This window comes from Calypte anna, chromosome 28 (assembly GCF_003957555.1).
Source record: "Calypte anna isolate BGI_N300 chromosome 28, bCalAnn1_v1.p, whole genome shotgun sequence".
NCBI classification, from domain to species: Eukaryota; Metazoa; Chordata; class Aves; order Apodiformes; family Trochilidae; genus Calypte; species Calypte anna.
The window spans coordinates 1,009,455-1,078,446 of record NC_044273.1 but is presented as its reverse complement, the minus strand read 5'-3'; the positions used below and the strand labels follow the sequence as shown (position 1 = coordinate 1,078,446).

General features: G+C 53.1%; 3 protein-coding genes and 1 long non-coding RNA gene across 5 annotated transcripts; 3 read left to right on the top strand and 1 right to left on the bottom strand.

Moving 5' to 3' along the window:
• Nucleotides 1-21,959: 21,959 nt before the first annotated feature.
• LINGO3 (leucine rich repeat and Ig domain containing 3) lies at nt 21,960-41,513 on the top strand. Its single transcript, XM_030466416.1, has 3 exons — nt 21,960-22,038; nt 31,814-31,917; nt 38,735-41,513. The coding sequence occupies exon 3, from the start codon at nt 38,769-38,771 to the stop codon at nt 40,584-40,586; it is 1,818 nt and encodes a 605-aa protein (XP_030322276.1). The 5' UTR covers nt 21,960-22,038; nt 31,814-31,917; nt 38,735-38,768; the 3' UTR covers nt 40,587-41,513.
• Nucleotides 41,514-47,009: 5,496 nt separating this feature from the next.
• On the top strand, nt 47,010-50,439 carry PEAK3 (PEAK family member 3). Of its 2 annotated transcripts, XM_030466436.1 has the most exons (4): nt 47,010-47,354; nt 47,558-48,210; nt 48,956-49,531; nt 49,644-49,889. In XM_030466436.1, exons 1-4 carry the CDS (start codon nt 47,234-47,236, stop codon nt 49,806-49,808), a joined length of 1,515 nt encoding a protein of 504 aa, XP_030322296.1. In that variant the 5' UTR covers nt 47,010-47,233; the 3' UTR covers nt 49,809-49,889. The 2 variants fall into 2 exon arrangements, with proteins under 2 accessions (XP_030322296.1, XP_008496664.2); XM_008498442.2 differs by having other exon boundaries at nt 47,013-47,354; nt 48,956-50,439.
• A 4,413-nt stretch (nt 50,440-54,852) lies between these two features.
• Nucleotides 54,853-58,952, bottom strand: OAZ1 (ornithine decarboxylase antizyme 1). Its single transcript, XM_030466432.1, is given in 6 exon segments — nt 54,853-55,284; nt 55,416-55,501; nt 55,954-56,126; nt 56,257-56,343; nt 56,345-56,402; nt 58,776-58,952. Coding segments are annotated over 6 exon segments (651 nt in total). The 5' UTR covers nt 58,892-58,952; the 3' UTR covers nt 54,853-55,153.
• A 348-nt stretch (nt 58,953-59,300) lies between these two features.
• LOC115599835 lies at nt 59,301-61,020 on the top strand. Its single transcript, XR_003988636.1, has 3 exons — nt 59,301-59,384; nt 60,604-60,642; nt 60,750-61,020. It is a non-coding gene; the product is annotated as an uncharacterized LOC115599835 (long non-coding RNA).
• Nucleotides 61,021-68,992: the final 7,972 nt, after the last annotated feature.

Sequence of the window (68,992 nt, the reverse complement as noted above, 5' to 3'; positions counted from 1 at the left end):
TACCTGCAGGAGGCTGGAACAAAATTCTGAGTCAGACAAAAACAGCATTTAGAAAATGTACCAGGCCTGGGCAGAGTAATCAGTGACTGGTAATTATTTGTCTTGCCACGTCAGTGATGTTTCCCATTGTCATGTCCTTATTGCCTGGTGCGGGGTTGGCAGGGAAAGGGCATCCTGTAAATCTCAGAGGCATGTTGCTCAGTGGGAGATCCTGTCCTTCTCACTTCACAGGCTTTAGAGATGCCTTGAGCTGGAACCTGGCAGCCATTAGAAATACGGCAGAGAGGCACAGTTTCACCCCACAGCACCTTTGCTGTGTTGCAGGGAACTGATGTTTCCTTCCTTGCTCGGCCCCAGCTCCACTCCTGCCACGTAGCAATCCCCGCCTCAGCCATTTAAACATTTAATTTGTGATTCTGTCCAGACTGATAATCCCCACACCGACCGATTCCAAGGAAATAATTCTTCTACCATGGCAGGCTGTAATAACATATTATAATATTTCTTCCCTTGGAAAATCCTGCCAAGGGCACCAGAGATGTGTTGTGAACAAGGATGAATGCAGCCCTGCAATCCACCTGGCAAGCAGAGCAGATCTCTTCCAATTTTCCAGATGGCGTAAAGGGCATAAAAGGATTCCCAGGAGCTCAAGAGGGTCACTGAGCAGGGAATAAAACCCAGGAGTCCTGACTCCCAATCTCCAGGTTTAAGTGTTAAATTCAGCAGGCTCATCATTTCAGTGAGTTGCCATTGAGGATTTGTCCCCATGCATGATGATGAGGCAGTTAGACAAAGCTGCTACTGCACAGCAGCTTAAGCATCAAAAGAGAAAGGAGAGGGGTTTGGAGGAGAATGCCTTAATTCACGTGTGCCTGTCAGCTTGGAGCATGCACATGGTCAGATACCACAACTCAAGTAACTGATAACCACCCCTTTATTAATTCAATCTGCCCTCTCAGCCCAAAGTGCTGAGCAGAGATGATGCCCTCAGGAGCTGCAGATCAATTTAAATTTTCAGAAGCCTGAATCCCTGACCTGCCCCATAGTGCCAGTGCTCCTTCTAATAACTGCTCCGCAGATTTTTCTGTCATGCATAATTGATCCCAGCTCCTTTCCTAGCAGCTCTGGCTGCCACATTCTCCTATGCTGGAGAAAGTCTTTGATACCCATGCCATGAGCCATGCAGGAGAACATGTGTATGCCTGGAGAAGCCTGGGATTTGGACTATGAAAAGCTCCCACCCCAATTTCACACCAACCCTGAAGTCCTCTGGCTACTGATGCTTCCATGCAGCATCCTCTGGAGAGGAGCAGGGATGCTGCAGCCCTGTGCTTGCTTCTTACTCCTCCTTGTTGCTGGGTGCTGCTCAGACACCTTGAGCAAAGCTCCCTTCTCCGTGGCAGTTCCAGCAAAGGGCTCAGCTTCACAACTAAACTGAAGAGATGGGGGAACCCAAGCCACCAAGTCAGAGCAGGACATGGCCCAGGTCACACAGCCAGCTGGGCAGGGATAGGATTCCACCTGAGTTTATTAACTGCTTGTTTAATGGCCCTGATGTGAAACCTGATTGCTGTCTGCTCCAGGTGGTCTCATGGCAGGGACCTCAGCTGACTCCCAGTCCCTCCCCAGTTGGCTGCACCCCCTCTGCCTGCCTGGACTGGGACCAGCCCTCCCCGTTCCAGTTCCACCTGTCAAGGACCCCAGTAAGAGCTCCTGGAAGCAGCCCAGCACTGCTGACCCAGGAGGTTCTGCTCCATTAGCCCTAAAACCTCACTGACCATGAACACTTGAATTCTGGCATTGCAGGTTCTGCTTCTCAGTAAAAGCAAAAAGCAGTTAATGAGAACAAGGCCAGCAAGGTGAAACTCACTTTATCACAGCTGGTTAAGAGCAGTTCAGATCTGTACCCTGTGAACTGTTGTTGAGTAACTACTTCAGGAAAGCTGCTGTGTTCTGGAGGCAGAGATCCTGGCTGGGAAAGGGACCCCACATGTGCAAATGTCCCTCCCCACAGCCACCAAGCTGGAAACCAGCTATAACGTGGATGTCAGCATCACTCCTCTCTCCTAACCTGCTGCAGCTGCTGTCTTTGGGGGCTCAGACAAGTCTCCTGCTCTATATTTCAGCAGTTTAAACCCATTGAAAACTTGCTCTCACCTGGAGATAAGCCCCAGGAGCTGCTGAGAGTGAAGGTACAGTGGGAGGGGGCCAAAATATCCTATTGATACCAAACTGCTGGGACAGGGGAGAGAAAAGGAAAGGGGCACCAGTCAGTTGAGACATTTTCACTTTTATTCACACACTGTATGGTTACAAATCTGCAGCCCCCTCTGCTCCCCAGCCTGCCCCGTGCAGCTTCACCTCTGCTACTGCTGCCCCTCCTGTCCCAGCCAGAGGGGCTCCTGATGTCCCCACCAAGGACAATGCCATTGCAAGGCTTCTGCTCCAGGTATGGAGACGTGTCTGACACCCTCATGTTCCAGCCTGGCATCCTGAGGCATTCCCAAAGTCCCTCTCTTAAGTCTTGAGGGAACCTCAGTTTCTCACAGTTGCTTTGCAGCATCAGTGGAGACTGAAATTCATGGACTTGAGGTGCTGAGGGTGGGCAAGGTGCTTCCTGAAGATCCTTGGGAGCAAGTTCTTCCTGGGTGTCCCAGTAGGGAGCACAAGGCTGGGGCTGCTCCTCTGATAGCCCATCTCTAGGAGCCTCCTCTCTCTCTTTTCTGCCTCTCTGCTTTCCAGCACATCAGTTATCTGGGTGTCTCTCACCGGGCTGTCCCCTCCATCCTTGTGACCAGTGACATGGGGACTTGGCTGCTTGCAGTCTCTCAGGCTTCCACCCATCCAGGAGCAGCCACCTCCTCCAGCAGCAGGACTTCCAGAAGAACCCGAATCAGAGTGAAAAAACGCCTCCTCACTGGTGACCTGTGGGCTCTGTCCCAGGGTGACAAAGCCATACGGGGTGGTGACCTTGGGGAGATGAGGCAGGGACAGAGCTGCCCAAGCCGTGGGGTCTGGGACAGCCTGAGCAGTAGCAGCGAACCTGGAGTTAGAGCAGGATGAGCTGAAAGTGGGCAAGTTGTGTTCATCCTCCAGTGCTGGGTCCCAGCTGCTCCTCCGGGCTGTTCTCTCTGCCTTTCCCTTCTTTGCTGGGTGCTTGTCCTTGTCATGGATATCCAGAGAGGGGATAATAAACTGTGGGATGCGGTCAGGGGTCACCACGTGGAGGAAGATGTCCCTGGAACTCTTCCCTTGGAGCACACAGGGATGGAGCATCCCTTCCCAGAGTGAAACGGGGGGACTGGCAGGGCTGCCTGAAGCAGCTCTGGGTATTTATGCTCTGTGTCCAGCCCTGATTGCTCTCTGCACACTGACGTGTGCTGACGGTGCCTGCCCTGCATCTGCTCTCTCTGGACCAGCAGCAATTCATCACCTGCCTGGGGAGACAGCTGGAGGGGGATGGGTCCTGTCCCCAACCTCTGCTCAGGGCCACCATCACCAGCTGGCTCTTGTCACCCATGAGATGGGAAATGGGGGGGGTCCGGAGGAGAAGACAAGCTGGACGAGCAGGGTGAGCAGCAGCAAGCAGGACAGGAGGGAGCCACACCAGGAGCCAGTGCAGGGAGCAGTGGCCTGGGCAAAATGTCCCCATCTGTGGGCATCAGGTGGAGCTGGGCAGAAGGGGCAGCTGGAGCTCAGAGCAGGAGACAAACACTTCAGCTCTGTCTAGCAAAGCTCCCGTCAGGAAAAGCTTCACCTCAGCCCACGCAGTTATCTGGAGAAATCAGCGATTTCAACCACTGGGGCTTTTGAGCACCCACACATCGTGGTGCCCAGGTCAGATCCATGGTCTGCAGGTCCCTGTTGTCCACCTGATGCCTGGTGGGGTGTATGGTCTGCAGAATGTTACAGCCTCAGAGATTGTCCAGAGCAGGGGCTGAGAGAATCTGCTGCAGAAGAAGCTTCTGGGGACTCAGCTAAGCCTGTTTTGCAATGGGAGGAGTGCATGTGTGTGTTTACGTCCACACAGAACCTGGGGCTAATTCAATCCAGCTGCAGGTTCAAAGCACCAGGCTTGCTCCCTTCCTTTCATCTTTAGTGACAAAAACAAATCCCAGCCCCAGCTTCCCCCCAGTGTGGGAGCAAGGGGGGGAGGCACAGAGGGATCTCCCTGCACCTGAGGTCCAGCTTCTCCCCTTGCTGAGGGCTCTGTGGGGTAAATTTTCTGGCATTTTGTCACCCCTTAGAGGAAGGGGTGAGATCCCAAATCAGGGTCTTGACAAGCTACAACCCCCAGGAGGGGACGGGACCACAAATGAAGAGAAAATCAACTCTGTATTGAGAGCCATCAGTCCCTGATGAGCTCAAAGCAGGGGGAAGGGCCAGGGGCTGCCCCAGTGATTAGCCCCAGCAGCTCTTAAGTGCCATGAGGAGCAGCTGGGTTGGTGGCTACAAGTAACCAGAGGGCTACAGGCTGAGCTTAGTGGGATTCCCAGCTTGTTCAGGCTCTTGGGTGTCATGGAGCAGCAAAGAAGGCACCACAGCAGCCTGGAAGAGGTAGAGACCCTCCAGGTACTATAGGGGTTGTTGCTGCTGGGTCCACTGTCTGAACTGGCATAGGGGATGTCTGACCTTTTTTTCTCTCTCTAGGAGAAGCTGGTTCCCTGCAATGAGCCCTGCTCCTTCTCCAGCAGATTCCTCTACCATGTCCTTCAATTGGGTTTTGTCAAGTACCTGGTAAGGTGATGTTCCTGCTGCTGGAGAAGTTTGAGGCCAAGGCTGGGGGGGAAGAGGGGTAATGAACCTTTGAGCCTGGCAGCTCCTTTGGTTTCTCTGCTGGATAATCCTCTCTGCTCTTTCAGTCTCTTCCTTCTGCCCTGCATTCAGTGTGTGCCCATCCTCTGCTTTTCTCCATATTCCAGCTTTTGCTCTCTGCCTGCTTTGCTCTTGCCTTGCTCCCCAGTGGTTGTTGCAGCATTCCTGTCTTCTCTTCCCTGAACCAGGAGAGATGGGAATCCTTTGGGGGACAAGGTACATCTAACTGGTCCTATTTTTCCTGCCCAAAACTGGTCCAAGATTAGCATCACGTTGGGACAGAATGGGGCTTAAGCGTCCCTGCTGGGGACTTTAAATACCTGGAAGTTCTTCCAGGCCAAAATGTAGCTCTCGTGTTTGCAGCTGAAGATCCTCCAGAAGGCATCAGCCTGGATTGGATTCCTGATCCCCATAGAGACCATCATCAGCCAAGTCCCCCCTTTCCAGTCTCCTAGCAGACCTGGACGAGTTGCCAAGAAGCACCAAGGGCACCTCACCCACCTCCTCCTCTCCTTTGTCCCCACCGGGATTCGGAGCATCCTGGGCTACCCCCCAGCAAACTGGGGCCAGAGCAACATGGCCAAGGGTAAGAGCTGTGGCCTTCTGCAACACCTGAAGGCTTTGAATCTAAGCCCAGAGTGTGACAGCCAAACACTAGGTCTGGAGGAGCAGAGGTGTGTGGAGGCAGTGACACAGATATGGGTGCAGTGACTGTACCCCCTCTGAACCCCTGCAGAGATCCGGGAAGCTCTGATCAGCCCATTCACCAAAGCAAACAAGAGGAAGAGGGATGATGTAGCTCTGGAGGAGCAGGAGTCCTGGCTGCAGAGGGACCTGCCAGAGGATGACTCTGCAGACCTCACCTATGAGGTGGGATGTTCTGGGTGCTGAGCAGGTTTGCTCCTGGGGGGCTGAGCAGCCTGGAGATGATGGTGTTCAGGCTCTGTGTGCTTCTGGTGGACTGGAAGTGCCCCAGGTCTGCAGAGCAGCCTGTGCAGGGAGCTGTAAGGAGCTTCCCTTTATTGTGCCCACTTTGAGGGTTGCAGTCTGCCCAAAGAGCACTTGAACAGCAGTGTCTGAAAAGTGCAGGTGCCCCACTCATCCTGTAAGGCTGAAGTTTTCCTTTGGTTGATGTCCCTGCAAAGCAGCATCTCTGTCACCCTTGGCTGCTGGCTACCAGGCCAGGAGGTGAGGGGCTGCTCTGTCCTTCCTCTGACCCCCCCCCTATCCCCACCCAGCCCTCGGATGTGGAAACAGACAGTGAGGAGTACAAGTCCCAGAATGATACCGAGTTAGAACTGGAGCCTGAAGAACATTATAGGACCATAATACTGAAGGAGTCGCCAGATTTCCAGGTGAGTGCCTGTCCCGTGCTGGTTCCAGACTCAAGCCTGGGCATAATTGCAAATGGTGGGCTGGGAGGACATTCTTCAGCCCTTGGTTATGGGTGGGGTGTCTGGGAGCTGGGACCAGAGGATCTGCCTGGCTTCAGCAGCGAGGAAGATGGTCCTGGGTGATGGAGACACCCAGAGGCCCCAAGCTGATGTGAGCAGTGGGGATGGCAGGGAGCAGAAGGCTGATGCAGAGTGTGATGACAGCAGCAGTTTGTCACTGTATGGGGTAAGGACTTCTCTGTGCTGAGCCATAATCCCCCCCCCCAGCTTCTGAGGAGATATCACAAGCTCAGAGGTGTCTCGGGGGATGTTCCCAAGCTCTGAGCTGGTGTGACATGCTCTCCATTCTCTTTGCTGCACAGTGAGGGAGGAAAGGGTTGTAGGGGCTCTATTTCTTCTCCCTGTGCAAAGAGACAACCTCATTCCTGTATGTGCTTGAGATGATGCTGGGATGCAGAGTGTTGTGGGTATCTTCACCCTTGAGTGACAGGGTTCCCAAATGCCAGCTGAGAACCTTGTGCTGGTGCCCAGGGCAGCCACCTCAGAACCAGAGCCACCACCAGTGGGTCACCATGACTGACCCACCATGACTGGCCCAGAGACTTTCCAATTTAAAATGGGGGAGGCTTTGTGAGAGTCTTAATCACTGGCACCTTCATGTAGTGTTCTTCACTGCTCCAGACCATCTGCTGCCAAAGCACCAGTGGACAGTCTTCCAGGTCCCATGAAGTTGGTGCCCAGCTTGCTGGGCAAGGAGAGGTGGCAGGGTGGGTTGGTTTGTACCCCCTGGTGTTGATAGGGACTCACAAGTGTCATGGGGAAAATCTCATTTTATAGGAGGAGCAGGAACCTTGACCAATGGCTCTGGACTTCTTGTGTGGCTGCAAAGTGCCTGGTTCTCTGTGGCAGCTGTGTCCTCAAGTAAGATGTCCAGTTAAATGCTATGTTAATGTTTTTTGAATTTTATAATAAAATTACTGTACTTTTTCACATGATTTGGGATGCAATTACCTGGAGCTGGCAGGTTCTGCCTGTGCACCAGCTGCTGGAGGTCTGGGTATGGGGCTGCCCTCCTGTGGAAAGGTTCTTGGTGGCTCCTGGGAGGCTGAGGACTTTGGGGATGCTGCAATGTGAGAAGGGTGCAGGCTGAGGCAGAGTGGAGCTGAGTTTTCATCTGGCAGTTCATGAGCATGGTAAGAAATGAGCATCCCTGGGTGGCTCAGGATGAGTGAGTGCCCCAATTTCCCTCCACATGCATGAACTAAAGGGGGTGGTAAGTCTGCACCCTTGGGAGAAACCAACCAATTTGAGGTGGAGTCTGTTGCTCAGTGAGCAATTGGAGGTCCTAGGCTGTTTTCTGGCTTTTTCACACCTCTGTGTTTCTCACAGAGCTCCCCACGAGTCCTGGTTCAGCACAAAAGTTGAACAAAGGCTGATTTGCAGTCTGGAAAAGCAAATTGGGATCAAAATGTCTGACTGCAACCCAGAGCCCTGGAGTGACTTGGCACTGGCCAGTGCTTGAGCTGTTGCCTGGATCAAGTCAGAGGCTCTGAAGCTGGAAAGAGCAAGAACTCCTCCCCATGTGTATGTAAAAAGTGGAACAGCTCAGGTCGTGCCTGGAGGCTGTGCCTGGCAGCCTTGGGCTGTGTTTGTGTGCTGGCTTGGACTAACAATGTTCCAGCTGTTTAAAAATAACCCAGGGGCCCTGCAGCAGGGATGCTCTGCTGAAGGAGCTGAGGTCTGAGGAAGGTTTCACCTGGAGGTGCCAGGGCCAGCTCTGCCCCCAGCCCCTTCTGCCTGCCAGCTTGACCCTGCAATGGGCAAAGCCTCTAGAGATGTATAAATCCTTGGCTCTGAAGGAAAGGGGCTGTTGAGATGCCCCGAGTTGTTGTTTTTTGGTTTGGTTTTTTTTTTCTTCTTGTTTCCCAATTTATAGGTGCTGCAAGAAAGGGAGGGAGTTAAAAATCCCAGGGAGCTGAAAAGCTGGGTGGTACCAAGGCTGGAGGTGTCCTTGCTCCCAGCCCCTGCTCAGGGATGGGAATGTCTTTCAAATTAAAGATGTGTTCCTCTGTCAAAAGTAGCTCTGGGGTGTGTTGTGCTCTGGAGTTTTTCATGCTGGGCTTCACTGATTGCTCAAAGGGCTCTGGCCAGCACTGACCCAGTTAAAGGAGAAATACTCACACGTGGAGCTAGTGCCTGCCCCCCAAAGTTTGCTTTCCCCATCCACCTCTTGCCTGGGACTGTCTGCCTGCACTGGAACATGTTTTGAACTGGGCAGAGCCATTCTTCTCCCAGATTTTTTTCCACCATCCATGTGCAGAGAAGCCCAGAGTCACGGAGCTCACGTAGTCCCCAAAAAGCTCAACCTCCTTCCCCCTGGCAATGTCTCTTTAAATGCAGGTGTGCTCTCACCTGGCAGCCACAATGGCCCTGCTCCCATTACTGCTGAATAAGAGCAAGATTTTCATTAAGATGGATAAAAGAGATGATATTGCAATTCCTGGGTGTTATATTGGACTCCTCACTTGCTCCTCATTTATTTTTGATAGCTCTTCCATTCTCTGCAGCCAATGTTTTCAAAGCAGGGATTAATAAAACATCCTTTAGTGGCATGTGGCTAGGTAAGGGCTTTTTCTGAAATCTGTGCAGGCTTTTCCAGCTTGCTGCTGAGCTTTCAGAGCTCTGAGTGTGGAGACAGAGAGGAGGCTTTGCTCACTGTCTGGGTGCCAGGCTGCAGAGCCATTATTATGCCTTAAAATGTGGTGTGGAAGCAACTGACACTAAATCTGGCTCCTTGAGCTCACCTGTAAATTAACTGCACGGTCACCCCTCTGCACTGAGGAGCTTGCCCAGAGCTTCCCTGCTCTGGTTGAAGAAAAAGAGAGCCCCTGGGCTGAGCAGGGGGGAGATAAATGGTGTGGTGAGGAGCAGCTTCAGGGCAGGTTCAAGGTCACCACCCTGAATCCAGCCCCAGTGTGCAGCTCAGGGGTGTCTGTGTTGCTGGTGGAGCAGGGAGAAGAGGAGGTTGCTGGAGTCTTTTTAGTCCTGGGGGCTTTGTGGGTGACACCAGTGGCCAGTCCCATCTCCTCAGCAAGGGCCAACAAAGAGCAAGGCAGGAACTGAAAGAAAGGAGGGTATGGAGGTGGGATGGGGAAGGGAAGAGAAACAAGAGGTTAGTGCAGTGGCAGGGGGATGCAGAGCCAAACATGGCCCTGGGAGGAGCTTGAAGGTGACAGCAAAGGTGACCCCTACCACTGGGGTCCCCCACAGACATGTGGCCTAAGCAGCCTGCAAGGGGCTCTGTGCTAGACCTGTGAGGAGGGAGTTGCTGTGGGAAACAAATGGCTTAAATGAGGCAAAAATGATCGTAATTAGCATGAGCAAATCCAATTAGGAGCCACGGGTGGGTTACCTTGGGCCTGTCATTGGGAGCAGGGGACAGGCAGAGAAAGGGGGTGGGTGGCAGGAGGTCCCTTGGGGCTGCTGCTCATGAGCATCCTCCCCAGGGTGCTGGCTCTGAGCCCTGGGTGCAGCCTGATTAGAAGGGAGAAATGGATTTGCCAGACTGGGCTGAAGGAGCCCTTAGGAGTGGGACTGATGGGCAGAGCCACGATTGTTGCCCACGGAGCAGCTTCCTGACAAAAACCATCAGCTGGTCAGAGCTGGTAATCGAGGGGGTCAGAAACCCTGCTCCAACCTTGCTCCGGGGCTGGAAGGAGCATTTTGCTCTTCCCTACAGGGAGCAGAGAAAAATTGTTTGTCCTTTAGAGGTCCCCACTGGGGGTGTGGACGGGGGGATGTGCTGGGCTCGTGGTGCCTCTGCCCTGGCAGGGGGTGTGCAGAGGTTAAGTGTGAAGTGTCACTTTGGATCTTCCTGCCCTAGCACATTCACACAACTGCTGGGTGCTCAAAACCTTTCTTTCCAGCAAAATCATCTCGATGGGTCAAAAGTTTTGTTACAAAGTATTTTTCCTCTTTTTTGGGTCAATATGAAGCCATGGCCTTTCTCTCCTCATCAGGCTTCCCTTCCCCACTCGAGCTCCTCCTTCTCCTTAAACTGGTTTTCCCACCACTCCAGCAGTGAGGGGCAGGTGCCCACCTGAACCCAATTCTCTGCACCAGCTTCTGGGCACCACTTCTCTCTGAGGGATCCCAAAACATGAAAAGCAAAGCATGAGCCCCTGAAGCCCTGGAGATGCTGTGCCTGGTATGGTCCCAGCAAAACCGGTGTCCCTGCCAGCCAGAGGAGCAGGCAGCTGGTCCTGTGGTTCCTGGAAAGCACCAGGAGCTCTGGCAGCCTCCTTCCTCAAGGGCAGAAGGGTTATTCAGGGCTTCCCATGCTGCTCAGCCTCCTCCTGCCTCCCCAGGAGCTGCAAACCCTCAGTGGTGCAGGAGATGTCTGCTCAGTGCTGTCATCCACGTGAGGCTCCTGGCAGCTCACAGAGATAATCCCAGCTTTATCTTCCCACTGTGACAGTGGCAGCAATGAGGGAGGCTTTGATGTGTCCCTGGGGACCTCAGTACAAGCTCCAGGCAGAGCCAAGGGCCTGTGTTATAAGGATCTGGCTCTTCTCTGGGATGTAGGCAGCCAGCCTTGGAGATCAAACCCAAGAGGTTTCCCACCCAGTGTTGCAGCTGTGTGGTTAAGAAACAACCCCAAGTCCCCACACTTTTTCATCTCACAAAGCTCTGAGCATCACTGATGCTGGAGAAGGCTCCTGGTCCTGGGTGCCTGGGGAATTTGTGGCTTTTCTGAAGATGTGGCATGGTCCCAGCTGCACATGGGGGGTTGGGGCTTGGCTTTGCTCAGGGGTCTCTCACTGTTGCATGATAGAAGGGCTTTGGGTGGAAGGGACCTGAAAGATGAGCTGGTTCCAACACACCTGTGTGGGCAGGAACAATGCCCACCAAACCAAGTTGCTCCAAGCCCCACCCAGCCTGGCCTTGAACACTTCCAGGGATGGAGTAGCCCCAGTGTTCATGGTGAGACCCAGCCAGGCTGAGTTTTACAGTTGCCACTGAGACCCAGGGCTGGCCACTGATCCTGGTGATTTACCTGGATCCAAGAGTCCCCAAGAGACCAGCCAAGCAGTGTTTTAGCCCTAAGCTGGACACATAGCCCCTTTGTTCCAAGGAAAAATAATTCCAAGTGTGTAACTGGGAGCAGATGATCACACCAGCAACAGAGTGTTCCTGGCCATCAGCAGTGCTGCTGGAAATGGAGCCATCAACTAGGAGGTTGCAGAATTTCCAGGCCAGATATTTTTGGCTCATGTGTGTTCTGAATGTTGAAGTTTTTCAGCAGCTTTGAGCCAATGTTTGTGCTGCTGCCCTTGTTTTCTCTTGAACAGGAGCCAGGCTGTTGGTCACAGTTGGGTGGCCTGGAGAAACTGGGGCTGTACCAGGTGCTGTGAGTGGGCTGATATCCAGCTGGGAGCTGGAGAACCAAGGCCTGGGAATTATTGCATGTCACACTGTGAGCAAATTGCTGGACAAGTTGAGAGATCCAGTGGGCCAGAACCCCTCCTATTCCTGGCTGTGTTCAGCTGAGCTGGGAAATGAGCTGTGCCTCTCCCAGGGGGCCCTGGTTTGTGTCTTTCTAGCTTAAACCCCCAGTGAAAACTCATGAAAACAAAGCTGGAAAGACAAGTGTGCTGCCAGCATTAATATGCACATACATTAGGTGTGTGACTCACACAAGAAAGGAGAGTAATTTTCAGGTCTGGTTAGCTTCATCCATGCACTCTCCCAAACTCACTGCATGTATTCATATTTCATTGAAGATGCTGCAAGATATTAGCTTACAAAAATGGGTGGGGACAGGGAGGGCTGAGAGCCAAGGACAAGTCCCAGACCAGCCCCACAGAGGTAAAGGTTGGATAAGGTCCTCACCACTGAGCCCATCTGGGGGTGACACAGGATCTGGTGTCTGCACTCAAGAGGTATCTCCAGGTATTGAGTGCAGGGGACCCAAAGGGGCCAATGTGCTGGGTTTCTTGGCCAGTGTCCTAGGTCTGTCTGCATGGAAAGAGGCAGCAAGAGAGCTGGAGTGTGGATCACTACTCATCCCCTCCTTCCTCTGACACCTCCTGCTCCTCAGGGACTCATTGGTAGCTGTGGGTGCTCCTCTTTCCAGCAGGTAACTTTTCCTCCTGGTGTCTCCCCATATTTCAGCCACCCTGGGGAGGGAAGAGCTGGGCAGTGTCTGCAAACCTGCAGGAGCAAGTGAGGATGCAGGTAGATTCTTTATCCCAACGAACCTTCTATTCTAGTGGTCTGATCCTGGCTGGCTGTGCCCCCTTGCTGCCATCAGTGCTTCCAGGGGCTCCAGGTACCTGTCCCAGGCTGGCATTCCTGCCAAGCAGGGAGGAGATGGGCAGTCTGTTGGGACCTCCATAGCTCTGCCATCCTTCTTAGCAGCTCCTGGCTCTATCACCAACAATGCTTTCTCAGGATGAGCTCAGGAATCTTGAAACCTACAGCCAAGGAATCTATCATGCCTAGAACAGCTCTGTGCCACCAAGGAACCACCCTGGATTGCATCTCCTACTGCCCCTTCCAGCCAAGCTCTTTGTTGCCTCCAAGGTCTAATAGAGAGGGAAAGACCCCCTCATTTATCACCACCAAGGAGTAGATCCTCCCACCTTGTTCTAAATTTTTAGTGCAGCTCATTCCAGAGGCAGGAGCGTGATCTGACACGACACCAGCCCTTCCACACCCCCGGGAATGTAGGTGGCTGCTTTTATGCTGGTTTAATTTTGTCCTTGGCTGTAGCTCACGGATCAGAGGCCAAGAGCTTTGCACAAAAGACTGAAAGAGTTCAGTTCCTGATGTCCAGGCAGCAAAGGGCTGTCTCAAGGACAGGGATTTCATTTTGAAGAGCCTGAGGTGCACTCAAGGGATGGGGATGGGGAGGGAAGAGCGGGTGGTGGAGGCATCACCATGGGTTTGTCTCAGATGCAGCAGCTGAGGCAGGTGTCCTCCCACCAGCCATGCATCATTCATGCAAGAGTGCTCCCAGCCCATAAATCATACTAGAGAGACAAGACACAATGGGGCCTTTAATTATAGAAGCAATTACCAAGGATTAATGACAGCAGCAGTGTGGTGGACAATTCTTACTACTGAAGTTTAATATAAAGCTTTAGTAGTTTAGAGAGCAAGGAGAAAACCTTGCCTTGGGTGTTTGCTTAAGCTGTGATGTGTCTCTGCTCCTGCCCCATCCTGCCCCATCCTGCTCTCTTTGTTTGCCCCATGGGACACATTTGGGAGCTCCCAGCAAGTGCAGGGATGTGAGTGGATGGAGCCTCTGTGAAGTCCCTTATGGGAAGGGACAGGGCTGAGGGAGGTGGTGATGTCCACATGGAGCCACCAAGGTGGAGGAGAGCCTGGAGGTGGGACAGGCCCTTCCATGTGGAGCAGGGGTTGCTTGGCTCAGTGTCACCCTCATCAACCAGTGTGGCTGTGTCCCCCAGGCTCATGGGGTCACAGCTGGGTGCTGCTCCTCACCAAGCACATCCCTTACCAGACCCCTGGGTGTGTGTGGTGGCCCTGCTAGACAACTCCAGCATCAGCATCTCTGTACCTGGGTCTTTCTGAGTGAAGGATAGAATGGTTTTGGTGGAAAGTGACCTTTACAGGCCATCTAGACCAACCCCTGCAATGAGCAAGGACATATTCTGCTAGACCAGGTTTCACAGAGCCCTGTCCAACCTGACCCTGAATATTTCCAGGGATGAGGCATCTACCACCACTCTGGAAAACCTGGGCCAGGGTTTCACCACTTTTCAGTGCCTGAAGGATCTCCAAGGAAAGCTGGGGAGGAGGTTTTTACAAGGGCAAGGAGTGATAGCACAAGGGGTGATGGCTTTAGACTGGAAGAGGAGAGATTTAAGCTTAGACATTAGAAAGAAATTCTTTGGTGTGAGGGTGCTGAGCCCCAGGTTGCCCCCAGATGCTGTGGCTGCCCCATCCCTGGCAGTGCTGAAGGTTGGATGGGGCTTGGAGCACCCTGGGCTGGTGGGAGGTGTCCCTGTCCATGGCAGAGAGTGGGACAGGAGGAGCTTTAAGGTCCCTTCCCACCCAAACCATTCCATGATCTGATGATGTTCAGCCCCAAAGCCATGCTCAGCATTAAGGCAGGAAAGTGCCTTGGGACCTGCTCCTTGTCCCTGTGGTTTGGCACAAATGATGAGGGTTGTCCAGGCAGGTGGAACATGGCTGGCACTCTGGAACTTCATGCCTGGGCCAGAAGAGACTCTCAACATCTGGAAACAACTGGATTCCCCAGGGGAGAAACTGCTGTCTTCAAACTGGTGTTGCCCCTGGACATCAATGCATGGATGGGTCATGATCCTCCTGGGAAATTTTAAATCCCTTCCTGTTAAAACATTTCCTCTTTAAAACCTATTTCCTAACCATGGCAGTGCCAGGACGGAGTGTCCTGCAGAAGCTTGGATGGGCAGAGCACCAGTGGGAAGCTGGTAGATATTAATGTGCCTGGCTAAGAAAAGTTGGTTTCCCAAGTCTTCTTGGTTACTAGAGAAGTCGTCAGCAATCTTCCATCCCAAATTAAACCTTGTAGACCCGCCTGGGTTATGAATCAGCTCTATCACAGTACACACCAGCATCATTTGTCTTCTCTTTTAATATAACAGCCCCCATCCCACTCAGAAGATGTGAAGGAAAAGTAGGCAGCCCAAAAAAAGCAGGGCCAGGTGTGCTGGACTCAGCGGAGCAGTAAAAGGCAGAGAGGGACTGGGGGAGTTTCTTCCCTCATCATTTGAGTTCAAAGTCTGGCCATGGTGCCTGTGAGGACAGAAAAGATGAAGAAAATTATTTGGGACTGGAACCTCAGGGTGACCCAAACCACAGAAGGGACTGAAAAGGGCACACGTCCTTCCAGACAACCCAGGTGAGCAGAGACAGAGCAGAGCAGAGTGATGTAAAACTTGAAAGCCTTTGGTTAAAAAATGGCCAGAAAAGTGTTGTTGTCACTACTGTCACCTGGCAGCCACCAGTGGACACATCAGAGCTGGAGAGGGACTGGTCAGGTCCCTGCTGGGAAGGAGAAGGTCCCCAAGCCCAGGCTGGGTTGAGGGTGGTTTCTGTGTCTTTGGTGCTTTGAGTTAGCTCCTTCCAAAGATGAGGAAAAGCCTGGTGGAGCCTGGGATGTGTCCCTGAGTAATTTACACCAATGTGCATCTTTTCTTCCAGGAAGGAATACCTGCAACATCCCCAAGTACCCACAGCATCCCTGAGTACCTGCAGCATCCCTGAATACCTCCAGCATCCCTGAGTACCTGCAGCATTCCTGAGTACCTGCAGCATCCCTGCATAGAGATCCTGCCAAGGGCCATCCCACAGTGGACATGGGATTTATTGCTGCTGCTCTACGTGTCCCACTTGTGCAATTCTCTCCAGACTGGCTGGAGACGAGACTACAACGACTCATCTGCCCCATCTCCAGCCGGGAACCAGCAGCTCCCCGAGCTGTGAGCAGACACTGCCACACCTTGTGCTGAGGAATTCAGGGGAGGAGAACCGGGAGAGATGCCTGGGGCCACGGGGGCAGCACTGGGGATGGGTCCCGTCTAGCGGGTGTGAATGGTGCGATTGCCCCCCTCCACCCCCTCCCCCCCCCCCCCCCCCCAGCACCACAGAGCTTGGAATCCTGATCGCCTGCAAAGCATCTCTAATGATGTTTGAAAATGAGCTCGGAGCTGCCGGGAGGGATGCGATGCCACCCTCAGATAAAAGCAGGCAGGACGCGTGGAGAGAGGGAGGGAGACGGGGGCGGGAGAGCATTTCGCACGACGCAAGCTGACTGAAGGGAAATGTGGGCTGAATTTCATCAGGAGCAATTTCCAAGCGGGGAGGGAGCCAGCAGGCAGCAGAGCAGCCGCCCCCAGCTCTCCAGTGGCTGGGAGCACTGGGATGCTGCTGGGCACAGCTCTGGCATCATCAACCCCTGTCCTTGTGCTGCCATGAAGGGAGGGGGTGACAGGTAGCACCTTGCAAAACTCTGCCCTGCCATCCCTGCTGGTCACCCCTTCTCCTGCCCTGCAGCAAGAGGCCCACCGACCCTCGGGACCCTGTCAGAGCACCCCCTGGCCTGTGTCTGGCCGGGTCTGCTGGCAGTGGTCACACAGGGGTTCCAGGTTCCCTACACCCTGCCCTGTCCTTCTCCCAGCAGAGCCCCAGGTGGTTCAGGCAGCCCATGGGGACCAGAGCAGAGGTTCTGTGGGGCTGGCAGTGCCAAGTGCATGTGCAGTGCCCCATGGGGCCAGGAACCAGGACAAGGAATGGGAAGCAAATCAGTGCTGGGTTTGCTCCTTGAGCTAGGATGGCATCTGCCACCTCCGAGCAGAGGGGCTGCACAGCTCCCTGTGATGCTGTCACAGAGCCATGGCCAAGGCTTTGGGGTGGGACAGGCACTGCCCTTTCCCTTTGGTGCAGTGACTGCAGTGCTCCCAGCCCTTGGCCATACAAATGTGTGGTTTGGGTCTGCTAGCAAAGCTGGGGGGGAGCATTTTCAGAATCTGTGCCCTGGTCCTGCAGCCCAACCATCGCATCCCCAAACACCCTGAGCCACAAGCAGCCTGGGGGTGCCCCATTGCTGTAGCCAGCTGCCCTCAGCTGGATTTAGGGCAGGAAATTTCCTGATTCCCACTGCTTTTGAGTCAGGTGGGGACCCTCGGGCTCTGTGATTCTGTGGGGCTGGGCAGCAGCAAGAAACCCACCCCGGAGCTGAGGATTATGGTGGGAAGGAGGAGCCAGGGCATGTCTGCTGGCAGCAATCCCTCTGAATGTGTCCTGGTATCTGGAGCACCCTCTGGGATTAGCCGGGCAAACAGAAACCCATCAGCTGCCAGGAGGACAACGGGAGGTGGCAGAGTCAGCCCCACCTGCCCCAGGGGAATAAATCCTCAGCTGTGGGCTCTGGAATTTGAGGCTGAGAGCTGGGACCAGGAGGTGAGCATCCCTGGAGGAGAGCACACAGCACCCAGGGCACACAGCACCCAGCACCCAGGACACACACATTTCCACACCAAGTGAGCAGCAAGTGCTGGGACCTGGGTGTGGTGCAGGTTCTTCTGCCCCCAGAAAAGCTTTGCAAAGGTGACCTGGGGTGGGCTGAGCTGCAGCATCAGCATCCTGGCATGGGGAAAAAATGCAGTCTGCACTGAGGAACTGGAGATAATTTGCTTTATCCTTTGGCCAGGGAACTGGTTGTGCTGGTTTTGAGTGTCGTGGAGGGTTCAGAGCTCCTGCTGCAGCTGGTTGGCTCTGGGGTTCTGTGGCTCTGTAAAACTGGGCCATGGACCTTAAAAAAGCAATTAGGGGAAATCCTCCTTTTGTGAGAGTTTGTCACCATGAGTTAAATTCACTTCCAGAGGGGACATGCTGACCCAGACCTGGCAAAGGGGTCACTTAGAGGTTGCTGAAGGCAGCCAGGAGCTCCAGCTCTCACCATCTCCTCTCCACTGACCCTGGAAGCCCTGGCAGGGGGGGGGCAAGGTCCCTCTCCTTCTTCTTCAGATGAAAATGTTTCACCTGATGGTGTTTCTGCTGGGAACAGCAGGTACTTGGCCAAAGAAACTGTCATTGTAGTGACCAAATATTCATTAAAAGTACCCAGGATTAGTCATGGGCTCAGGCTGTGTTTGCAGAGCAGGTCCATGTGTCCAGTGCTTTGGAGCTAAAGCCAAGGGTGAGATGTTTCCCTTCAGGGGTTCGTGCTCTGAAGCAGATCAAAACCACAAGCACAGAAACATCGGGGTCAGGGCAGAGCAAGCTGGACCAGATGAGCTTTGTAGGGGGAACAACACTGGCTCCGTGCAGAGCAGGGCAGGGACACTGCCTGGGATGGGGCAGCGACCTGGCCTGGGCTCCCCAGACCCTGGTTAGGGGCAGGAGAGGCAGTGGGCTGTGCGCCCCACCTGCAGGGTCATGCCTGGGTGACAGGGTTGGGAGGAGGATGTATTTTGGGGTGCCAATGAAGGGACCCAGCCAGACTGAGCCCACGGGACCCAGCAGCCAAGAGGTGCGTGGTGCCGCCTTGGCAGGTCCCCGGGAGAGGGTGGCTCCAGGCTGGGATCCTCCTGCTCTCCCAGCCCCAGGAGAGGACACCGTGGGGGTGTCCCCGGGGCCCTGCTGCCTCTGGCCATGCGGTGTCACTCTCCACTCGTGTCTGGGGCTCTGCAAAGCCTCTGACCTGGCACCTTCAGGGAGAGGAACCCTCTCTGTCTGCTCCTGGAGCCTTTGGTCACCCAGGAACTGGGTGAGATGGAGTTCTGGGGACTGTGCTGTCCTCAGTCGTTGTGGTTTGGGTGGCTTTTGGGGTGGGGGTGGGTGGGTTTCCCACCAGCTGTTGTCTGGGGATAAAACCCCACCAAGAGGGACCCCAGCACCACTGAGTTCTTACAGCACCGAATGTGCCTAAGTGTTGCTGGGTGAGCTCCCTCCCCAGGCACCCGAGTTCTGCAGGCTCAGCCTCTGGCTCCTGCTGAATCCACCACGTGGAGCAGGAGTCACCCTTAGAGCCTCCTTCTAGGAGCCAGTCGAGGTTTCCATTAGTCAAAATTAATGGCCAGCAAGAGCATGGAGTCCCCACAGGGTTCCCACTGCTGCATCCTTAGTGGGGGGTTGGGAATCAGTGGCTGTCACCAGAGCTGGCAGTGCCACAATGCTGCATTTGAGCTGGCAGGGGACCAGCACGTCTGGCAGCACTGGGGGCTGGCACAGGGGGCTGGCACAGGCTCCCAGCAGGCAGGGACAGACCCCAGCCCCTGGCTCCAGCAGGGAAAGCTCCTGCTCTCCACCATGGGAGGGCAAACAGGGGGCAAAAGGGAATTTACCTCTTTGCTTATCAGATTTTTTTCTTCCCTTGGCATGTTTTAGCCAAAAATTCTTTGGGATTTTGAGCGTGTGCCAGAGCAGCTGTGATTTATTTATTTATTTATTTATTTAATCTCTCGCCTGGTTTTTTTTTTCCTAAATCATTTTGCTGAGTCTGTGTGAAAATGCCCCAGAAGGCTGTAAAACTTGTCAGGATGCTTCCAGAACCACTAAAGGCAGAGACTCCCCCCACCGCCAAGCCCCCAAGGCTGCCCATACCTACAGCCCCAGAGCCCTGCCACATCTGTCCCCTCAACCTGGGGACAAGAAACCTTGATGGGAGGAGGTGACATCCCCTCTGTTCCCAGGGGACAGATCAGTGGCCCTGCTGCATTCCCAGTCTTGCTCCCCAGAGCAAGAGACAGAGTTTGGGGAGGATGTGGTTTACGAGTCCCCATCTTCATTTGGGGGAAACTACTTTGTTCAGGCCCAGGCTCTTAGGACAGAGGTGACTGAAGGAGAGGACCAGGTCCCATCTCAGCCTCTGGCAGGGAGCAGGCATGGGGTGCAGAGGGGACAGAGACCCCCCAGCCCAGCCTGTCCTGGAGTAAGGTGCTTTTTTATGAATGCTCACACTGAAGCCAATTTGAAGCGACCCATGGACATGTCCCTGTGAGCTTCTCCAGTGCCCTGAGTGGGGCTCCCAGCTTGGGGAAGCAGAGCTGTCAATTCAGCCTGGTGGCTTTTCTCCCTATCTTTGCATTATTCTTCCTTGTATTCTTCCAAAGTGATATTCTTCCAAAGGAGCATAAAAACTAACAAGAGGAGGTGGTGACCAAGGTGCACCCTTAGTGGGAGCAAGGCCAAGCTGGAGCCCACACCACCAGCTCTAATCACAACCTGCCTTTTCCCTTCTCCTGGCCAAATCCCTTGTCTGTGCCTTGGTTTCCCTCAAAGTAAAATAATGGTACGAAGGAGACAAGGTGAGATGTAAATAATTTGTTTTTCTGGTGAGAGGCTTAGGGAAGGGACCGGGATGAGGTGACCCCCTCTGACCTGGGCTGCCCCACTCCATCACCAGCACTCTGTCCCCCAAAATCAGCTCTAACCCTGGCCAGAAGGCAGGAAAGCATCTTCCATCAGACAAAATCAGATCAGCACTTGGCTTCCAGCGACAGGAGTGCGAGATGCATGGATGAAGCAATTCCCCCTGTCCCTTGATTAATAACAAGGCAGGCCTGCAGAGCAAGGGCAGGGGGGACGCTGTTTAATTGACTCCGTGTTTTTGAAACAGCAGCTTAATGACTAGGTTCAAATTAGCCAGAATCACCTTTTCAACCCTGGGGGAACTGAAATGAAACGTGGATTGCTCCAGCACTGCCTCCCCCCCACGCCAGCCTCTTAAAAATACATCTCCACCTAAAACAGTTGCATCTCTCACGCTTGGATTTTTTGTCTTTTATTAAGCAGATCAATTGTGGTTTTTTTTTACACAGCGATGAAATTCCTTCACGCTCATGTAAATTTTAACAGCAGATCCAGGGATAAGGCTGAGGATGAAACTCAAATGGGAAAGCCTGAAATGCTTATGCCTGCAATGAAATTATAAATCCACATCCCAGAGCAAATGAGCAGTAGGAGGCAGCCAGAAATCTCCATCAGCAGAAGCTCTGGGCTGCAGCAAGGGATGGAAGTTGCAAGTGGAACCGGTAAGGCACCCAAGCTGGGAGAACTGTTGGCATTTCTGGCAGCATCTTGCACAAAGGGAGCCAGTTCAGGCGAGACCATCTATGAGGAGAGGCCATGGCACTAAATCAGCCTGGGACTTGGTGCTGTGCTCTGCTTCTCAACCTCGAATTCTTCCCTCAGTTTCCCCATCTGTAAAATGGAGGATGTGCTGCCAAACCCTGCTTGAAAACCGCTGTCAGATGCAGAAGATGTAACTGAGCAGCTCAGGTGGTGCTGGTCAGCTGTCACGTAACAGATCAAGGGCACAGAACACTGCTTCAGCAGCCCACAGCCCCTAAACCTTGTGACCAGCAAGGCCTGGACCCAGCAGCAAGGAGTAAAGGAGCAACACTCCTGCCCTGGGAGGCAGTCAGCCCTAACGAGGGAATTGGCCTCTCTCATCCTCCAAGCCTAATTAACCAAACCATCTGCATTTCTGGGAGCGGAGAGGGGCAAGAAGAGAGCTCCGGGAGGGATGGCTGATGGTGAGTTCTGTCTCCACGTGGGATGTGGATGCTGGGGGGGTTGTACAGCAGAGCCACGACCCTGGGTGCTGGGTAGCTTCCCAGCCCTGCTGTGGCTGCCCATGAGCTCGGCATTGCTGTGAGGGGCAGCAGAGCCCACTGCGGGGGCACAGCCACGGTCTGGGCTCGTTCCTGCCCTTAGGGAGCTGTTTACGTCCTGTTTTGTCCCAGTTTTCCTGTTGGGTAGCAGATAAATGGCGCGTGGTGACCCGAAATCTCCCCCATGGGTCAGGCAGGGACCTCCGGGTGAGGTGGGCAGCTGGACCCTGTCCCAGAACAGGCAGACTGACCGGGGACGGGGGATGCAAGCGAGCTGGCTTGGGGCTGGGAGAAGCTGGGTGGGGTGAGGGGCACAGTGTGGGGGCTTCGGCCGGGGCAGCGCAGGGGGAGCCGGGCTGGCCGGTGGGACCCCCCCACCCTAGGGCACGGCAAAGCGGGGAGGGGAACCCCCCTTTCCTTCCCTTCCTTTCCCCGTATTTGACCGCCGGCTCTGCCCATTCGCCGCCCGCGGCGCAGCCCGGAGCCGCGCATCGTCCCGGTCCCTCCCCCGCGCTCCCGGGGCTGCGCGGCCCGGCCCGGCCGGGCGGGGGGCGCGGGGGGCGGCTCCACGGCGCGGCGGGCAGCGGGGGGAGGTACCGGGACCGGGCCGGGCCGGGGTCCGTCCGGAGCCGCCCCCGGGGCTGCGGCTCTGCCCGCGCTGCCGCCGCCATGGGCAGCCCCGGAGCCGGAGCCGAGCGGTGAGTGCGGGGTCCCGGGGGCTGGGGAGCGGGGGGGGCGTCTTAATGTGGAGGGGAGGAAGCAGCGCTGGGTCCTGCCGACTAGATCCGACCGGGCCGAATCGAACCGGGTCGGGGGGGGGGGGGGGGGGGGCAGAGCCCCCGGGGCGGGGAGCGGCCGCGGAGCCCCAGGGGCCACCCTCCTCCACCCTCCCCCGCACCCCGAAGCCGGCTCCCCCTCTCCTCTTCACGCCCGGGGCCCCTCCGCTCCCCGCAGCCCCCGGTGGTGCCGGGGAGAGGGGGCTCAGCCCCGGTCGGGGGGGCTGGCGGGCAGGGCTGTTGCTCCCTCGGGCCGGGTTTGGCACCGGGGGTTTAAGCGGCCTCGGGCAGGAGATGAGCTGCAGCGAGAGCTCCAACCTCAACCTGCTCGGCTCCATCCTCCCGTGGCTCCGAGGGTCCGGTACCTGCAGCCTTCCCGTGGAGCCTTCCCCTGGCAGACCTGAGCGGGTCTGAACATCGCCAGACATCAGAAAGAGTCTTCCCTATCTCCTACCGCTCCTGTTTTCCCCCACCCCAGTCCTGCAGGTTCTCGCTCCTCACCACCTCAGGGCCCTGCCTGCTCCCTTCCCTCAGCAGCCTTGATTTTAGGGCTGGGCGGTTTCTCCTCTCCCAAATTCCAGGGTTGATGTACATGCTAATAGAGCCGAGGTTGTGTTTCTGGGGGAAATGGAGCAGGCAGCGAGCGCAGCATACGCGGCTCTTCTTGCTGTTCTGGAATAGCAGCCTGGCTCTTCCTACTCCACATCCACCGTACTTTTTTGTGCCAGTTTCTTAATCCACTTGCAAAGAGGATTTGAGCTAAAAACCTGCCAAAAGGTGCTCTAATTCCCACGGCATTCATGCAAGGGAGCCATGGCAGAAGAGCAGCTGCTCTTTGCATTCGTGCCCAGCCTTACCCTGAGATGGGGGTTTGGGAAAAGAGGAAAGAGCAAACGGGGGGGGGGGGGGGGATGAGGATAAAAGACACAGGCAGAGAGCCTGAAAAATAGATGGGAAGAGGATCAGTGCATGGTTCTGCAGCCTGGCAGCACCAGGGCTGTGAGCTCATCCTTTCAGAGTGAAGAGCATCAGCTGTGCTGGACCCTGGGGATGGGGTTTGGGATGCTTGGTGGCCTGGGGAGGACCAGCCTGGGCCTTTGGAAGAGCTCTCACTTGCTGCTTAGTTTGGTTGTTTAGTCTTGGGTGCCAGCACTTTGCCCTGCCAGGAGCAGAGCACCCCACAGGCACTGCTTCACCCAGCCCTGCTGCTGGGGAGACACCAGGAGAAAAGCTGAGGTGAGGGAGAGAGGGAAAGTTCCTACAAATGCCTCTCTTGTTGAAGTCAGAAGGAATTAAATAAAATAAAATTTAAAAAAACCAGCCAAACAAAAAACCAACCACCCTGAAAAAGCTGAGTTGCCCATCAGCTCCCAGTGGGCTGAACAGCTGCTCAGTGTGATATTTCATGTATGTCTCCGAAGCCAGGGCCAGATTCTGTTGCTGGGCTGAAAAATGCAATAACCCCTTGGTAAGGGGGTGACCTGGGGCTCTGCACCCCAAAGCTTTGCTCTTTGTCACTGCTTCATCATCCCTTACCCTGCAGGATGGAGACAGGGGACAAGGTCCCTGCTGTCGACACGCCAGGGCATGGCAAGGAAGGTGGCATGTGGCCTTTAACCCTAAGAATAATCCAAGATGTGCTGGGGAACTGTCAGTTTTAACAGCCTGTGATTGATCTGGTTGAATTTGAGCTACTGTATTTATCACCAGTTGTTTCTGTGGCAGTTTGTGAAGGTGGAGGTGGGTTACAGCATTGCTGCCTCTTACAGCTGGAGGACTGGTAGGGCTGGGTGAGTTTTGGCCACAGCAGGCTGGGTGAGGTGGTTGATGATCCCCTCAACATTGCTTCTGCTTTTCAGGGGTTTGCAAAAATCCACCTGGGGACCTGCAGCCTTTCCCAAAGCTTCTGGTTCTCTGCTGAGCTGAGGGGTAGATGCTCTCCGACACAGCAATGCCCCAAATCAGCTGGAAGAAGCATCCCAAGAGCAGGGAGCACGTGTCCCACCAGCAAGGGGAAGCAGAAGGAAAAGCAGCTTCTTGGTTTTGGCTTAAACATCAGGATTTTTCCTGATTTTCCTTTTATCCTGCCCTGTTTGGAGGAGGGAGCTGGAGGACCAGAGAAATGGGGGTTGTGTCATGTCTCACCCCTTCAGAGCTGCCTCTCAGCATCGATGGCCCGTGGGCCTGACTGAGTGAGGGGACATTGCAGTGACAGAGCTGGGACATGTCCCATGGCCAGATCCTGCACCAGCTCCTGCTGCTTCCAGACTCAGCCCTTCCCAGGGGATGCACTTCAGCTGATCCCTCGATGAAGATAGCAGGGGCCGGGGGCTTTTTTCCTAATTTTTTTTTTTTTTTTTTAGTGTTTTGAGCTCAGGAATGTCTGCTTTTATTAGCTCAGCTAATCCTGCATCGCAAGATAAACACATCCCTTGCTCCAAGGCCCAAACCTAATCACTGCACTTTTCCTCCCAGCCCGAATTGAACAGTGAACGTGGAGCCTGATGGTAGGGAACAGGCAAATGTTGCCTGGCTGTGTTTGCACTCCATGTTTTAAAAGCATTTAATTGATGTCTTTGGAACCAACGGAGCCTTTTTAACTTCTGCAGCTGTTTCACCCTGGCATTCCCTCTGGGTAGTGGTTGCAGGAGGAACACATGGTTGAGGAGCTGGGTGATCCAGCAGATGCAAGCCACGTTGCTACAAACCAATCCCAGCCTGGGATGGCAGTGAGGTGTTGCTGTAGCCCTGGGAATGCCATCAGGGATATAAAGCACATGGATGGATGCATTTTGCATGGACAGCTGGGTGGGATGCCCATCACAAGCAGCATCTCCCCAAGTGCTAAATTCCACATTACAGGGGCCCAGGGGCTGAACGAGGCCATCTCTGAGCTTGTCCCCTGCTGTGCTGAATCACCAGGTGGCTTTGAAAACCTCATTGTGCATCCTGTGCCTCAGTTTCCCTGTCTGTAAGTGGAGATAATCCAAAGGCTGGGCTTTGTAGGTTTAGATGCTCTCCCAGACAGCCCAAATCCTGCTGCCTGCCTGTGTCTGCAGCTGGAAAGCAATGGTTGAATGTCTGTGAAGGGTGGAAGGGCCGTGGAGCAGCATCTCCATGGAAGGGCCGTGGAGCAGCATCTCCGCTGCCCTCGGGCAGGGGCTGCAGTGTGGGGGTGGAAGGTGCTGCCAGCAGAGGTGCTCTTGGAGCCCTTAGGGCCATTTTGTGAGTCCTGGAAAAAGACCAAAACGAACAGGCAAGGGCGGAAATGTTCAGAGCAGAGATTTCAGAGGAGATAAAGAAAGAGATAAAACCCGCAAGAGCGTTTGGGAAAGATGCTGAGAGCAGCTCTGACTTGCCAGCTGCAGGAGGGAAAGTGCCTGGGCTCCGGGCATTATCAGCTGAGTTTTCTGAGATGCTGGTTTTGAAGTTTTTGTGGCGTTTACCTTAAAAGTCAAAGGAAATGCTCGGGCTGAGGTTGGCTCTGGGGGTGTGGGAGCCAGTGGGGCTCCCCCTGGCAGCAGTATCACTCAGCACCCTGGGCTGCTCGCTCCTTCTTTTGATCCCTTTGCTCTAGGTCAGGATGCTTTGGGGCTGTAGCTGCCCCTCTGTGCTGGCCTGGTGGTGCCCCAGGCCCAGGGGGTGTTGGAGGTGGGGGCTGAGGTTGGGCAGGACATGGGGGTCGTGGCACAACAGGGAAAGGGCACTTGTCAGCTGGGAGCAGAGCGCTGTCGGGTCCTGAGCAGGGGCTTCCCTTCCCTCTTCTTCATGGACAATGGGCAAAGGGAGGACAGGAGCAAACTGGAGTAGCAGGGACTTGGGTGGAGAACTTTGGCCAAACCATGAGAAGTCGCTTCCCAGGGATGAGTTTAAAAAACCATCTGGGTGACCCCAGAGGGTCTGGGTTGTGATCCCCAGGCTGCCCACTGCCTTGGCATCCCACGAGCAGCCCAGTGGCCAGGATGTGGGTGGGGAACAGAGGCTGCACACATCCCACTGTGGTGAAGCCATCCACAGATCTGTCACCCAGCACATGCCCTCCTCCTTCCCACCCTGTCTAGCTCAGCCCAGCTCTTCCCTGCCTTTCCTACCTTCTTCCTGCTGAATTTCTCATGCCCCCGTGAGTTTCCCTGTGGTTTGCAGCCCCATCCATCTTCTGGGTTTGTGTTTTAAAACCGTGTCCCAGCTCTCAACAGCTCAGACAGGAAGCACTGGGACTTGTTGTTGGGCTCCTGATGTGGCAGCCAAAATAGCAGTGGCCACATGGTGTAGTGGAGAGGAACAAGAGTCACTGGGAATTCAAATGACAGATCCCAGCGACAAGGTCTCAGTGGGGTTGTGCTTTATTAAGCACCAGGGGGTTCATGGGAAAGGACTTTCACCCCAAGCACCAGTTGTGGCTACAAGAGAAGGGAACTGGGAGCTATATTTAGGTCAGGTGTGTGATGGGGAGGCACGGCCAGCACCCAACTGGGCAGCCTCATCCCCTTCCCTCATCCCCCTGTCTGTGCAGAGCCTGGGGGGGTTTGGGTGGCACAGTTGGACCAGGTGATGGGTCAGCTTAGAGATGCTGCAGAGGGACAGGGCAGAAGGGTTCCCCTCTCCTGTGCAATGGCCTCTTTGGGCTCTGGTGTGCCCACACCCACCCACCCACCTCCACGGCCACATGTGGGGGTTGGGGGAAGGCAGGAAAGCCCCTCCAAGCAAGAGTTTGTCACTTGTGCACCAGCGTCCCTCCTGCCACCCAAGTAGGAGACAAGGAGGACCAGGACCCTGGAGCTGGTGGTTTGCACCCATCAGACCTGCCTTGATGTGCTGGATCCCTCGTCTGCAGTTCCGTCTCCCTAAAATTGGGATCAAGTGATGATGGGAGTTATTAAACAAGATCAAGGTTTTATCTCTTTGCCTTAGGGGTCTCCCTCTGCCACCCTGCCCCCTCCTATTAAAAAATTTTCATCGTTTTCCCAGAGACCATTGCTTACTAGAGGAAGAGTGGGGAGAAATAAGGGAGGTTCTTTGGGAAGGAGGAGGGAAAATAGTTAGCAGGGAAGGGAATAGAAGGGAACATTCCAAAACCGAGTGTTTTCCTTTTCCTCCCTCTTTGCGTGCCCGGGGCCATGGTTTGATCCCAAACATAGCCCCTGTCAGCCTCCACAGGACCCTGAATGTTCCCAGCTAGACCTCAAGGGGGTCCTGTGGGACCTGGGTGAGGGCATGGTCCTTGCTGCTGCCTGGGGATGAAGGCAGCCTCCAGCATGGAGATGGCCAAAGCCCCTGCTGGCATCCAAGCCAGGAACGTGGGGACACAGGAGGGAAGCAGCAGCAGTAATGTTGGGGTTGTGCCTCATCCCTCTCCTCTCCCATCAGCAGAAAATTCCCCCCAAAGCCTCTCTCACTTTTCCTGTTTGGGTTGGATGCTGTTTCAGTCCAGCTGGAGGAGAGGGTGCATTTATAGGATGAAATAATTTAGGGAAGAGGTTGACTGGGCTGCACGTAAGCTGCCTGTGAGTGTTGACCATGGCTGCGGCCAAGCAGGACCCAGGTGGGTTTGGGAAGGATTTGCCTCCTTTTCAAAAGGCCTCACAATGCCCCCCAAGGGCTGGAGGCAGCAGCAGTGTGCTGAGCACCCTCCTGCAGGGCAGGGTAATGAAGCAATGCTGGCTGAGCATCCCATCCTGACTCCATCAGGCAAAGCTCCAAGATGTTTGTTTTATGGATGCTATAAAATACTTTCAGATTAAACGAGTGGTTTTGTTTCTCCTCAGCTGATGTTTGGACCCAGTAGTGCAGCCAGAGAGCAAACTGTGAGGGTGGTTGTTTCTTCTGGCCTCATTTTCAAAGAGTCACCTGGTCTGACCTTCCCTGTGCTTGGAAACAGCTGGGCAGACTCTTCAATATTGCCAAAATGAGCTATTTTGTATTTCCATTTAAATCTCATTTGAAGCGAAAAGTCCATCTGCTTCCTTTTGTGTTGCCAGAGGAAAAAGGCTGCTTGCAGGTCAGCTTCCTATGGGCATCTCCTCACTGGACACCAGAGGAGGTGGCAATGCCAGAACCTCCTGCTCCTCTCCTTGCCATCACAGCCACAAGGAGGATGGAGCAGGTACCTCTTAATTGAACACTAATTGGGAGTGGAAAAGAGCAGAAAGCCTGCAATTACAAACTGAAGATGAAGTGACATAAATGAGATCTAAATTGTGACCTTTTTCCAGAAGGAGGAAGTATTAACTAAGTGTGACAAATGGGGATTGAAAAAAAATTCCTGCCCATCATTAGGCCTGGTGTCCAGGGCTGATGTGGAGCTGGAGCCTTTGGTTCACTCCTGGGGAAGGAGAGCTGGGGATGCTGGTTTCACAAAAAGTGGTGCTAAGACCACAGAGATGATCTGAGGGCTGGAACAGCTCTGGAGCCAGGCTGAGAGAGTTGGGGGTGCTTCAGCCTGGAGAAGAAAAGGCTCCAGGGAGACTTCAGAGCACCTTCCAGCTGCTGAAGGGGCTCCCAGAAAAGCTGGGGAGGGACTTGGGACAAGGCCTGGAGGGATTGGGATGAGAGGGGGACAGTTTTCAAATTGGAAGAGGAGACTGAGATGAGATCTGCAGGAAGAAATTTTTCACTATGAGGGTGCTGAGCCCCTGGTTGCCCCCAGAAGCTGTGGCTGCCCATCCCTGGCAAGTGTTGAAGGTGGATGGGGCTTGGAGCACCCTGGGCTGGTGGGAGGTGTCCCTGACCATGGCAGGGGTGGCACTGGGTGAGCTTAAGGTCCCTCATTCCTCACAGCACACGCTCCTGTCACAGTTGCCAGGATTATTATATTATTATCATATCTTATAACTATCTATAAATAATATTATTATTGTCTCATAAATTTGCCCTGAAGTTCCATCTGGGTTGGGTCTGTTGCTGGCCCCCAGTTACTGTTTCATTTTTTAACAGCTCAGCCCCATCTCTCCCTGGGGTTGTTTCTGGCTCCCAGCAGTCAGCAGACACCATGGTCCTCCTGGATTGCTGCCGTGGAGCTGAATTTTTCCTCCTTCCCCGATGGTTTTCCAAAATCTCCCATTTACTTTTGCAAAATGATGCTTTTGGGGGGGAGGGGAGCACATTGCAGGGAGAGAGGATTTCAAATGAATGGCCCATGATATCCCCTCCACAATAATTTGTCATTTTTATTGCTCATTTTTCCATAACTAAAGGTCAGGCGGAAGCCTGGCTGGCAGGGCTGATGTTAATTACCCTAAGGAGCAAAAGGCTTCAGTTTACTGCTTTGTACTTTACCCTTCTGGATGCTGGAGCAGCAGAGGCCTGCCCCAGGCTCTGGGCACTGGTGGGTGTCCTGCAGCCCAGCAGCAGCGTGGGGTGTTGAGGGGTTTCCTGGGTCTGGAGGAGGTCCTGAAGGTCTCTTGTGGGCTGAGATGAGCTGCAGATTCCTGCTGTGTGTGTGTCTGCAGCTCGGGGTGGAAGAGTTGGTATGTGCATCCCAAGGGATGCTCCTGCCCCCCAGAAGAGCTTGGCTTGGGGTATCCTGAGCCGGTCCTCTGGAAGTCCAAGGTGTCTCTGCTGGTCCCATCCCATCTGCCTTTGGCTTTGCTGCCATATTTCTTCTTCAAGAGGCTCCTGAGTGCAGAACTTGCACCAGAGCCTCCTTGATGAGAGGCCAGGTCCTGTGTGGTCCTGGGGAGGGGTGGAGTCCTCCCTGCTCCTCTGCCAAGTTGCTCTAAGAAAAGAGCTAAAATGCAAATTTTTTCAGTATATGTGCCTCAAAAATACAGGGGCTACATGGTGAGAAGTGTGTGCAGACAGACAGAGGGGTGGGAACTTGTGCTGGCAGCATGTGGGACCTGAGGAGGCTTTAGGACACTTCACCCACATGCGGAGGGTCCCATTTCACAGGGATTAAAATGTATTTGCAGACAAAAAAAACCTGAAGTAACCTGAAACGGGGTTGCTAAGTGATGCAGGAGCTGCAGAAAACAAATGCCAAGAGCATCAGCTGAGAACCCTGCTTGCCTAGAGGGCTGGGAATGATGGGCCTCAGGTAAACACGTGGGGTTTCATAAGCCAAGCCCTGGCAAACTCTGAAACGAGCTTAACCACCATGCCTGTGTGGTCAGGAGACAAAGTTGCTTTTATTTTCCTGAATTTGGTCTCAGCATGTTTGCAATAAGCAGATGGACATGTCCAGCTTGCTGGAATTTGTATTAAATTTTGCTCTATTCATCCCAGGACCAGAGCCTGGACATCAGGAGCAGCAAACCAAGCTGCTCTCTTTCAGTTGTGCTGAACTTTTGGATGGTGATGCCTCCAAACAGTGTCTGCAGCATCTCCTCTGGAAGGCATGGAGGTGATGGAGCCTGCACACACATCTCTGCAGCACCAGCTGGAGCTGCTTCTCTCCCAGTTATCCCAGCACTGGGGTATTATCCCACCAACTGGGCATCAGCAGAGCCCCACCAGCTCTGCCAGTTGCAGGCTGAACCAGATATTTGTGCATCAGCACCAGGAGAGCTGCAATCCCCCAAAGCACCTGTGCTGGGTTGATTCCCCAGACAAACTCCTTGTCAAATTAAATCCAGTGGTGCCACAAACCTCTCCAGGTCGAGGTCTTTCTGGGTCATTTCCTCAGGGCAGGGCTTGGGTTGGGTTCCTCTTACCTTGATTTTAAGTGTTTGGTCTGGGTGGCTTCCACACACACTCCCTGCACCAGCTGCCTGTGCTGTGGGGTCCCATCAGGTGACATTCCCTGGCTGGGATTGTGCTGGGATTTTCCCATCCTGGGGAAAGGGGTGCGAGCTGGGTGCCACCAGCTCCAGGTGCCACCAGCTTTGGCTGCCACTGCAGAGCTAAGGCCTCGTTTCTCCATGGGTCTCCAGCAAAGGAGGGGAAGTTCCTTTGGCCAAGGTTCTCCATGCAGCTCCAGCAGAAACTACCCTGGAAGGTGCTCTGGCCCTTGGACAGTCCTGGCAGTAGCAGGGACAGAGAGGAGTCAGGGTTTGAGTGGGGTCTCAAGCAGAGACCTGGATGGGTGCAGCAGAACAGGACCTGAGGCCTGGCACCAGTTGTGTCTCTTAACCAGGAGGAGCTGGATTTACCCCAAAAAGTAGCTATTAAATTCTTTCTTTTAAATTAAACTTGATCCAGAGAGCTCAGAACACTTTAGTGAAACCATAGCAAATTGTTGCTGGTGGTGGGGTGTCCTGCACCTCCCACACACCAGCCAAAAAGGCTGGGACTGTGTGTCCCACCCCCCAAAATTGCCTGTGGGGAGAGATGATGGGGGGGGGGGGGGACTGGCCAGCCATGCTTCTGCTTGAAAGTTTGGGTGGAATCTCCTGAAATGAGAGAACTCTTGGAGAGCTGATCCTGGCTCCTCGCTGCGTGGGGTGCTGTGTCCTTCTGAAATCCCCCCCTCTCTTATTGCCCCCAGGAGCAGTGCTGGGCTTGGGTGCCTCTTTGTTCGTAAGAGGATCCTTTGAGGTTCAAGTGCTGTGTGATTTTGGAACATTTATAACCAGGCAGGCTGCAAGGGTCAGCTCACTTGCTGGGCTTAAGCACTTAGGAAGGCCAATGGTGCTCCCCTTCTCTGGGACGTGCTTCTGTGCCATAATCCTTGGGCTTCAGGGGTATTTATTTTGGGATTTGTGTGTTGGACACAGTGGCAGGGTGATTTACAGCTCTCTCCTTGTGCTATTTTGTGTAGAGGAGCTGAGGCTGGCTGTACTGGGCACTTTGGAGTTTAAACCTCCCCCATCTCAGATGCCACAGCAGACCCAGATGTTGGTGCAGCCCTGGACCTGCAGAAAGGTGAGTGCTCCCCGGGCCCAAGCAGGGTGAGGGTTGGCAAAAGACTGCTCTGGGGTGAGGTTTGGCCACTAATACACTTGAAATCCTGCTCATTTGTAGCTCAGGGCCACCATTAGGTCCCTCCTCCCACCTTTGGCAGCATGGGGAACTCAGTACCACAGGGTTTATCCCATATAATGGCTGAGAAATCTCCCTCCTGTTGCCGTGACCCCAAAATGAGCAAGAAGTAACTCCAAGGCAGGTAGGGTGTGACATTTAGGGGTGTTAAGCTCTGGTGCTGGCTCCCAGGTTGCTGGCAGATGGCAACAGGGACCACACCAGGATGAGTGTGTGACACTGGTTTGAGGAGCAGTGATTTGGGGTTCAGATGGGCTTCATGGAGAGGGGAGAGGGATTTGGGAGTCAACCAGCTTGGTCCTGGGGTTTGGGAAGCTTTGCCTTTTCTCTGCTGTTGAGATGCTGCAGAGGGAGATAAGTGATATGGTCATGCTGTCCCCTTCCCCTCCCATCCTGGACACTTCTGAGTTTTGGGAGCCTGGTTGGGGCTGGGGCCAGGCAGGGAGATGTTCTCCTGATCCCACAGCCACAGCTGATGCCCTGAAGCTGCAGATCTGGGCACAGACAGCAACGTGTCCCACTCCAAATGTCACTGCTCACTGCAACATTCAGCCTGGGGGAGGTGGTAGGGGTTGGCAAAGCCCAGCCAGCCCACTCCAAAACCTGAGCAGCAATGCTGGGGGGGATCCACTCTCTATAGGGCTCCTCAGGGCTGGGACAAGACCCCTGTCCCCCTCTCCTTGCAGGGGTTTGTTTTGGGGGTGGTTTGGTTTCAGCCCTGCCTGGCAGCACCAGGTGTAGGTTGCAATGCAGAACATTATCACCCTGCAATGGCTTCTGCCTTTGTTTGCTCTGCTCCCACCATCAGAACTGGGATGGCAATAAAATTCCCAATGCCACAACTCCAGACAGGGCTTAAACATCCAGGCCAGGAGGGATGGTGAGCAGAGCTGGAAGGTGAAGGAGAGGCTGTTGCTCGCACTCCCCTCACCCAGGATTCCCATTCTGAGGTGGGGTTTCCAGCAGGTCAGGGGCTCTGTATCTGCACCCCAACCCCCTCTGCACCCCGAGTTTTGCTCACAGGGCTCACCTTTGTTTTCCTGCAGAAAGCTGAGCAGTCCTGCTGGGCTGGCTTGTCTTCCAGCCATGGCTGCCTCTCCCACCCATTCCTTGGGCAGACATCTGTCTGTCAGCCTGGCCTGTCAGTCTGCTCACCCTGCCCACAGGTCCAGGTGGATTAAAGCCTCCCAGATGATCCATGGCCCTTCCCGGGGTCCCGGTGCCCATGGGGCTGGTAGGGCTCTGTGCTCCACCTCAGAGGGAAGCTGAGGACTCCTCACCATGGGTGAGGGACCCCATGGGGCTAATCCCTCAGAAACAGGGTCCTTCCTGTGGGCCAGGTCTGGAAACAGCCTTTGTTCAATCCAGAAGCCTCAGGGAAGTGCCTAGGACTTCAGTAGCTTCATTTTTTGCAGCTCCTGGCAGGTGTCACCATGGTTCAGGTGAGGAATTAAGAGGAGACTTTGCCATCCAAGGCCCAGTGCTGGCAGCCAGAGACATCCATCACAGGGTGATTTATGTGCCAGCCCTCCCAACCCCTTCCCTCCCAACAGGGGCTCAGGCCAGCATCACTGAGATGCTGAGCTTAATGACCAACCTCAGCTAACGAGGGCTGCTGAGCTGGACCAGGGGAATAGATGAGGTCGTTTGCTGGGGCAAAGCCCACAGGGAAGCAGCAGCCTTGGCACAGGAGGGCTGAGCTGGACCAGGGGGATGGCTGCCAGCCTGGGCACTCCACACCCTCTGAAGCAACACCATCCATCAGCTCTCTGAAAGGTGGCTAATTACAGCGTATGCTCCTGGGTTCTGCTTATTAATCATCCTGCTCCTGCACTTCATTTCCTACAGAGCTGCCTGGGTTACAGGAAGGAAGGCACAGGGTCCCTTCGTGTGACAAGGAGCCCCTTTGGGTGACGTGTCTGCAGAACCTGGGTGCTCCCAGCACGGTCTGTGCTCTGCCCTGGGGGGGGTCCTTGGTCAGATCCCTCTGTCCCCATCCTGTCCTGTGGCACACTGGCTGGGGTGCTCTCCTCCACCAAGGTTTTGCTGCCAGGCTGTTTTGGCAGTCCTGGTGCAAGAGGTGAGGGATGAGCTTGTAAAGCAGCCACGTGCCCCAAGATAGGAGGGAAAACAGCTGCAGGAGAAGGAGCAAATTCCCTTCTCTTGTTTAAGGATCTTGATTTGTGGATCTTGGTTTGTGTCTCCGTGGGGGCAGGAACCATTGCCAGGAGCACTGCCCTGTTTTCCAAGATGCTCTGCTCATAGCTAGGTCTATGCCTGACACTGCCAGCTGGGGCTGGTATGGGTTTGTGTTTTGTAAATCTCTCAACATCATCAGGCATGGCTTTAAACCCAACAGATTCAAGGAGGACATTGCTCGGGGGCTCAAATTCTCTGTCCCTGCTCCTGGTGCTCAGCCAGGAAGAAACCTGAGCAAGACAAACCCTGTGCCCTGGGTTGGTTCAGATGGGACTATCTTGGCTCAGATGGGGCAACTTCAGCTGAGATCACAGAAAGTTAGAGGTTGGAAGGGACCTCAAAAGCTCATGGAGTCCAACCCCCCTGCCAGGAGGTTACTTAGGTTGGTTCAGATGGGACTTATCTTGGCTCAGGTGGGGCAGCCTTGAAAAGCCCAGAGCCCCTGGGCTGTGAAATAACCCCCAGTGCCCCTCTGGGGACCACTGCCTAAACCCAAGTCCAACCCAATATTTCTGGTGGGTACTGGTGGAGCAGCTCACTGGCAAAAAGGTGTTTTGGGGGCACAGCTGAAGACAGGGAGTCCGGCTCAGCCTCAGCTCCTGTGTGATCCAGCAAGTACTGGAGGTGTTGAGATCCAGGTCAGGTTTGCTGTCAGCCAAAATTTCAAAGGAACAGTTGAGATTCAGATCTGGGGGGTGGTTTGGGCTCAACTGCTTGAGCTGAAATAAGGGCATTGTACCCACTTGTCTTGCTCCCCCTTCCCTGATTTTAGAAGAGTTACTCACTTTGGTAGAGAAATAAAGATGCTTGTGGAATATTAAATACTTCCCCAAAGCCCCTGTTGCTGATAAGTGGCTTCCATGCCTCGTTCCCTAGTACATGCAGTGACCTTTTAGAAATGTTGTACGTTGTGGTCGTATCCAAATGTCTTCTCTCCTGGGAGCATCTTGTGGAGATAGAGATTCAGACATGATGTCTATCAAGAAGAAAAGCAGATTGTGGCCAATCTGTGGCTGCCTGTGCAGTATTGCCTGGGCCACGTGCTCAAGAATCATAAGGTTGTCTCTAAAAATAAGCAGTGGCTTCTTTCAAGTCGTCTCCTTGGCATCTTAGCTCATTAGGGAATCCTCATTTCTGGGTTTTCGCAGCATTTTGCGAGGGCTGGGAGTTTCCTTGTGGGAGGAAAGCGGAGAGTCCTGTGGATGCAGCTGTTGTGGACTCAGGATGGGATCACAGGGTGGGAAGAAGGCTCCACGAAGACAACTGCTGGATACAAAGGGTAAATCCTGCTTTTGCTGGAAGCTGCCACAATCTCACTGCTCCAGCATCATCTCATCCAGCCCCGAGACCTGGGGCTGTTGAGCAGAGGGAGAGACAGTGAGCGAGATACAGCAGCTGCCAGACACCAAAATAACTCCCTTCTACACGAGGTTTTCATGAGTTTCAAACCTTTAAGTCCCTGTAAGCCACGCTTCGGGGTGTTCTCTGCAGTGACCCCATCTCCTCTCTCTGCTCGTGCTTTCTGCCAGTTCCCTGTCAGAGCAGCCTCGAGTGGGACCCAAGGGTGCCTGTGGGGAGCACAGCACCCACAGGACCCATCCCTGCTGCTGGGCTCTGCCATGGCTCCCAGGTGCAGTCCTTTGGCCTCCTGGTGCTCCAAGGAGCCCTGGCTTTGGGACGTTTGCCACGCATCCATAGGGGGACCCGTTGCACAGAGCCCAGAGAATTTATTTCCCAGCCAGGCTCTGATGGGATTAGGAATAACTCTGGACTGGATAATTCTCCATTAGGTCTGGTGATTGATTTGCACCCTTCCTACCCCCAGCTGGCTCCTCCTCTCCCAGGTTCAGCTGGATTATTGTCACGCTTGGTTTGCTAATTGCTTGATCGCTGGGAGCCTCTTCTGAGCCCAGCCTGGGGACAGCAATGGCCTCTTCTGACCCTGAGTTTTCTGCCTCTCAGTTTATGCCTCAGCTCTGGTTTAATCTCCTCCATTCCCCAGCATAAACTGAGATGGTTTTGCTGCCCTCATCAGAAGGAGAAGCCTGCTGGTGTCACCCTTGGAGCCAGAGAAAATCCTGAGTGTGCTCCTTCAGATGCTTCCCATCCCCTACATCTTCCTTGTATCCCTTGGGCTTTTCTGAGCTCATTGTGACCAGAAACCTCCCTGGACTGGAGGCAATGGCTAAAATAAAGCCACAGGAGCTACAGGTTCATTTCTGGCTGGTGGCATGAAAAACCTGAAGACACTGAGGAGCACAGATCACCTTCAGTGTCCCCAGAAAGTGTCCCTGGCAACCACAGTGTGCTGTGAGCAAAGCCACCAGCAGCAGCAGGTGGTAAAACATCATTCAGATCCCTGACTTCATGTTCAGATGTGGAAATTTGCTCTGAAAATTGCCTAAAGGTGCCTCTGGGGACCTGCATCAACCCATGGATGCCACAGGTAGATGCCAGCAAGAGCTGAGCACAAAGCAGCCTTCTCAGGGACCCTGTTTTTCTCCCTTTTACAGCCCCAAAACCATTGGAGGGGCTTTGTTTTTGCTAATAGTTGCACAGCATAATTGAACATTCAGGGTTTTCAGGCAGGGCTGGCACAGTGAGGATGGGTGAGGAGCAGGTCCATGGAGAGCAGGTGAGGAGAGGCATGCTCTGGCCTCCTGCCCATGAGGTGCAGTGGCCAGGAGACATCTGGGAAAGCACAAAGCAAATAAATCCCAGTAGTGAGGAGGTGAAGGAGGAAGAGGGGGAGGAGGCAGAGGTAGGCATCAAGGTCAGTGCCTCCACATTGCTTTGGTGTGCACCCTTCTTTGCTGGTGGTGATGCTCTGCCCAAGCTCTCTGGTGCTGTTTCAGGGATGGTGGTGAGGACCCAACCCCAGGAGATGTTGAAACATTTTGGGTCACATCAGTTGCCTCCTTTGCAGCATTTTCTCTTTGAGTCTTTGGACCCTAGGGTGGGGCTGAGACCTGCCCCACTCCCTCCACCTCTGCCAGGGGGCTGGAGGGGCTGGCTCTGTTCTTCATACCCCCCAAAATCCCTTGGCTGAGCTCAGAAACACCCCACAGTGCCCCAACGGGGCCACTTAATTAGGTTAATGACAGTGCTTCATTAGGGAAAGGCAGCTGATGAGTTTGTAGCAGCAGGATTCCAGGGGCAGTGTCAGCCTGGCAGATTCGGGGCACAGAAGGGGATGGGGAGTGGGGAAAAAGGGGAAGTGGGGGTGAAGTGTGCTGCTGAGCTCTGTGGTAATCCCTCCTCTCTGAAGCCTGGCCCTGTGGCCCCCCTAATCTGTGCTCTGAAAGGTGACACTGGAGTCAGGGACGGGAGCTCCGAGCTCCTGTGTGTCCCTCCGAGCATCCCCTGTCCTGTGAGACCCTTCCTGAGCCCGGGGCCTGGGAAGGATTTGTGCCACCAGATGAGACTTTGTGGCATCTGCACAGGGAGCAGAGCATCCCACCTGGAGCATCCCACCTGGGTCACAACTTTACAACACCTCTGGCTGCATCTCTGTTCCTGCACTCCCTGTGGGGGGGTCTGTGTCCCCCATCATCCCGGGGCACTCGTGCTCACAGCCCCCTGCACATGTGTGTGCAGCACAGAGCGGGTGTGAGCTGGGGAGAGGAGGGAAGAGGTTGAAGGGTGGGTCTGCAGCCGTGTTTCCTCTCACATCTTCCTCTCCCCTTGCCTCAGTTTCCCTGCTCTCCTCACACAGTGTGCAGGGGGTGAGGCTTGTTTAGCTGAGGTCTGCACAGGGCACAGTCACCAGGTCATAGAATCACAGAGTCTCAGGCTGGTTTGGGTGTTAAGGGACCTTAAAGCTCATCCACACCCAACCTCCCTGGCACAGGCAAGGACACCTCCCACCAGCCCAGGGTGCTCCAAGCCCCATCCAACCTTCAACACTGCCAGGGATGAGGCAGCCACAGCTTCTGGGGGCAACCTGGGCCAGGGGCTCAGCACCCTCACCCCAAATAATTTCTTCCTGATGTGCAACTTCAATCTTCCCTCTTCCAGTTTAAAGTCGTCACCCCCCATCCCATCAGTCCCTGCCCCTTGTCCAAAGTCTCTCCCCAGCCTTCCTGGAGCCCCTTCAGGCACTGGAAGGTGCTCTAAGGTTTCCTCAGAGCCTTCTCTTCTCCAGGCTGAACACCCCCCTCCCATTGGCCCTGTTTTGGCCTTGCCATGGGCTGACACCAGTGCTGGTGACCTGTACCAAAGACACACAGAGTGTCTACATCAGACTGCAGTGTGACAGTGTGACTGGAAGGTGCTCTGAAGTCTCCCTGGAGCTTTCTCTTCTCTAGGGTCACATGTTAAGGGCTGAGAAAAAAGGGGTTGAAGGTTTCTGGGGATTGGGGAATGGGACTTTATGAGGGCCATGAGCCATGGCTGGGGGAGCATTTTTCAGTCCCAACCCACAGATGGCTGATCTGGGGCTGGGTAGGACTTTATTATCTTCTCCCCACCTCGCTGTTGACTCCTCATCTCTCACTTCCAGGTGCACAGGAGAACGGTGGTGAGCCCATAGGACCATGCTCTACACAATGAGATGTTGGCTCCCAGTCCTAGTCCTCCAGCTGGTCCTCCTGAGCCCACCACGAGTGGCAGCGTGTCCTGCCCGCTGCGAGTGTGCCCCGCAGCTGAGGTCGGTGCTGTGTCACCGCAAGCGCCTCACCTCCATCCCCGAGGGCATCCCCACCGAGACCAAGATCCTGGAGCTCAACAAGAACCGAATCCGCTGCCTGAACCCCGGGGACCTCTCCCCGTACCCGCTGCTGGAGGAGCTGGATTTCAGCGAGAACATCATCTCCAATGTGGAGCCGGGAGCCTTCAGCAACCTCTTCAACCTGCAGACCCTGCGGCTGCGGGGGAACCAGCTCAAGCTCATCCCTCCTGGGGTCTTCACCAAGCTGACCAACCTCACCCTCCTGGACATCAGCGAGAACAAACTCGTCATCCTGCTGGACTACATGTTCCAGGACCTGCGAAACCTGAAGAGCCTGGAGGTGGGTGATAACGACCTGGTGTACATCTCCCAGCGGGCCTTCTCAGGGCTGCTTGGTCTGGAGCAGCTGACCATTGAGAAGTGCAACCTGACCTCCATCTCAGCTGAGTCCCTCTCCTACCTCCAGAACCTGGAGGTGCTGCGTCTCCGGCACCTCAGCATCTCCACGCTAGAGGACCAAAACTTCAAAAAGCTCTACAACCTCCTGCAGCTGGAAATTGACAATTGGCCACTGCTGGAAGACGTTTCCCCCACCAGCTTCCAGGGCCTGAACCTCACCTCACTCTCCATCACCTACACCAACATCACAGCCGTGCCCGCCGCTGCCTTGAGGAACCTGGTGTACCTCCGGTACCTGAACCTGTCCTACAACCCCATTAGCACTGTGCTGAAGGGCTCCTTTAAAGACCTCATACGGCTCCAGGAGCTCCACATCGTGGGTGCTCTCCTGGTGTCCGTGGAGCCACAGGCTTTCTCTGGCCTGAGACAAATCCGGCTGCTCAACCTATCCAGCAACTTTCTGTCCACACTGGAGGAGAGCACCTTCCACTCTGTCAACACACTGGAGACACTGCGGGTGGACAGGAACCCCCTGGCCTGTGACTGCCGCCTCCTCTGGATCCTGCAGCGGCGGAAGACGCTGAACTTCGACGGGCAGCAGCCCATGTGCTCCTCACCACCCGAAATCCAGGGCAATGCCCTGCGCGACTTCCCGGACTCGGTGCTCTTCGAGTACTTCACCTGCCAGAAGCCCAAGATCAAGGATCGGAAGCTGCAGCACGTGACGGCCCGGGAAGGGCAGTCTGTGACCTTCCTTTGCCGGGCGGACGGGGAGCCAGACCCCTCCATCTCCTGGGTGTCCCCCCAGCACCGCATGATCACCACCCGCAGCACGGGGCGGGCGACGGTGCTGCCCGGGGGCACCCTGGAGATCCGCTTTGCCCAGGTGCAGGACAGCGGCACCTACATCTGCATCGCCAGCAACGCGGGGGGCAATGACACCTACTTTGCCACCCTGACGGTCAAGGGGCGGCCGTCCGACGGCTCCCGCTACGCCAACCGGACTTTGTACCTCAGCGAGTTCAACGACACCTCCCACAACGACACGCAGGTCTTCTTGAAGTTTACACTGGACCTCAAGACCATCCTGGTCTCCACAGCCATGGGCTGCATCACCTTCCTGGGCGTGGTGCTCTTCTGCTTCCTCCTCCTCTTCGTCTGGAGCCGGGGCCGGGGTCAACACAAGAACAACTTCTCCGTGGAGTACTCCTTCCGCAAGGTCGATGGTCCCACCACCACCACCGGCCAAGGAGGAGCTAGGAAGTTCAACATGAAGATGATCTAAGCCTGTCCCAGAGGAAAACTGTTGTGTGCTGCCCAGCCTTGGGCACGGCTGTAGTGGGATGGGACCAGGGGGGTGTGGGAGCACTGAAGACATCCCGGGACTGGTGGTAGGACCTTGCTGTGCTGGGACACAGCTGGTGACATGCCAGAGGCCAGCGGGGTTGGCACCGCAGGGACCTGCAGGGTCAAGAAGCGATGGCTGTGGCCATCCTGGCCCTGCAGTGAGCGGCTTAGGGGCTGTCCTGGCTCCAGGGGCTCCCAATGTCACCAACATTTTCACTACCAACTATGCATTTCTCTAGCCAGGAGATCATCAGCATTTGGGCCTGGGAAAAAAATTGCTCCCTTTTTTCCCCCCTTTGTGTTTTTTTAAGAGACTCTACAGAAAACTTTCCTGGTGGTTGTTTATGGTTCTTCTCTTTTCTTGTTGTTGGTTTTCTTTTTGGTCCAATGATTCTCTTTTTTCTTTTTTTTAAATGAATCTCCAAGAGCAAAGTCTTCCGGGGCAATGTGGTGACTGGGGTGCTGCCCAGGGAGGTCTGTGCCAAGCTGGGGGCCTCCTCCAAGTCCTTGGCAAAGCTGGGGCACGGCCATGCCTTGAGAACTTCCCATTGTTGGATTTAAGAAACAGCAGCTCAAAACGTGGGTGCTCGGGGACGCTCCTGCACAAGCAATAATAACCCACCCAAGGCCAGGCTCTGAGGAGCTGTCAGCAAGAAAAAAGGGGGGGAAAAAGGCAAAATGAGGCCAAGGTTCTTAAATTCAGAAGGAGCAGTGCAAGGGCCCCATCTTTGCATCCACCTGAGCCACTGTGGGACAGGGGGGGTGAAGGGGTGGGCGGTCAGGATTGGTATGGGTGCAAGAGGCACTTTTGAGTACATTTTCTTTGGTTTGCACAGTCCTGCAGGAGAGCAGGAGCTGGCTTGTCCTGCACAGGAAGGCTGGAGAGCCCAGTAAAAAGAGGAGAGAAAAGCTTGGGGCAATCAACTCGGGAAGTGACAGCAAAAGCAAATACGGTGAGAAAGCCCTGGGTGGCACCTCCATTGTGTCCACTGGGATCCTGCACCCTCCAGCACTGAGCACTGTGGGGTGGTGTCCCTGGGGACAGTCTCCAACTTCTCCTCTCACCACTGTCCAGGGCACCCCCAGCTTGGAGCACAAGGGTTTGGGTGGGAGAAGGAGCAGAAGTGGCTTGGCTGGAAGAGCTTCAATGGGACATAGACAGGGCAGGGAGCCCACTGCTTCCTCCTCACCTCACCAGGTGCCCCCATGTGCCTCTGTCCCCATCTCTGCAGGCATGTCCCCTCCCATTTGGATGTCCCTTCTCCCCCTGGCAGTGGTCAGGCTGTGCAGGTTCACTCTGGGCGCTGGAGGAGGCAGCTGCCCCTCTCCTGCCAGACATCTCCTGGGGGCTGTGCTGGAAGCAGGAGCTCCTGAGGGATCTGGGCTGAGCTCCCCATCAGCTTCTCTGCATGGGGGTAAAAGTCAGAGCTGCTGCATGGATCACCCTGTGCCGCTGCCCCCATCCTGCTCTCACACCCATGGGTGCCCCTCACCCCCAGGCTGAGCTCCAGGGTGGAGAGGGGTGATGAAACCAGGGGGCTTAGCACCCAGCCCTCCTCCTCTGGGCACTGCCAGGATCTGGCCCGTCCTGGGGGGTGATTCCCACCTCTCTCCCATCCATCCCCTCTCCTGGACCCATGGCCCCATCGCATGCCCGGTGTCCCCCCGCCCCTCAAGCCGTGCATGCCATGTCCTACCGGGTCCCCCCACCCTCACCCGTGCACCCTTGTTTGATGTCTGGGGTTTTTTACTGGGGAGGGAGGGTTGGGGAGGGAGTCGGGCACAGTGCAGACCTGGCACAGTTTTATATGTAACAAGCATGTGAAATGTATGTGCGAGGGCGTGGGGGGAGAAAAAGATTAAAAAAAAAAAAAAAAAAAAAAAAAGGGACTTTTGTGGCTTGTTTGGTTTTCTTACCCCTTTTCTTTTCCTTGTGCCTCTCGTAAGAAAAGCCAAAATCAGTGGAGAAAGCCCAGGAGGGGCTTGCGTGGAGCTGGGCAGCACCCAGAAAGGGTGCTTGGAGACACTGGCACCCTGTGCAGGATTGGTGCCTCGAGGCTCCCCCCCCAGGGAATCCCAGGGAGTCCCAGGATTCAGATGTTAATCTCCCCAAGCTCTGCAGCCCATCAGGTGGTCATCACCACCAGCAGCCCTCAAACCCCTTCCCAGCCAGTGCCAACTCCCTGCCAGAGGGTACTCGAGTCCAGATTAATAACTAATAAATGATTAATGAGCAGTGTTAACAAGCTGCCATTGCTGTTAATCTAGTATTAATTATTAATAGAGTGTTTATAAGGATGCCTTTAAGCTGAAGGTTGCAAAGGCAGCACTTCACCTACAAACTGAGGCTGAAAAACCAGGGACTGGAGAAACTGAGGCACAGAGAGACACTGTCTGTAGGGCCAAGTGGCAGGAGCCAGCAGCACTGGAGGGAAGGGGGAGCAAGGGTTGGTGTCCCTCTTCTTAGGAAGACTGAAGTGATCCTCTTGCCCCCCTTTCCCATCCTGCCAGCCCCAGGGGACACCCTGGCCCCACACAAGGCCATCCCTGCCCGTGGCTGAGCTGCCAACCCCAGAAGGCATTTTGCCATCCTGGTGTCTCCTTGCCCAGCTGGCTGGGGACCATCTTCTGTGTGTCCCCAGCAAAGGGGCTGCTATACCCCTCCTCAGCCCCCCCATTTCCCATTTCCCCCCCCTCCTGCCAGGCTCACAGGATGGCCTCTCCCCATGCCATCTGCACTCCCAGCTTTCCCAGCAAGGGACTGGGCTGGGAACCAGGAGCAGGCAGAGTGGTGGAAGCAAAGCAAGGCCTCCATCTGCTGGAGAAAAGGGCCCTGTGCTGGTTCCCAGCTTCTGCACCCCCAAATTCCCCACCCTGCTGCTCCCTGGGGGTGCTCCTGGCACCCATCTGACCTGTACACAGACAAGTGGCCCCAGTTGCAAAATAACTGGGGTGCCTTGGGTCTCCTGGGGCAAGAGCTGGTTTGGGAGCAAAAGAGGAAATTGAGGCTTTTCTCTCATTTCCTGCGTGAAAAACATTTCATGAAAAACATTTCCCAGTACATGGGAAGTGAAGGGTTGGGGTTACAACTGTGCCTGTTGTGAAGGCTCTGGAGGTACCGTGGTCTTGGGGACCCCCCTGGGAGCCAGGGCTGAGCTCAGCTGCTTCTTTAGCAGCTTTTGGAGGATGAGAGTTGATGAGTCCAAAGATGCTGTGAACCCAGCTCAGGTGGTTTTGGTGCCTGTGCCCATCCCCTGTGCCCCACACCTTGCAGTACCACAGTTATTACCCCAGGCTGCCCTGAGCCAACCTTGGAGCATCCCTGCAGCAGTGATGGATTGGGGGGGGGGAGTTGAAAATAAAAAAAGACAATTAGAAAAACGCCATTCTCTAGCAGATTGATTTAAAGATTGGATCTCCTGCTGAGAAGAGAAAACAACTTAAAAAACTCTTCAGCTAAGTAAAACCTCCCTGCATCAGTTCCCCAGCCCTGCACAGCTTGAGGGGGCAAAGGGCTGGGCACCCCTCAGACCAGGGACTGGGATTGCCACCAGTGTCCTGCAGCCCTCAGCTTCTTGGCTGATTTACCAGTCCAGGGTGGGCAGCGGAACCCTCTGAAGGGCTCAGAGGTGTCCCAGAACTTGGACAAACAAATCAGTATTTGTTTGTAGGACTTAGTGGTGTAAACCCATGGTTGTTTTAAGGGTTCAGGGCACTTTTAACTTTGATGTTGTCTCCTTTAATATAATAAGAAGCAGCAGGAGATTTGCAGGTAATCCTGCTGCAAGAGGAAATTCCTCCCTGTCCCACCCGTGCCACCCCTCTCCAACTCAGTGGGCTCACATTCATTTCATTCATTCTATTCTATCTGCAATTTTATTCCTGAAGATAACATTATCTCTTAGGGGGTTGTATTGAAGCTTCCAATAGGTTCACTGGTGCTTAAAACAGTTTGTTGTACAGTCATTAACATACTGTGACGAGGGAGAGACACTGAGCCCATTGCTGAGCACCATCCATCAGCCCAGGATCCTGCTGAAGTTTCAGTGTTCAGCTTTGGGCCAGGAAGATGATCAGAGAGCTGGAGCAGCTCTCCCATGAAAACAGGCTGAGAGCTGGGGTTCTTCAGCCTGGAGAGAAGAAGACCCCAAGTAGACCTTAGAGCAACCTTCCAGGACGTGAGAGAGCTACAGGAAAGCTGGGGAGGGACTTCTGACCAGGGCAGGGAGTGATGGGATGAGGGCCAGTGGTCTTACAGCATAGATTTAGACATTAGGAAGAAGTTGTTTACTGTGAGGGTGGTGAAACACTGGCCCAGGCTGCCCAGCAAGGTGGTGGAATCCCCATCCCTGGAGACATTCAAGGCCTCTGGTTTGATGGGGCTCTAAGCAACCTGATGTAAAAGTATCCCAGCTTACTGCAGGGGGATTGGACTAGGTGATCTTTAAAGATCCCTTCCAACCCAGTGCGTTCTCAGATCCTCTTTATAATTATTTTTAGAGCACCAGAGCCCTTGGTGATGTCTCAGGGGAGTCACTGGGTGCAGCAGCCCTGGCAGCAAAGCAGGCAGCAGCGTGGGCAGGACCATACGGACACCATGGGGGTTGGCATCTCCCAAAGTCTTTCACATCCTCCTGGAGCTGCTGCCGGATCCGAGCGTGACTCAGCCCCAACACAAATTTTTATCAGCTCTCACATATGGCCTTAGCACCACAGAAACAGCCCTCAGCCAGCACTGAGGGCCAACAAGACACAAACCTACCCAGCAAATAGGGATTGCTAAATATATAGCAAGGAAACCACTGAGGCTGAGGGTGGCTCCAGGCTCAGGGGCACCCACCAAGCCCCAAACCAGCCCCCAGAGCCCTGGAGAAGCACCTGGCCCCATGGCACCCACCCCACTGCTGAGGATGCACCACCCAGATCAAATGGTGGAAATATTGGGGGAGTTTCCACTTTTTTTAAGGCAAATCCATGTCCCCCAAAGCTTTTTCATCCCCAGCCTCGGTGCTCCCTGGAGCCACCCCTGCCACAGCTCTCAGCAGAGACCTCACCCACTCACACACCTACCCAGGCCAATTGCTAATCAGCACCATCCCTTATTTGCTAATTTGTCCGAAGACTGAATGGAAGGGAATAGCTATTAAAATATCATGGGGTTTAGAGTTCAAAGAGCAACTTAATCCTTCAGAGGACAGACACTGAGGGACTCAGCATCTGAGTCGTGTCACTTCATGCTCATCTATAAAGCTCTGAAAGAAAAAAAAGAAGTGTTTGCTCTTGACTGGGCTCCTCTTGTGCAACAGCTGCAGGAAACCCCAGCAATACCATTGAGGAAAGCATAAAATTTCCACATCACCAACCTATCTAGAGGAACCCAACCTGGAGAGCAGGGCATTAATTACATGGTTGGGGGGGTGTTTACAACAGAAATCCCCCCAGTTCCATACAGCTGCCACCCAGAAAGCATTTTGGGAGGAGCACAAAGCCTCCCTGAGAAGCTTGGGGGGAAGCAAACCCATTGCAGAGGTTGCACTGCAGGTGATGCAACTCTGCAGCCTCTGCAGGAGCCTCCGGGTGGCCCTGGGACAGTGGCAGGGGCTGCTGGGGAGCCTGGCCAAACCTTCAGCTTCCTTTCGACTTGCAAGAAGGAGTTTTGAAAGAACATCCTCCTGAGAGGGGGTTGCAGTGAGCTGGGAAGGTTGATTCCCAGCTGTGCCATGGCCAGCACTGGGAGAGCTCGGGATGCGGAGGGGAAGATGCAGCTGAGCTGGGAGATGGGGTTGGAGCCCTCCAGACCCCCACCACCACCAGGGAAAACCCAGAGGTAACAAACTGCTGTGCAAACAGGGCCCAAAAAGGAGCTTCCCAGCAGCACCCCCCACACAAAAGCTGCTTCAGCCCCATGCTTTGCACCCTGGCAAGAGGCTGCGTAATCATCCCCTGTTCCCTGGGGGGGTAAAGGGGAGGGACAGAGGCTGTAGTGGCACAGGGGAGATGTCCCCAGCAGAGAAACTGGAGGTTTCAAAGAAAGCCACCCTGGTTCCCACATTGCTGGTGGCAGCAGGGACAGGGCTGCAGGTTTGTGTGGAGCCTGATCAGGATGGGGAAGCAAAACCTTGGTCAGGGCTCCTCCTTCCCTGCTCTCTGCTTTTCCCTCCCCACACACAGTCCCCCCACATCCTGCCCACTCCAGACCTGGGCTGGGATGTCAAAGACTTTTCCTGCTCCTGCTCCACACCTCTCCCACTATCGTGTCCTCCTCTGGGCCACCAAACAGTGAACACTGGGAGGACCTGACTGCCATCTGGCTCAGCCACCCTCTGCACCCATGCAGGTGTGAACCGTCAGACATGAAGCCCCTGAGGCAGCCCCCACCCCTCAGGAGCACCCCAGACCTCCCTAGTTCAGGAGGTGGAGTCACTGGGACACAAAACTTGTTTTTTGTTTTACCCAAACCACGCAGCCAGGGCTCCCCAGGCCACTGCTTCCTCTTTCTCCTTCTTTTTCCCCTGATCTGGCACCAAACAGAGCCAGACCCCCCCCAGGGGGTGAGCACTGACTCCAGCTCCCCTCAGGGCCACCATGCAGGTGAGGGGCAGCAGCCTGGATTTGGGTGCCCCCAGACCACCCACCCCCACGCCAGACACCCCGGGGAGCCACCAGCCTCGACCTCCCAACTCGTCACTCCTCTACAGCAACGTGGGTGAGTGACATTCCCATCCTGCTTGGGCAGTGGTGACAAACCCCATTGCTGTCCTTGTCCTTCTCCTGTGGCTTTCACCCCTGCAGGCTTTGCTTAAGGGCTGAAAATATGCAGTGGGGAAAATAACAACCCTCTTGTGCCCCCATCCCACTCTGTCACCCAGTTTGTCCCCTCCAACCCTGTGTCTGTCCCTCCCTCCCCAGGAGAGCTGCGGGCCCACCTCGTCCCCCGTAAGGCCACCCGAGGGGAAGGAACAGGCAGAGCCCCCTCCCAGCCCACCCGGGACCCTCTGCCTCCCCCTTTGCCAAAAAAGCATCTCCAGCGAGCAGAGTCCCTCCCGGAGCAGCCGAGACCCCAGCACTGCCGGGGTCACCCCGTGCCACAGGCCAGCAGCATCCTCAGCAATATCCCGCCAGGGCATGAGGAGGGGGCCCTCAGCTCCATCCCCCCGGGGGACAGATCCCCCTGGGGGCCCAAGAAACCCCTGACCAAGTCTCAAAGCCTGGGAGAACCGGTGGCCTGGAGCAGTCCACAAAAATACCCATTGCCCAGCCAGGTGGAGCTGACGTTTGGGATTGCAGACAGGGATTTGGGATGGCTCCTGGAGAGCCCGGCTGGGGGGTGTGAGGTGGTTTTGGGGTGCCAGGTGGGTGCCCTGTCCCGGCTCTCAGCTCGGATCCAGGAGGAGCTGCTGGGGCCAGAGAAGCATCAGCGGCTGCTGGAGATGGAGCTGAGGGGGAAGAACTGGGCAGCCCTGAGGGTCCTGGAGCCAGAGCCGTGCTGTGAGAGTGGGGATGCCTGGTACTTCCGAGTGGGCTTCACTTTGGAGCAAACCCAGCTGGTGTTTGCAGCCAAGGTAAGCTGGGAACTGGGGAAAATGCCCAGAATGGGGCTCCCACAGAATGGGGTGCTGCAGGCAAACCTGAACTGGGAGAGTTGGCTTTCCCACCAACCCCCCCTGTCACACCGACACTTCCCCCCATCACACAGACACTTCCCCTTTTGCACCCACTTCTGCTTTTGCTGACTGTGACGGTGCTGTGGGTGCAGGGGAGAGAGGTGAGGGGGAGGGCAGTGGCTCCCATGGGTCCAAAGGCTGGGCCTGGTAGAACAGCACCACTGGGGAGGTGTCCTGACAAGTGGCCTTAAGGTGCCAAGGAATGCAGAATAGAGGCTGGAGTAGTGCTGGGTCCTCAGAACTGGGAGCAGGTTGAGACCCATCCCAGTTCTGAAGCACTTCTGGGGGTTACACTCCACCCCCCCACTCCCATTTCTTGCTTGAAGGTGATCCAGCAAACACCAGTGAGTTCAAAGGGTGAAGGGACAGGACTGTGCAGGGGCTGGACAAGAGCTGGTGGCCCCCCAGCTGAGCTGACTGAGCTGAGACACTGTCCCAGCCCATGAGGAGGCATTTGGACCGGAGCTTTGTATGGGGCTGGGAGCAACCTGGTCCCGTGGCAGATATCCCTGTCTATGGCAGGGCAGTGGGACTGGATGAGCTTTAAGGTCCTTTCAAACCTAAACCATCCTGTGATGCGGTGATTCTATGATCTGGTGGTTCTGTCCTTGCTCAGGTGACCATGCCCTGTCTCTTTTTGCAGGTCCCCAAGCCAGGCTGCTCCAGCCTGGGGGTACAGAGCTCCCTTGGGGCACACTGCAGCATCCAGCGCCTGATCGGCCGATTCAGTGACCACCTCCCTCGGGAGCTGGTGCTCCCTGCAAGGCCTGGGGAGCAGAGTTGGTCCCCTTCTACAGAAGAGCCAGCCTGTCCCACCACCTATCCTGTTGTGCAGGTCCTGATTTCTCCTGAAGTTCCCTACCAGACCCTGGCAGGCTTTGTGAAGGGATCCCACAGTTTGCACAGGATCAGCCCCGGGCATTATGAACGCCTGGCTTGTCTCCTTCTCCTGCAGCTCTGCATGGGGCTGGAGCACCTCCAGCTGCAGAACATGGGACATGGAGACCTCTGCCCCGAGAACCTGCTGTTGGTGCAGTGCCCTTGTCCTTCTCAGAGCCAGCAAGGCAAGGAGGCACCCCTGGGTCTGTTCCTTCCAAGGCTGCTCATCAGCAGTTTCTTCAAGGTTAAAGACAAACAAAGACCTTGTTCTACCAGCCAGGAGCAGGACTGGACTAAGGGCCCTGCTGCACCACCCTCCCCAGAGGCAGATGAGCTGCACGTAGGCATACTGATCTATTGGATCCTGCATGTGGACATCTCTCTGGAAAATGCCTTGGGGTTCAGAAGCAACAGACTTCCTGAAATCCCCTCCTTATCCATCTATTCCACAGGACTCAAGCGTTTGGCCATGCTGCTTCTCCACAGAGATCCCTCCAAGAGGGTCTCCATCAAGCAGGCAAGGAGCATCCTGCAGGTCCTGCTCTGGGGGCCCCGTCAGGAGCTCTTTGCCAGGAGCAAGAAGACCCTCAGGCTTCTCCAGAGCTGGGTGGAGGTGAAGAGGGCTTTGTTGCTCCTGAAGTTTGCGGAGAATTCAGTTGGGGTGGGAGCGAGTCCTGGCCTCGAGGAGTGGCTGTGCTGCCAGTACTTCCAGGAGGTGACTGAGCACACACTCTACCAAGTCACCCAGGCTCTCTACACTCCCTAAAGGCAAGCTGAAGTTCAGCCCAACAAAAGGTCTCCCCAAAGGTGACCAAGAGCCTGTGAGGACCTGTCCGAATCCAGTGGCTGACATCTCCCCCAAGGAACCCAAGCTGGTCCTGGCTGTGAAAACTCTGCAAACCTGAACACTTCTCCCACAGCATAAAAATGACAAAGCTGGGGCCAAACTCCCACCCGTGGTTCCCACAACCTAGGATGTGTTTTTACATCCTCAGCTGATTTGTGTTTGTTGCTGTGAGCGGGGTTTATCAGAGCATCCCAGGCAAGGCAGCTGGATGGAAGCCATAGGCTTGAGAACCAGTTTAGTGCCTGATTATCCTGGGTAAAATTTACAGGTCTTGGACGTTGCACAACCCCCCCACAGGCCTCTCCTGTGGCCAGGAGGCTTTTGCTGTTTTAAATAACAAGACAAAGCCACACATTACAGCTCACCTTAAGGCACCATTGCAAAGGAGAAATATGATCCCCCGTACAGCCTGCTCTTTTTCGAAATGGTTTGTGGCACGGTCACAAATATAAATGACATTTTAAAGGGGGAAATACAACAGCCACACAGCTTCAATAAAACCCAGAGCTGAGGCTCTTAAATACTGCTCCTTTATGTGCTTTTTTTTTTGACAGCATTACACACCCCGGTGCTGTATCCAGGGAGAAACACAAAGCCAAACTTCACTGCCCAGCATGATCACTCAGAACAGCCCCGATGACATCAAGTAAATTGCTCGGGTCAGTAAATGGCTGCTGCACCTGGGGACCAGGCTCTGTCCTGGCTGCACCAAGGCTGTAGCATCTGCTGCCTGGATTAAACACATAACCCAGTGAGAGATCCCTGCCCTGGTCCTGATATCCATCCAGATGCTGAGTGACCATCTCAGTGGAGCCCCGTGCAAAGCCCTGCCCAGGTCATTTGTATTCTTATTAGTTAAGAAATTATGAATCCACTTGCAGCCATCACCTCTCAGCTGCAAGAGCAACCTCCCTGGGCTCTGCAGATGCTCAGGGACATTGGGCAGTGACACACCAGGGTCGGTGGCACAGCTGGAACAGGGACAAGTCCTGTTAGGGGTCCCTGAGCTTAAAATAACCACTGGTAACTGGAGCTGTGACACCCACACCCACACACCCACAGGGTGCCAGCACAGAGGAGCAAACTTCCAGCTCCCCTGCTTGGTGGGTTTCAGCCCCCTGCCAGCAGAGCATGGGCTGGCAGCAGCCTCATCACCTGGGCACCCACATCACCCGACCCCTGTGCCAGGCTCTGCACCCAGGTGGGATCATTCTGTCCCAGAGCAGCCTTCAAAGCCTGAATGTGCAAGGAGGACCCGAACAAGCTACCCGGCCACACAAACCACGGGCACGGTCACTACTCAAGCATCGCCGGCCCAAAGAAACGTGATTTGAATTTTAGGACAGGCTTTCAGGCCAAAAACAGGCAGGAGGGGCTGTCCTGGGTGAGCCCCAGCCCTGCTGTCCCCAGAGCCTCTCCTGTAGTATCTTGCGTGGCTACAAGGTGGCAGTAAAGCCCGTGGCACGACAGGGGGTGGCCCGAAGCCACCTTGGGCACCTGATCCTGAAAAAAAAACTAAGACAAAACCTTCTTCTGGCAGTGCCTGCGGGTCCTGGTCCCAGGCTGGCACTTCCCATCACCCCAGTTTCTGGTTTCCACCTTGGGTGACCCCTTCTCCTTCTGTCTGGAGCACCCAAGGCCAGTGAAACCCCTACCACAGACTGTGGCTTCCAGGCAGGACCAGCTACACCTCCACACTCCTGTCCTGTGAAAAGGAGATGGCAGCACAGGCACAGGATCACGGAGAAAGGGAAGAATTTCTCTAGAGATTCAGTTTATGACCCTCAGACCTTTGCCCACCAGCTGAGAAATGGAGGAACATCCTCCCCTGGGGCTTTTCCACCTCCTCTTTGGCAGCCTTCAGCACAGCAAGTTCACAGACTTTAAAAAAAAAACAAAAAAACAACAAAACACAGGAAGAGCACAATTGTACAGCCATAAAAAAATTGGCAGGAGACCCGTGGGAAGGAGACCTCTCGCCTTCACTGGACTGGGCCACAGCCAGGAACCAGAGGTGACAGCTTGGTGACCTGCCATACCCCAGGACAAGAAGCAGAGCAGAACCCAAGCTGGGGCAAAGCCACTGAGACATGTCTGAAGCTAATTAATGAGAGCAGCAAGAAGATCCCAGATCCACCTCTGGCTGTGTTGCTAATTTAACAACAGGCTCTCTGGGAACAAGGTGCCAGTCCCCAGGTCACTTTGTGCTGTGTGGGGGAGAAGGGAGGTTCAGGGACTGCATTTTGGTGTATCCCATGTCATTCCAGTAGGGCTTTATCCAGAACATCTGCCTAAGGATGATCCATGGGGTGATCCTTAGGCCCCCTCCCCTCTACTCAACATTTCTGAGTTTTAAAGGGGGGATATCAGGCCCTGGCAGAGGACACACTGATGAATCAGATCCTGTGCTCACAGCAAAGCCACCTGGTAAAACAACTCAGCCAGGGATTCACAGTTAGAGGTTGGAAGGGACCTTGAAAGATTGAGCCCAACACCCCTGCCAGAGCAGGGTCACCTACAGGAGGTCACATAGGAACACATCCAGGAGGGGGTTAAATCTCTCCAGAGGAGATTCCACAACCTCCCTGGGCACCCTGGGCCAGGGCTCTGTCACCCTCACAGTAAAAAGATTTCTCCTCGTTTTTATTATGGAACCTCCCTCCTATGCTCAAGCTTGTATCTGTTACCTCTTGTCCTATCTTTGGGTATAATTGAGAAGAGTCTGGCACCATCCTCCTGGCTCTACCCTTTACATATTTATAAATATTAATGGGGTCACCTCTCATTCTCCTCTCCAGAGACCCCCAGCTCCCTCAACCTTTCCTCACCAGGAGATGTTCCACTCCTTTCATCAACCTGGAGGTTCTGCACTGGACTCTTTCAAACAGTTCCCTGTCCCTCTGGAACCGAGAGGCCCAGAACTGGACACAATATTCCAGATGTGTAGAAGGGAGAAGAATCTCTCTCAACCTCCTGGTCACCCCCCTTCTAATGCACCCCAGGTGCCATTGGCCTTCTTGGCCACCAGGACACATTGTTGGCTCGTGGTCACCCTTCCATCCACCAGCACTCCCAGGTCCCTTTCCCCTGTGCTGCTCTCCAATAGCTCAGTCCCCATCCTGTACTGGTACCTGGGGTTGTTCTTGTCCAAATGCAAGACTCTACACTTGGCCTTGTAGTTATTCATTAAATTTCTCCCTGCCCAACTCTCCAGCCTGTCCAGGTCCCTTTGAATGGCAGCAGACACCCTTCTGGGGTGTCAGCCACTCCTTCCAGCTTTGTATCACCAGCAGACTTGCTGAGAAGACACTGTCCCATCACCAAGGTAATTAATAAAGATGCTCAACAGGGCTGGACCCAGCACTGATCCTCGGGGGACTCCAGTAGTCACAGGTCTCCAGCTGGACTCTGTTCCATTGATCAACACTCTTTGGGCTCTATTGTGCAACCAGTTCTTGATCCATCTCACTGCAGATTGGTTTATCCCACATTTCCTGAATTTGCTCACCAGGATGTTATGGGAGCCTTGCTAAGGTTAAGGCAGACTGCAGACACTGGTGTCCCCACATCCAGCCCTTCAGTCACAGCATCCCAGGCTATCAGGTTTGTCAAGCAGAATTTGCCCTTGGTAAATCCATGCTGACTGCTCCTGATAACCTTCTCCTCTACCATGTGCTTAGAGATGACCTTTAGAAGAAGCTGCTCCATCATTTGTCCAGGGATGGAGGTGATGCTGACTGGTCTGTAAATGTCTTGGCAATTGGATCTTTCATCTTGCCCTTTTTGAATAGAGTGACCCTGGCTTTGCTCCAGTCCTCAGACACCTCTCCTGTTAGCCATGATCTTTCAGAAACGACGGAGAACACCCTCCCTCAGCTCCCTCAGCACTCGTGGGTGCATCCCAGCAGGGCCCATGGACTTGTGTAGATTCAATATAACCCAGTTTTTCACTGAGCAGTGGTGGGCCTTCCCACCTCAAGGTTTTCTCTTATGCCCAGGGTCAAACCCCAAGGCTTTAGAGAGAGATTAATCAGCTCAAATAGTGTCAAAAACCTTCTAAAGCTGCAGAAGTGCTAAGTGCTGAGGAAAACCAGAAAATTTTGAAATACAATCTTTAAAGCCAAGCCCTTTGGAGACTTCCCTCTGGTCAGGCTTCAGAACCATTTTGTCATCTTAGCACTACACAAGAAGCTATTTCCCTTCTGTTCCCTTCCCTTCTAGGAGGTGTCCATGGACCCCAAGAACAGGAACTACATCACAGCAGCCCCTGCTCCTTATGCTGCAACCCCAGTCCATCTCCCAGGAGAGTTCTGGAAGCCACCCAGCCCATGGCAATTATTTATCTGCAGAAGTGCCCCAAGTCCTCCTAGACCACAGCCAAACTCCAAGGCCATCTTCACCACCACACACACTGGCCTAGGACTTGTCCCAGGAAACACTGAGGCTTGAGGTATCAAAGTTGCAGATTTGATACCAAGACACCAGAAGCTGAGGTCAGGCAGGAGCTGTGCTTCTCACCCTGGCACTCGTGACTTCCCTAGATAGTGTTTCACAGTATCCTAGGAAACGCTGACAGAGCAGGGATGCAGTGTTCCCAGGTCTCTGGAAATGGACACCCTGCTAATTTTTCATCAGAAGTAGGCTTGGCTTGTAGAGCATTGCCAGGTTCTTCAAAGTCCTGGAAGATCATAGCCACGAGTTCCAGTCAAGCAAAGAATGAGCAACATCTTTCTGTACCTGCAGCTTTAATGGTTGGAGCAGTTCCAGAGCCACCTCTTTCAGAGTGCAAGTCTTAAACAGCTTAAAACCAGCAATAAAAAGTAAAATATAAATTTTTATTTAGAATTAAAGCAAATACTTCAGTATCACAAACACAATATTAAACTTCAAGAAATATACTGCTAATTTGGAGGGAGCATTTATTTGCACAACCACAACATGCGCACAAATCCAGAAAAAGATGTGGAGTCTGAAATTTTCAACATCTCACCACCAGAGCAGTTGGTCACAACGCTTCAGACAGAGTTATATGCATACTGTAATAGATGTTGACAAAATTTCTACAGAATCATCTTTATAGACAACAAGAAAGCTCTAAGAGGCAAACATTGCAATCTATTCTTCTTCTGATGAGTCTCTCTCAAACGTGTAGGCCATGAAGCAAGCATCTGGTCTCTTGGGGACAAGGGGATGCCCTGGTCTCACAATCTCAAAGCCCAAAAAGCTGAAAGTACGGAGCAATGCAGCTAGGAAAAAAAAAACAAGCAGAAAACAAGTTTCATCCATGTGGTACCATACAACAGCTAAAGCATCCACCAAAATCAACTTCAGATTCTGCATTCAGGTCTCTGGAGATAGGGGATGAGCTGTCACCTACCTCTGTCATCTCTGTTCTTGTGGAAACAAATGAACACATGATCAACTCGAAGCTGTTCTTCAGCAAACTCCAGAAGAACCGCAAAACTACAAGACAAGAACAATGAAGGTGAGAGAGCATTTCCTTCAGAGATGGTCAGGACAGCTCTGAGCCCATCTGCACATGGACTCGTAGACAAAAGAGGCTCCTGGATGGTGACTCACAGCAGCAAAAAATGCTTGAGCTCCAGGTGTAACTTGATGTAGGAATCTAAGTCTTTGATGACACCAGTGTTTTTCTCTTGCAGCTGAAGGATGAGACTCAAGCCAGGCTGGTGTGTTCAGTGGGTAAAAGCAGCTACCCAGTGCCTGGGTGTGAAGTCACAGAGCTTCTGGGTGGCTCTGACTTACAGAGCAGGCAGAAGCAGCTCTCAAACAAGGGCTGAGTTGTAGCCTCAACAGAAGCAAGTATCAGCAACAGGACCACGTTGTTCCACCCCAACTCACAGGCCTTCAAGATGGAGGCAAGAGAAACCACAGCTGTGTTTTGTTCTACTCACCTGTCTTTGCTCCCTTCAGGCAGAGCACCACTGGGAATTTCTATATAGAGGTTGTTGTTGTTCAGCACTGCTCTCCAACTAATGTGTTTGGCATCTGTAAGCCTTGACTGGACATTCAGAATTCTTGTCCTGTTATTAGATGTTAGTTCTTCTGTTACATTCAGCCGATTATCCTGCAGCAGCAAGATGGGCAAAGTTACTTTCAGTTCATTTGTGAGAAGGGATAACCACTATCTTGGAGCAAAAAAAAAAAAAAGCACTCCAGCTCACCAGAGCAAGCTGCCCTTTATTATTCATACTCACCGAATAAAATAAATTAGCTGAAAGATTGTGATCCCTCTGACTATTCCCTCGCCCACCTGGGATCTTCAGGGGTGGGTGAGGGACATCAGGAGCACCACCGAGGCCCCGGACCCAGGTTACTACAGCAATTGAAGGGAACCCTGGAACTGGAAAGGATTCACAGTTAAGAGAGGCAAAGAGGCCACAGCAGACAAAGCTCAATTTTAGCTTTTTAACAATGATCAGATGGCAGGATTTTAGAAAAAAAAAACCAAGCAAACAAAACAAAGCTAGGCCAAGGGAACTCCTCCCACTGCAACCCAAGCAAGTGGCAAGACAAAGGAACCACCAGACCAGGGACAAGAACATTTGCTCATGCCAAGAACCATCAGGGTGAGCAAGCTCCTACTACATCATTTTGAGGGGAAAACTAATTTGGAGATGAAAATACACTCAGCCTGAGGCAAGCAAGGTGCATTTCTACACCAAGGCAGCAGCGTGTTTGACCTGCACCATTCTACCAGTAAAACCCCATTTTCTCCTCCATCCTGTTCTCAGAAATTATCACAAGGCTAAGACAAAAATAATCTTTTCCTGATATGTAACATAATTACCTTAGACCTTTGCATCAGCACTCTTGGCTTGAGGCCAGCAAATTACATGCAGCAACCTCACAGATGCCACCACCTCAAAGGTTTTCAGAAGCAAAACTGCCCCTTTTGAAGACCCCACCTGGCTGTTTGCAACCCTACAAGCTTTTCCTGTGAATTCTGCAGAGCAACACGAAGCTGCCAGGTGAGGTTCTGCCCCTGACGTTTAAGACAGGAGATATATTTATTGTAGCTGTGCTAAATTTCACCCTCCATCTGAGCTTGTGTCCAGGAATAAGGCTTCTACTGTCGGGAGAGCAAAGGCTGGTGCCTGGCCCCTCCCTCTGCACCATCCTTCACCCTGCAGGCTCACTCTTCAGTTGCGTCATCTCAGCAGATGCAGCAATCGAGGCCCTTAGGGAAATTTTCACAATCATCCTGTCTGTGAGTGCCAGCAGCCATTTGCAAATCAGAATAAACATGTAGAAAATAATCCACCATTTTGCACAGATCGTCCCCAGTTTAAATTTTTTTTTTTTTTTTTAACGAGCTTGAAACCTGTGATGAATAATCCGTATTAGAAAGGCACTGAATGGCTATTTAGGTCAAATAGTTTATTAGTGAGATCAGAGACTGCAAAATTGAATTAAAAAAATAAATACTGCATTCTGTTAAATGAGCATTCAAGCCATTATTTTAGGCTCTTTGAAAGACAGGCATTTTTTTTTTTAGTGCTTCCATTAGATACTTATTTTATCTGAGAATGATTGCAGAGCTACACGGTCCTGATTACCCTTCCAAATGAGCCTCTAAGCATCCTGTTCAGACACCTGCAGCTCCACACAATCTCACTCAATGCCCAATGAAAGGCAGTGAGAGCATAATGGAGGCTGTCTGCACCTCACCATAAAAATACATTTTTAGAGTGGTATTTGTGTCTGCATTTACTGCTCTTGGAAATAAATGATCTTATAATAGCTCATTAAGAATAAAAACGGCCTTTCTGAAAAAAAAACCAAAACAAACCATAGTCCTGATACAAGGTCTAACCGTGGATTCCTTCCCATGGGGCAGACTGATTCTGTTACTCCCAATAGAATATTTTCTTCCAGCATCTGTCGGGATGATTTAATCTTTCGGGTGACACAAACCGCTCCCCTAACACCCTCATGTTCTACTTTAGGCTCAGCACCCTCCAAGGTTTTTTTTTCAGCAAAATCTACGATTACATAAGGGGATAACAGCTCTCAATCCTTTGATTATTTTCGCCCAATTGTGGTGGGGTTTTTTGTTTTTTTGTTTTGTTTTGTTTTCCTTTCCCGGTTTGAACACGACACCTCCAGGCCTTTTCTCCAGCCCGGCTTTTGTCTCCAGGGCACCTTCCAGCCCCTTCTCTCCCCCGGGAGCTGCGGACAGATCCTCCGGCTCTCCCCGGGCCCGCTCTGCGCGTCTTCCCCGGGGGGTGACACGGCCGGGGCGGCGCTGGGAGCTCTCCCGGGAGGCAGCGAACGTGGCACATGGCGGGAGGGTGCGGGAGGCGACTCCCGGGGTGGCGGCCAAAGGCACCCGCCTCGAGGAGTGGGGAACGTGTCACCCAGCACGGCAGCGAGTCACCCCGGAGCGGGAAGAGGGAGAGGGAAGGGGCGTGTTGGGAAATAAAAAAAAAAAAAAATAGAATCAACCGACCCCTTTTAAAACTGTTTTTCTCCCTTTCCCTCCCGTCTCGTTCTGCGGGGGAGGAGGAGGCCAAGGCCGTAGCGCCCGGCGCTGAGCGGACCGCCCCGCCCCCACCCGCCACGGAGCACCCGTCCCGTCCCGTCCCCCCCGGTGACGGGGGAGGCGAGCGGGGCCTGAGGGACGAGGAGAAGGATCAGGGCGGGCCCTGAAGGGGAAGGAGGAGGCGGCGAGCGCCCAGCGCTGCGAAGGCTGAGGGAGGCCCCTGCCCCTCACCTGCTCTGTCCGGTACTGAGGCTCAGCACAGCGGGCATGATGGTGCTTTTATTCCCCTCTTTCTCTCTAGCGAAGCAGTGACTGTTGAGTATCCGCTGCAGGGAGGATTTCACCATCCGGCCGCTCTGGTCCGAAACCCTCCGCCGCCCCCCGCCGGCCGCTCTCCAGGCGCTGCTACACAAAATGGCCCCGCCGCCGCAGTGCCTCTTTATATACGTCCGCCAGGCCACGCCCCCAAACAGCGACACCCTTCGTGACAAGCCACGCCCCCTCCTGGAAAAGGAATCCAATCCGCTGAACCGGATCGACTGTGCCTTAAGAGCCTCGCTTCTCATTGGCTGCAGAGAGCGCTAGGGGCGGAACGGTGCGCTCGTTTCCTATTGGTTAGCAGGGCGAGGGGGTTCTCCATTGGTTAGAGGAGTACAGGGATGGACGGGGGGGGTAGGGGGGAGGGATAGGGGTCTCTGATTGGCTGCGCCCGCTGCGGGTGGGCGGGGTCTGGCGGGGTCTGGCGGGGTCCGGCCGGCAGCCTCCGGTGTGGGGCCGCAGCCCTCGCTCCCCTCAGAGCCGCCGGTTCGAGTCCCGCGTCCGCTCCCCTGCCGGGCAGAGGTAAACTGCGGCGGAGGGAGGGGCCAGGCCCCGCCAGGCGCATGTGCCCGAGGAAGGGAGGGAGGGAGGAGCGGGGCGAGGGCCGGGAGGGTGTCCCCGGGCGGGGGGGGAGGAGGGTCCGAGGTTCCGGAGTGCCGGCGGTTGGCTGGCAGCTCCCTGAGGTGTGGGCATCGGAGCGGCGGGGGCTGCGCTGCGCTCCCGTCTGCTGCGCGAAACCTTTTCGAGGTCGATGCTGAGAGCAAGTTCAGTTTCAAAAATAATTTAAAAATCCCCCGGGTGTTGGAAGGGCTCCCCGAAGGGAGAGGGTGAACTTGTCACGGTTTTGGGGTGCTCCCGCCTTCCAACTGCAGCCCCCCCCCAATTCCTCTGAGCCGGGACAGCGATCGATCCCGATCCCTTCGGGGGATCCCTTCCCAGGCAGGGGGTGATGCTGGTGCTCAGCTGTTAAACGGGGATAAAAGGCTTTGTGCTGCACCTTCAGGAGGAAAATTAATAAATCCTCATTAATAAAAACCTCCAGCCCAGGAGAAGTTGGTCTGGGAGTCAAAACAACCCCCCCAGTGCTCTGCTTTCCATCCCCTGCAAGGATTTGGGGAATCTCGGGGGAGGGGGGGAGGTTTTTTAGGACACGTTTGGGTCTTTCTGCTGCCCCACAGCGAGAACAAGGACTGGAGGCAAAGCTGAGCATCTGAAACTGGGACACACTGCTTTCCTGTTGGACAATCCTGCTGGAAACACAGATTCATCCCTTTGAAGGGGCTGTCAGACTTCAAAATTGAACTTAAAGTCAGCAAATGTGTACAAAAATAGGTTCTAGTTTCCAGGGCAGGAGATCTTTGACTCAGCTGTTTCTGAACATCTCAGCCTGAAAACCAAACCAGAAGCACATCACAGAAGTCAGGGCACCTCCTGGCACTGGATCTTATCCTGTATGGAAAGAAAGTTCAAAATAATGGTTTAAATTATTCTGGATCACGTTTGCAGTCAGGTATGCCTTGTAAATTCAGTGGGAAAAGGTGTTTATAGAGCCAAAGAAAACTAGTAAAGATACCTTGTAATGATTTTCAGATGGCTGAATTTCTTTTTTCTTCATTCAACTCAAGCTACATCACGATTATTTTATTGCCTTCAGGTACCATAGCTGCATCTAGGCCTTTTCTTTATATTTTTTTTTTTTAATCTTTCTTATTTTTATTTGCTTGAAAATATTCCCATCCAGGAGCTCTGAGCACATTGATGGGTTCCACTTTGCACCAGGGTAAGTGTCTGAATCCCCACCCACCTTCTGTGTCCTGAAACTGCTCTGGGTGACTGTGATGGAACAAAGTGCAGTGCCAAAAGAAAACACTGCCTGTTCCCCTGCAGCTTGGCTGAGGGGCCAGCAGGCAGTCTGGGAGTCATGGGAAGCAAGAAGGACGAGAGAAAAATCCTTTTCCTGCTGTGGGGATCTGCACTTAGCTCCCAGAACACAACACAACAGGGACGTTAGGGCTTTGCCTTCACCCTGCCCTCTGGATTTGGCTGGTGATTTATGGGGGGGAAGCTGACTGCCATTTAATGCATTACCCAGAGACCAGCTGGAAACAATGGGATAGCTGCAATTCAGGAATATCCGGACCAAATGAAGCATATCAGAAATGATTTAGCAACTCTTGTTTTCTGTGTTGTTTTAAGAAGGCTTTCCTGAGGGGGGAATGAATGGGGGTGATGGGAGGGGGGGGTGGGACAGCTTTACCTTTGCCTTACCATTTTGTCTCATTACTTCTGCTAATGGCATTTATTATTTATGTACTAATCTGACTAATTCCTTATAATGGCACTGTGCTTAGAGGACATAATCTTTGCAGCTGCTTTCCCCTGTACTGTGGCATTAGAAACAGCTTTCCCTTTGGATACCTGTCATCTCCATGGGCCATCATTCCATTTTACACTCAAGTGACCAGAATAATGCTGTGATGCTCTGTAGTCTGCAAGAAGCCAAATCGACCTGTTTGGGATTTGTGCATTAAATAGCATTTATTTGGGATTAGTTCCAGCTGCAGTTTTGCTGAGATAGCCTGACTTCCAGTTTAGCAATGACAGTGATTCATAAATCCTCACAGAAGTTCATCTGACTCACAATTTCAGGGTTACCAGCTGAGGCAGTTTGAGATGTTGCCATCTCCAGCTGGGTGGTTTTGCTGGGATCACCCTGGCCACGGCAGCAGAACGGGCAGGGGGAATTGTGTCCGTGGCTCCACCTGCATTCCTGGTTTGGCATCATGGCCCAAACCCATCTCAGTCCCTGGTATCCCAAGACATTGGACAGTGGACCCCAAGAGCTTCCATTCCCACAGCAGCTTTCAACAAGATGGGCAAGTAGAGAATCTTATCCATTGAAGTCCTGAGGCTTCATCCCAAATCCTGTGTTGGTGCCCACAAATACACTGCTGAAGGTCCTCTCATTCCACTGGTTCCCACCTAGTCTCCCCATCCCCCAAAAAACAAGTGTTTTAAAGTGTCACCATAGTTCCCAAAGCAGCAGATGCAGCAGGGAGCTTTTATCAGTCCTCTCCTGAACTGCTTCCTGACCTCCTCAGAGTCCCAGTTGTTCCATGTTCTTACACAAGCAGGTCACAGGAATTAGGCTGTATGGAATGACCTAGGAAAATACCTTGTACAGTCTGAGTTACTCAGTAACCAGAGCTGTTAAGGGAGAAAGTACAGAAGAAGCAAAACAACTGAGCTCCCCACTAGGAATCTGAGTTGAAATTGTTGAAGTTGAGGAAAGCCAAGGAGTTTCATTTTCTAGAACTTCATTTTCCTCTTTTAGCTTGTTTCATCCCACTTTTCAGCCACTTGTAACAGAAGAGGTCCCAAGCATTAGTCAAAATCACCAGTTAATGATGCTTTTCTAGAACTTTTTATAGCCCAACTTTGGTAGTTTTAACTTTCTATAAGATACTAGATTTGAAGAAGTTTATGGCAGCACAGGGAGAAGTTAAAGTCAAATTCATATCTGGTAGCTGATGTAAACAGGTGTTAGAGCAAGAAATGGGCAGGGTAAGTAACTGAATGTCTTTCCTTTCATTGTCCATTTCCAGGTTTGTGATCAGATGCCATGAAACCCGTGCTTAGAAAGATGAACAGGACCTGAAACACTCATAGAAGTTGCCAGTTCTGAAATCCTACACGTTGGTACCTTAGTTGTGTCACAGCTTTTATTTTGAGAGGGAAAGATAAACTCTTCTGTTGTTTAGCTGCAAATAGTAGTGTTCTGGTGGGGTTTTCTGCCACTGAGGAGGCTGCTGGAGAGTGGGCTGCTGGGGGCTTCACTGAAGCAGCTCCTGCATCCATGTTCTAGAGGAATAAGAGAGCTCCAGTGAAGGTGAATGGAAAAAAAAACTTGATGTTTGACACGTAGCAGAACCCTCTGAATATTTTCTGCACAGGGGCATCATGCTGTCATGGCTTTTTTAGATGTTTATGACATTTAGCAGCATCGTGGGAAATTGATCTCTCTCTTCTGATTTGCTGACTGGGGAGATAGAGCAGAAAGAAAAACACAACCTCTGTTTTAAAGCATGTGCAGTCCTCACAAAGCATTCCACACTCAGTAACTCCCCCCCAAAGATGGTAAAAAAAAATAAACAATAACTTAATTAAGCCAGACTATAAAACCAAGTCATTCTGATTGCCTTTTCTTTCTGTTTGCACTCCAGGAAGACTTTGCTTATTCTTCCAGTTTTAAGAGTTCTCTAGATATGTAGCTAAGCACCACAACATGACAGAGACATGATATCTCTCATGATGTGTTTTCACAGAAATCATCGTGTGTGGTGACTTCTCCACCCTGTAATTTAGCTGGGTTTAGTCCCAGCATAATTTAGATGTTTGCCTTAGTCAGCTTTTTATGGAGGTACTCATCAAAACACTGATGGGGTTATTTCTAAATGTTATGAGACCTACAGTTTGTATGTAAGCCCTTTAAAGGAGAGCTTCAGTCTACCCATATCCTTCCTTAGAACTTCTGCTTCATTTCCTTACAGGTAACAGTTAACTACAAGTTACCTAATTTTAAATACTCCCCTACTAAGAACTGTTTGGTGTGTTAGAAGCTATTCTGATCTTTGTGGGACATGTAATTAGAACACTGTTTCTAGCTGGAAAACTCTGCTCATTTTCATTGTCATCTGTGAGAGAATGATTGGATTTGAAGGTCAGGTTTTCTGCAGACCCACTTGTGCTGGAAGGAGATCCTGCATGCCACTGCAAAGTTAAGCTGGAATTCTTAGATGTTTACCAGCACAGGGAAGAATTTCTTTTCCAAGATCTTTGTGAGATACTGAACTAGAAGAAACCAGTCACTGGTTCATCAGGCCAGCAAATGTCTGTACTTCCCACCAAAGAAACTTTGGATCTCTGCTTTCTCACTTAAAAACAGCTGGTATGAAGAGGACTATATATTGAATGCAGATGAGGTAACAGATGCTTAAAATGCTTTAAAGTTTCATTATCTGATTTAGGAGTGTAACCCTCCATAGTGCTGGTCACCTGATAAGAGCTGAGTTGTTTTCTTTTAAGTTTGCAGGTTTGAGCTTAGCAGGCATTGCAGCTCAGTTTCCATATAAAAATAATGTGGGGGTGAGGGGAAAAGTCTGAAATGAGGACAGGAATTAGGCAGCTGGAGAGTGGGGTAGCCACCAGCAAGAGACATGAGGTAGGGGCAGAGGCTGGCACCTTAATGTTTCTAAGGGGGGAAGAATCGTGCTTGAGGAGTTTGTTGTTACGGGTCTGTAATTTAAGATTCATTTTCCACCAGCTTGATGTTTTTGTATTGATTTTCCTCCGGGTGTTGCTGCCAGTTATGAACAAATGGTCATGAGGAATTCAGAGGTAGTTACGAAACAGTAAAGTGGAAGAAATTGCAACATCCTCCCTTCCACAATCTGTTTTCTGTTTCATTTACGCCGGGCCAGACTCAGCTCACATCTCCTTCCCCTCCCCAAGTTAAGGAGAGGTGATTAAGGTCTGGTTCTTGCAAATGCCCCAGAGGGGAGCTCAGCTAGGAGAGGAGATGGAGCACTTTCCTTTCCCTTAGCATGGGAGAGAGCAGAGGGGTGCAGAGCACCCCCCAGCACCAGCTCCTGAGGAAACCATCCCCCTGCAATCACCCAGAATCAGCATTCTGGTGGGCAGCAGCTTTATGGAATTCTTTGGTGACTATTTTCTTTCTCCGCTGACCGCTTCCCCTCCCTTGCTTGCTGGAGCCTTTGTGTGATGGATTTATTAGTTTATTTTTTGCTTAGCTTCCCTTTTCTCTTCCAGAAGAGTTCAGCACCATCTGATGTTGCTGTACAGGATGGGCCACTCTCCCAGGCTCTGGCTCGGGAAGGGGAGCTGGACGGTGTGGTTTATTTTCCTTCAGTTCCTATTGTGCTTGGATCAGCCAACCTTAGGGACCAGGAAGTGCAGAGTCCAGCTTGGCTTTTGTAACTCCTCATTTCGTTTGGAAATGTTATCAAAACAAACAGATGCCAGCAGGATGAGCGTTAAGACCTGTGCAGAATCTGCCCTGTCAGAAACGGGTTCAGAGACAGTTTTGCCTGCCTAAACATTTCACCCAGCAGCTCATTAAAATGGATATATTCAAAGGAGGCTTTTCTTCCCCGCCGATTAGATCATTCCTGTGATAAGAGCATTAACGAGCATATTTTCCCATAAATAAAATGAACAAGCCTCGAGGGCAGGGAAGGTTACTTAGCCTGCAATAAGTTACATGGCACACCAGTCCCTTGGAGACCTACAAGCCAGGGAACCAGTTTGCCCCTTTGCTGTAGCTGAGAACGAGCCCGAAAACAGCCTCTGACCAGCAGAAGTGGCAAAGTGAGATCCCTCCCAGCTGTGTGTTTGTGCTGCACACTGCTTTATTTTGGGTATAATCCCTGTGTATTTAGTGATCAGCAAAGTCACTGGCTGGAGCTCACCCAGAGCTGTGCCAGCAGCCAGGGCAGCCCTTGGGCTGCTGCAGGAGGGACAGGAAAATCCAGCCCTGGTAGCAGTTGTTTATTTGAGCTGCACGCAGCCTGGTGCTTTTGCCCATGAGCTATCCGTGTTTGAACCAATATTTACTCAATACTGAACTCAATATTTGCTCAGTGTACAGTCAGCAATCCCTCGGAGTGAGAGTGGAGCTGGAACCAGCCATCAGGCCAGCTTAGCAGCTCAGGTTGTTTACATTTTTTTTAAAAATACTCTTGAATTTCAGGCTGGTGAAAGGTGGCAGTTTAAAAGCTCTGGTGAGCTTTTACCCACACAGCAGGTAGAGTGATGGCAATGCCAGGTTCCACTGCAGCCTTTCCCCTCCAACCTGCCCACCTGCCAGAAAAGCCCCTCTGAGCAGCAGGTGGGGAGCAGATCCCCAACCAGTGCAGCTCTGGGCACCTCCCACTGCTTGGTCTGTAAGCACCAAACTAAAATCCAAAGATAATCAATGTTCATAAGGGACTGACAGCAAATTGTTATCAAATCAGCCACCAGGTTGTTAACCCACTTAGGAGCAGGGGTTTTAAAATGAAGGCAGCTCTAGTTCATTGTTAGAATATTCCAGTTTTCCTAAATGCTCTTATTTATGAAGCCACTCTCGATACAAATTAACTTCCCCTGCCTCCTGTTTGTTATTAACTCCAGAGGAAGCTGAGTTTGGAAGTGTTCCTTGCTTACCCTGCTGGAAAGTTGTGGCTCAGTCAAAGCACTGCAGTGTTTTACAGCCATGCACCCAAGAGCATCCTGATGCCTGTTGCTGTGTTTGCAAAGCATCCAGGCTTCAAGGGAGTTGTTTATTCCCACCTGTCCTGCTGTGTGTAAGCCCAGCAATCTCCTCCATGCCCCTACACTACCCATGGGGCTTCCCACTGCAGGGGCAGGGTACCTAATGCTTGGGGAGTGCAAAAACATCCAGAGAGCTGAGCATGTGTTTGTAACTCTTATTAAGACCGACAGGTTTCCAAAGGTGCTAGAAGATAAAGAGTTGGCAAGGAAGCTTGAAATCACTGTTCTGGATTGGTCTGATGACATAGTTAGTTTGGTTTCCTGCTTATTTTGAGTTTTACAAAGTATTTTGGATGACGATGATGGTGATGATCTGGAAGCCAAGTGCTTCAGAGAGGTATGCAAAGAAAGGGAACAGAGGAGGTAAACTGTCTGGGCAGGAGTTAAGAATTAGTTCCAAGCTGTGTATTGGGGATATTTTAGCTACTGAAGCTGTTACTTCTGTTCTTCTGGGCATCTGATCCCCTTAAAAATGTTTCTGCTTTCTTGGGTCAGCGAGTTTCCATTTTCAATGGTCTGATGGGTATGTCCCTGTCCCAGACTGATGGTGCCCTGCCTCGTGGTGCCTCCCTGGACTTTTGTCCTGCAGCACGTGAATTTCTTGGCTTGGGGCTCCTTCTGCCCCGTGACGTTTCTGTGTTTGTTTGGCTTCACACACAGACACCTCCTCCCTCCCTGGCTGCCAGCCGTCAGGCAGAGGTGGAAGCCAAAGATCATCCACTGTCCAATTGTGCAGCCTCAGCCTTCTTCAGACTCATTGAGCTCATTAGGGAGGAAAATGTAATCAGCTCCCCTTCAAGGAACAGGATGTGACAGGAAGCAATGCGAGTCAGCAGGTCAGGCCTTAGCAGCTGTCAGAACAATGTGCACAGCACAGCAGCTCTGTCCTGCTGCTGAATCAACTCAGGGGCTCAGTGGACAGGAGTGTGCACGGGAAAACTGAGCCCTGCAGAGAGCAGAACGTGTGGTGGTGGTGGCAGCAGATCCTGCACCCTCCATGTGCCTGCTTGTATTGATCAGACAGTGAAAAGAGGACCCCTGGTTTATGTGTTGAGTGCTATCTCTCAGTCCTTGCAGCCCATGTGCTCCCTTTGGAGGCTGTAACTACCTGTGCTTATGTCACTGGGGATGGAGAAACTGAGGCAGGTAGAAAGGACCAGTCTCAGGCTGTACAGAGGCAGAAATGGGAGGTGAAGAGGTCTCACACCTTTGCTCCCTTCAGGCTTCCCTCTTGGACCTCAAGGTCTGTGACACCGGGGGGGTTTGGTGACTTTTAAAACTCCAGTAACCTCAAAGAGCCTTTGAAATAAGCAAAATGTTCTCTTGAATCTAATTTCTCCTTATCCTGTCTCTACTCCCATTGATAATCCTCTTTGTTGCCTTTAAAAATATTTCTGGGAGATTGGCAGTCATAGTCTTGTTTAATTCTCTTTTCTGTTATACTGGGCTTGTCTTTCAGTGCTCTCCTGATGTCTTGCCATTTGGTATTAAGTTTTTGTATTGTGGTTTTAAGATTTTAAACGGGTTCAGAAACATGCTTGCTTGTGGTCACTGGGTACTTTTCCCCAGGTACTGCTACAGAGGTGGCTGCAAGGTATCATTTTATACAAACCTATATATTTTTTATGTCAATGCTCTCGAGGTGATGTTGATTGACATGTCCACCACCCTTTGCACACCTCTGACCACCATCCCTGCAGCTTGTGTCCTGGGCAACACCAACAGGATGGCACTGAAACTCTGGTTGTTATTTGCATCCCTACCCTCAGCATCCCTGGGACTTCAAGCTTTTCCTGAGCCTTGCATGCAAAGCAATGCAAATTAAGTTTAATAATAAATATAAAGCTAGATTAAGCCTTTGTCATTCCAGTTCAGGCTGTAGCACTGCAGGCTGGTAGTGAGGTGTTCAGTCCTGCTGGTGTCTCTGTGGGGTTGGATGGGACATTGGGTTCATGCTGGCAGGTAGGAGCAGTTCTACATCCAGCCTTGAACATGAGCAATCAGAGGACTGTGTTGTCTTCATCTTGGTGCTGAGCTTTGTATCACAGATTATATTCAGATGCCATTTCAGAAGCTGCCCTATAACCCAGGCTTCTGCCCCCAAAAAAGGATCTGCTTTTCAAGAATCATACTTTGACAGATGTGTCCAATCTGTTGATACAACCTTTCAGTGAGAGGGAGGCCAACACTCCCCTAGGAAATCTTTTCAAATGCTTTTCTGCCTTTACTACTACAAAGTATTTAGGCTTTTCCCCCTTTAATTCATGACTGCTATTCATCTTCCTGTAAACCATGAGAGGTTTCTCTTTAGTCTCTCTTCATTGCATTCACACAGGATATAGTCAAACTCTTTTTCTTTGGCCAAAATACTTCTCACAGCAGTTCCAATTGTGACCTTTTTTCCATGACCTCCAGGTATAACAGCTGTGACACATTTGTTTGGAGGGAACTGTAAGATTAGAACAAGGAAGCTGTTCTTCATTTTCCTTGAAAATTAGCTATTGTTGGAGCTCTCCAAGATCCAATGCTCATTAGAATACTTTGAAAAGTTACCAATCTCAAGGCAGATGCAATGCAAGGAAAGTCAGCTCATGTCTCCTCTTGGATTGACTTCTCATCTGGGAAGGTTTCAAGACATCTCAACATAGCTTTATGTTGAGCACTGGGACTTCCCCAGGACGTGAGATTTACCTTCCCAGTTTCAGAGAGAAGAGACCTGCATGTGGAGTGTTCTCACTGATGGAGACACAGGGCTGGGAGAGACCTTTGGAGTCCTATCCATGTGCTGTCCACACATG

Bases quoted from the DNA above. Each gene is read 5' to 3' on its own strand.
- PEAK3 (XM_008498442.2), top strand. From the start codon at position 47,234: ATGCAGGTGAGGGGCAGCAGCCTGGATTTGGGTGCCCCCAGACCACCC. The intron at 47,355-47,557 runs GTGAGTGACATT...CTCCCTCCCCAG, and splicing joins ACTCCTCTACAGCAACGTGG to GAGAGCTGCGGGCCCACCTC. The intron at 48,211-48,955 runs GTAAGCTGGGAA...CTCTTTTTGCAG, and splicing joins AGCTGGTGTTTGCAGCCAAG to GTCCCCAAGCCAGGCTGCTC.
- LINGO3 (XM_030466416.1), top strand. From the start codon at position 38,769: ATGCTCTACACAATGAGATGTTGGCTCCCAGTCCTAGTCCTCCAGCTG.